The 72,089-nt window shown below is 38.2% G+C and overlaps 1 protein-coding gene across 1 annotated transcript; it reads left to right on the top strand.

The window, feature by feature from the left end:
• Window positions 1–29,259: 29,259 nt before the first annotated feature.
• On the top strand, window positions 29,260–58,317 carry STARD4 (StAR related lipid transfer domain containing 4). The gene is made up of 6 exons (XM_053700478.1): window positions 29,260–29,372; window positions 35,731–35,842; window positions 52,730–52,779; window positions 53,775–53,901; window positions 55,928–56,042; window positions 57,425–58,317. The coding sequence occupies exons 2-6, from the start codon at window positions 35,738–35,740 to the stop codon at window positions 57,649–57,651; spliced, it is 624 nt and encodes a 207-aa protein (XP_053556453.1). The 5' UTR covers window positions 29,260–29,372; window positions 35,731–35,737; the 3' UTR covers window positions 57,652–58,317.
• The last annotated feature ends 13,772 nt before the right edge of the window (window positions 58,318–72,089 follow it).

Here is a 72,089-nt window from a genome sequence, read left to right as displayed (position 1 = left end):
AAAACAAATCTATGGTACCAATATGTGCACATAAAAATTGGGGGGTTCCGGAATACAGTCTTAGTACTGAAGAATGGTCATGAGATCCTATGTTATAACGACTTGGTAGAGTGTTCCAATAAAAATACAAAAAATGTTTTGTGAAAAAATGTGAAAAAAATTAAAATTATCGAAAAAATATCAAAAATATCAAAAAATATAAAATTGAAAATACAAACTGTGTGATATCACAACTGTGAAAAAATATGAAAAAATATGAAAAAAACTGGTAACTGGCTAACTGGTATTACGGCTCAGGATCATATTGGTGAGTTTATTTTCTCTATAATTATTTGTTAGTAGCTTTATTGCACTATGTCCGTTTTCTTGTTATTTTTTTAGGTTCAAGATATTATAATGAAGTTCTAAATACACACCTCAAGAAGAGGACCCACACAGTACAACTACACCTGTTTGGATATATGCTTTGGACACATTTAAGTCACAATAGACTTTTTCATTACCATTTAATTTGGAGTTATCAGCAATTTTTTGGGAACATCTGTTACACCTTTGTTACAATATTTTATATATATCACTATTTTTAAGGATATATTTGACTATCACTAAGGTATAAATTTTTTTTGGAAACACCTCATATATATTTTTTTCATATTTTTTCATATTTTTTCACAGTTGTGATATCACACAGTTTGTATTTTCAATTTTATATTTTTTGATATTTTTGATATTTTTTCGATAATTTTAATTTTTTTCACATTTTTTCACAAAACATTTTTTGTATTTTTATTGGAACACTCTACCAAGTCGATATAACATAGGATCTCATGACCATTCTTCAGTACTAAGACTGTATTCCGGAACCCCCCAATTTTTATGTGCACATATTGGTACCATAGATTTGTTTTTACATTCTGTCATAGAACTGTGTTTTAAAGGACTTTTATGTATTTTATGTACACACACATTGTCGAATGTTATCAGTAAAATAAATGATTTTTAACTTAACATATAGGAGCATCTGATCCATTATAAGTTGTTATTGTTCGTATATATATATCATAATACCCATGCACTTAGACCTTTAGGCTATTTGCATTATCAGCAACTCGTCACATATATTTATACCAATCGTGGACACCATCTTTAGCCACAAATCCTTCTATCTGGGATTTTGTAGCGCTGTACTCACTAAGCACTTTCTATATATTGACATTTTGGGATCTGGTTAGGAGATTCCGCAACAAGAGCACAGCTTGTATGGTTGACATCTTGGCGCTGCAAGATACACATATATAACATCATAAAAGCAAAAACACAGGGAAAGTTAAAATTACAGAGATAACACAGAGGTATTCATGTAGGGGAATAAAACCATTAAAGTACAAAAAAGATACATGGCCTTAGCTGATTAAACTAACTTTTAACATAATGGTCAGACATAATGGTAATAAAATATGCATTTTAAATCATAAAAACAAAACAAAAAATAGCCAATACATATAACAATACACACATCAGAAAATAACAGGGTAGGTTAAATATAATGATATAACTATCTTGCAGGATCTACCTTTTTGCAAAGCAGGGGCACAGCTGAGATAAGTTCTGTATTTTCTTGCAAGGCTTGGGTAGATATGTTTAAAAATCAGGCTTGATTTTGATAATGAGCATCAGGCTGCAAACCAAGGGCTACTGCTGTTCACTAAGCAGGCATTGCTATAGCAGCAGCTACATTCGCTCAGTAACAGACACTGTGTAAATAGCTATATATGTAACGTTATTTTTCCTGTGTGTACAGTGCACGGGTGTGTTATGTTTACAATAAAGCTATGTGAACATTTAGAAAACATTTCCACTGTATGCTTAGTCTTTTCCATAGCAACAGTGACAGTGCACCACCATTTTGTTATATGACCTTTGACTTAGGAGATCACTTCCGGGTTAAGTGTTCACATGTGTAATAGCCCATTGTAAGTTACGCATTACCTCTGTAATATGTGCATAAGGTGTTGCTCTGTAATGGGGACATTTCCCGCCTGGCATATTATATGGTACAATTCTGTGTAATAATGAGCTTGTGCAGATAGAATGCATTCTGGGGAACTGCTTAGCAAAAGCTTCCCTTTGTGATAGGCAGTGATCACAAAGGTTAATTACTAATTATAGGGTTATTTACCATATCTGTCTCTGTTTAGCAACCCTCTCTGGAAAATTAGTTCCGGTCGGCAATCACCACTCACCTTGACCACGCCCCTGACCACACCCCTACTGGCACCGTACCAGGTGGTCCCAGTTTCACCTCTAAAAATTATGGTAAGTATATATATATATATATATATATATATATATATATATATAATAATAATAGCAAAAACTAGCACTCACTGGACTTTTTCAAACACCAAAAGGTTTAAAGGGACAGTCTACATCCGTATTAACCGTCGCTTATATGTTAGATTTAGTGATTATAGTTTTAACTCACCCCCATTCAGTTAGAATACTGCTTCACAAATGGAGTTATTCATATTCCTAACTCACTTTATATTCGTTGTAAATGGCGGCCATGCTCCGCCTACTATCTACATCATCAAGCCTCTAGATTTAAACGATCCAATCAAAAATAGATCACGGATGGAAAATCATGATCGCGCTTTCGTCGTTTCACGCATGCGCACCTAATGCGGAACTTAAAAAACGGAACCAAAGTGTAGCGTAGGAACTAAAAATCAATGTGCGGAGTTTCAGACGTGCAGCACAGACGGACTTCATTCACGTCACTTGTGAATATAGGAGCATGCGTGTTTACACGCATGTGACGTAGGTGACTGACCGTGCACGAGTATGAGTTAGATAGAGAAGGGGAGTAAAAGGTAGAAGGAGAAGTGAATGGGCGGAGTTTGTCGGCCATTTATAATGACTGAAAATAAAGTTTGATTTTCGGAGTGCTCATCTTGGTTATATATATATATATATATATATATATATATAGATAGATAGATAGATAGATAGATAGATAGATAGATATTTATTTTGAGGAAGGATCAGAATACCAAACTCAAGAATTATATGTACACTGCACACACCAGTAATTGTGTTGGACATTATGAATTTTGCAATAATTCCTTGACTCTGGATTATTTTGTTTTATACTTTGTGTTAGTGAGGCAGATTGTGAGGTTTCTTAGATCACAGCTCTACTTATAGATTGTAGCCACATAAAAGGAAATTAAAGAGACCTAAAAAAAATACCCTTGCCCTGTCTGCTTGGGCCGATGCTGCAGCTGTAAGACAGTAGATATTTTACAATGAGCTCCTACTTATATGTAAACCGTGCATTGTGCTTTGTTAACTCTATTCAGGAGCCTCAGTGTGTGACTATCTGCCTGTTTGTTGCTGCAGTACATTCTTCCACAAGCCCCCTCCTGGCTAAAATAAACAGTAAAGTGTAAGGAGGGCAGATAAGATAATATATATATATTTATATCAGTTTCTGTATTCTGTGTCTATCTAAAAGCAACACTGGTTCCCTGATCTAGCTATAACCAAGCAGGAGAAGCTTATCTTCTTTCTATCATCTCCCATCAAACAGAGGCAGCTGAGACAGCCAAGATCAGCATTTAAAAGCTCAGTGAGACTTACAAGGAGGAGGCAAAGGCAGGCAACAGTTGTAAAAATCTAAAATCCTCTGAGTGAGCCACTGCTGCCTGTGTAGCACTAGTACCCGGATCAGTCAGAAATTAGCACCCACCTGAGTTCAGTATTGTCGAGTGTCTCTCAGACAGTTGTTCCAGCCCGGTTGCATGCGCACACACGTAGAACCCGCCACTGAGTGAGGAACCAAACTCTTATGCCTGTCTGCGATCACGTGTGCCAAAAAGTGACTCTAGCCACGTGCAGATTGGATTGCTTTTATTGGGCAAAAACGTCACATGACATATGGACTATACCATGGGTAGAACTCAATAGGAAGTTGTTGTTATTTTTTAAATCCACACTGTAGTGGCCCGGGGGCCAGGGTCAATTGCGCCCCTCACTGCAGTGCATCTGTAGACACATGCCTACTGTGCCTAATGGGAAATCCGGCCCTGCCCATAACATAAAGGGATTTAATTATGTTATTACATTTAAAAAGGCAATGCTTTACTGCAAATTATTATATGCTATTATACTTACTCATCTAAAAAAAACAATAAAAGCTCTAAATAAAAAATATCCCTATTTAAAAATCTCTTGCATGATACCAACATATCTGAAAAGATTTGGGGTAACCATTTTCTTTAAATCTTTTATAAACTGTATAGAAAAAGAGGTCAGGTTAAATAAAAGTAAACGTTTTGGAATGCAACATCTGTACTCCAAATAAATATCAGAGGCAATTCTTGCAATTAATAACTAAAATACTAACAAGCTAGAATAGGCCTAAGCTTATTTTGGCTGGGACATTAATGTCACTATGGACCTGGCTATGGGAAAATGGCTCCCTCTCACTTGATCGGAGGGCCCTAAAAATATTTAGTAAAGGCAATTGAGGACCAAAAGTGGAAACCTTTCGGGGGCGGAGCTTGGCCGTTCTGGATAATGGCCGCATGAAGAGACAGCTCCCAGGCCCATGCTACCTAAGCAAAAAATAACAAGCCAGCCATCATCCTTTCAACATCCCCCAGTGAGCTACTACACATTACAGGACCCGGAGGGGCAGAGAGACGCCATCCGGGGAGAAAGCAACAACCCTAAGGCATCCCAGGGACTCGGCGGGCTGACATACTGTGTGTAGGCCGCAAGCAGAGGCAAAACAAGATCGAGGCATTAGCTGCGCAGGAGACCGCAAACCGCACAGGGTAAAACATCAAACTGACATCTCAGCAGCAGGTTAGTTGCAATGGCGGGTTGAACCACTCAGACGACAAATACAGTCCATAGACACTGGAGCCCCAGGCAAGTAACAAGCTGCAGGGGGTAATAACTGAGGGGCTGGAGATAAAGGACATACATAGGGACAAACACCCTCCTATATAACCAATTAGACTCCTGATCATTATCCAGTGAGGGTTGGCTCAGCACTGATTGCCCCCACACTATATGAGATGCAACACAATAAAGCACAGCACCATGTGGGCCTCAATGAGTCAGTGAGCAGAAGACCTTACACCTCCCTACATCCCCCACCAAGGGCAGGCACTGAGAAATCGCTCTGGCAGCCCCAGAATTGAGCAGCCTCATATTAACAAACAATAAAGAGTGTGGCTTTAGGATACAAGAGGGCTTCATTAGCTTGATAAACAGCAGGCCCTACACAGCACTATATCCCACACTCCTTACTGGGGGCAGATTCAGGGAATCCGGCCTAAAAAAAAACCCTCACGCCTGGCATTTCCTGCAGCCTATTCTAATAAGACTTGCTATACAAGGCGGACAGGCCTCCAGGGAAAGGCACTCAGCCACTAGTGGTTGCACAGCAGTAAATACACAGTTAAAGGGACCGTCAACACCAGAATTTGTGTTGTTTTAAAAGATAGATAATCCCTTAATTACCCATTCCCCAGTTTTGCATAACCAACACAGTTATAATAATACATGTTTTATCTCTCTAATTACCTTGTATCTCAGCCTCTTCAGACTGCCCCCTTATTTCAGTTCTTTTGACAGACTTGCATTTTAGCCAATCAGTGCTCACTCCTCAGTAAATTCACGTGCAGGAGCTCAATGTTATCTATATGAAAAACGTGAACTAATGCCCTCTAGTGGTAAAAAACGGTCAAAATGCATTTAGATTAGAGGCGGCCTTCAAGGTCTAACGGCTAGATTTAGAGTTTTGTCGGTAACGACCCGCGTAGCTAACGCTGGCTTTTTTCTGGCCGCACCTTTTAAATAACTCTGGTATTGAGAGTTCACAGAATGGCTGCGTTAGGCTCCAAAAATGGAGCGTAGAGCATATTTAACGCAACTTCAACTCTCGATACCAGAGTTGTTTACGGACGCGGCCAGCTTCAAAAACGTGCTCGTGCACGATTCCCCCATAGAAAACAATGGGGCTGTTTGAGCTGAAAAAAAACCTAACACCTGCAAAAAAGCCGCGTTCAGCTCCTAACGCAGCCCCATTGTTTGCTATGGGGAAACACTTCCTACGTCTGCACCTAACACTCTAACATGTACCCCGAGTCTAAACACCCCTAACCTTACACTTATTAACCCCTAATCTGCCGCCCCCACTATCGCTGACCCCTGCATATTTTTTTTAACCCCTAATCAGCCGCTCCGTAAACCGCCGCTACTTACATTATCCCTATGTACCCCTAATCTGCTGCCCCTAACACCGGCGACCCCTATATTATATTTATTAACCCCTAATCTGCCCCCCACAACGTCGCCTCCACCTGCCTACACTTATTAACCCCTAATCTGCCGACCGCACCGTACCGCTATTATAATAAAGTTATTAACCCCTAATCCGCCTCACTCCCGCCTCAATAACCCTATAATAAATAGTATTAACCCCTAATCTGCCCTCCCTAACATCGCCGACACCTAACTTCAAACATTAACCCCTAATCTGCCGACTGGAGCTCACCGCTATTCTAATAAATGTATTAACCCCTAAAGTCTAACCCTAACACTAACACCCCCCTAAGTTAAATATAATTTAAATCTAACGAAATTAATTAACTCTTATTAAATAAATTATTCCTATTTAAAGCTAAATACTTACCTGTAAAATAAATCCTAATATAGCTACAATATAAATTATAATTATATTATAGCTATTTTAGGATTTATATTTATTTTACAGGTAACTTTGTATTTATTTTAACCAGGTACAATAGCTATTAAATAGTTAAGAACTATTTAATAGCTAAAATAGTTAAAATAATTACAAAATTACCTTAAAATAAATCCTAACCTAAGTTACAATTAAACCTAACACTACACTATCAATAAATTAATTAAATAAAATACCAACAATTATCTACAATTAAACCTAACACTACACTATCAATAAATTAATTAAATACAATACCTACAAATAAATACAATTAAATAAACTAACTAAAGTACATAAAATAAAAAAGAACTAAGTTACAAAAAATAAAAAAATATTTACAAACATCAGAAAAATATTACAACAATTTTAAACTAATTACATCTACTCTAAGCCCCCTAATAAAATAACAAAGACCCCCAAAATAAAAAAATGCCCTACCCTATTCTAAATTACAAAAGTTCAAAGCTCTTTTACCTTACCAGCCCTGAACAGGGCCCTTTGCGGGGCATGCCCCAAAGAATTCAGCTCTTTTGCCTGTAAAAAAAACACATACCCCTAATCTAACCCAAACCCCCCTTAAATAAACCTAACACTAAGCCCCTGAAGATCTTCCTACCTTATCTTCACCATACCAGGTTCACCTATCGATCCAGAAGAGCTCCTCCGATGTCTTGATCCAAGACCAAGCGGGGGGCTGAAGATGTCCATGATCCGGCTGAAGTCTTCTTCCAAGCGGGAGCTGAAGAGGTCCATGATCCGGCTGAAGTCTTCTATCAACGGCATCTTCAATCTTCTTTCTTCCGGATCCATGTTCATCCCGTCGACGCGGAACATCCATCTTCACCGACGACTTCCCAACGAATGACGGTTCCTTTAAGGGACGTCATCCAAGATGGCGTCCCTCGAATTCCGATTGGCTGATAGGATTCTATCAGCCAATCGGAATTAAGGTAGGAAAATTCTGATTGGCTGATGGAATCAGCCAATCAGAATCAAGTTCAATCCGATTGGCTGATCCGATCAGCCAATCAGATTGAGCTCGCATTCTATTGGCTGTTCCGATCAGCTAATAGAATGCGAGCTCAATCTGATTGGCTGATCGGATCGGCCAATCGGATTGAACTTGATTCTGATTGGCTGATTCCATCAGCCAATCAGAATTTTCCTACCTTAATTCCGATTGGCTGATAGAATCCTATCAGCCAATCGGAATTCGAGGGACGCCATCTTGGATGACGTCCCTTAAAGGAATCATCATTCTTCAGTTGGACGTCGTCGGAAGAAGATTGGTCCGCGCTGGAGGTCTTCACGATGGAGCCGTTCCTCATCGGATGAGGATAGAAGATGCCGCTTGGATCAAGATGGTTGCCGGTCTGGATCGCCTCTTCTTCCCGGATAGGATGAAGACTTTGGAGCCTCTTCTGGACCTCTAACCTGCCCCCCACAACGTCGCCTCCACCTACCTACACTTATTAACCCCTAATCTGCCGACCGCAAAGCGCCGCCACCTATGTTATCCTTATGTACCCCTAATCTGCTGCCCCTAACACCGCCGACCCCTATATTATATTTATTAACCCCTAATCTGCCCCCCACAACGTCGCAGCCAGCTACCTACAATAATTAACCCCTAATCTGCCGACCGGAGCTCACCGCTATTCTAATAAATGTATTAACCCCTAAAGCTAAGTCTAACCCTAACACTAACACCCCGCTAAATTAAATATAATTTACATCTAACAAAATTAATTATCTCTTATTAAATAAATTATTCCTATTTAAAGCTAAATACTTACCTGTAAAATAAATCCTAATATAGCTACAATATAAATTATATTATAGCTATTTTAGGATTAATATTTATTTTACAGGTAACTTTGTATTTATTTTAACCATGTACAATAGCTATTAAATAGTTAAGAACTATTTAATAGCTAAAATAGTTAAAATAATTACAAAATTAGCTGTAAAATAAATCCTAACCTAAGTTACAATTAAACCTAACACTACACTAGCAATAAATTAATTAAATAAACTACCTACAATTACCTACAATTAACCTAACACTACACTATCAATAAATTAATTAAATACAATTCCTACAAATAAATACAATTAAATAAACTAGCTAAAGTACAAAAAATGAAAAAGAACTAAGTTACAAAAAATAAAAAATTATTTACAAACATAAGAAAAATATTACAACAATTTTAAACTAATTACACCTACTCTAAGCCCCCTAATAAAATAACAAAGCCGCCCCAAAATAAAAAAATGCCCTACCCTATTCTAAATTAAAAAAGTTCAAAGCTCTTTTACCTTACCAGCCCTGAACAGGGCCCTTTGCGAGGCATGCCCCAAAGAATTCAGCTCTTTTGACTGTAAAAAAAAACATGCAATACCCCCCCCCCAACATTACAATCCACCACCCACATACCCCTTATCTAACCCAAACCCCCCTTAAATAAACCTAACACTAAGCCCCTGAAGATCTTCCTACCTTATCTTCACCCTGCCAGGTTCACCGATCCGTCCTCGGAAGTCTTGATCCAAGCCTCGGAAGTGTTGATCCAAGCCCAAGCGGGGGGCTGAAGAGTGACGTCCATCCTCGGGCTGAAGTCTGGATCCAAGCGGCGACTGAAGAAATCCATCATCGGGCTGAAGTCGGAAGTCCATCATCGGGATGAAGTCTTCTATCAAGCCGCATCTTCAATCTTCTTTCTTCTGGAGCGGAACCATCTTCTTCCAAGCCGACGCGGAACATCCTCTTCAACCGACGACTAGACGACGAATGACGGTTCCTTTAAATGACGTCATCCAAGATGGCGTCCCTCGAATTCTGATTGGCTGATAGGATTCTATCAGCCAATCGGAATTAAGGTAGGAATATTCTGATTGGCTGATGGAATCAGCCAATCAGAATCAAGTTCAATCCGATTGGCTGATCCAATCAGCCAATCAGATTGAGCTTGCATTCTATTGGCTGTTCCGATCAGCAGGACTAAGGACGACTATCTACAGGACTAAGGACGACCTACCACGCTTTTGCGAATTGCTGCGGATCACCATTCAACCTCCAGAACACCCAGGGCATGAGAACATTGAAACACAGAGGCCACACGGTAGGCATTTACTGCCCTCAGAAGATAGACCAAGACCGGACTCTGAAAAACAAGTTGCTACACAAATACACACACAAGTCAGATAGACTCTTGCAGGTTTCCAGACAGTGTGTATCCATCAGCTCGAGAGGACTCTCACTAATCCTATATGGCTTCAGGTCGTATGACATATATTTGTATTTAAATAGCTGGGCTTGGAGGCGGGGATATTGCCCTAATTGATATTTTTTCTTTCTCTGTTGGTTGATATTGTTATCTTGTTATTGAATTGCACTTTTTGTTACAGCTTCAACTGAAAGATTTGTTATATTCTTGTTGTCTAGCCACTTTGACAGTCTTTACTCCATACAAGTTTGCTAAGCTCACCCGACTATCTGGGAGGGGTTCAGGGACAGAGAGCCACCTCTGCAAGACACATCAAACACTTTGTTCATAAATAAGATTTGCCCACCTCTCGCCATCTCTTAAACACTTTAGAAAAGGAAATACATCCCCATGGCAGGCCAGGAAGAAGCGCAAACATGGTCACTCAAACTTGTATCAATTAATGCCAAAGGGCTTAACAGCCCTGAAAAGCGGTCGATAGCCTTTCACCAGTTACACAAAGCAGCAGGGGATATACTTTATATACAAGAGACACATTTTAAAAAGGGAAGGGAGCCTAAGTCTATAAACAATAAGTATAGGACCTTTTTCCTGGCCTCAGGACCATCAAAGAAAGGGGGAATGGGCATATTCTAAAAAAATTCTGTCCACTTTCAACCAAAATATGTCATTAAGGACCCAAAAGGGGCATACTTGATAGTCATAGGGCTTCTGTTTAATGCTTATGTGACATTAGTAAATGTATACCTACCCAATCAGGGACAACATAGAGTCTTTAAACAAGTGACCCAGTTACTGCTCGAACACATGAAGGGGGTACTGTTCATGGCAGGCGACTTTAACCTACCACTGGATCCCTTACGTGAAAGTAATAAAAGTAATAAAATCCACAAACACTCAGCTACAGCTCCTAAAACTGCATGACATATGGAGAACCAAAAATCCAGACTCCTCAGACTTCACATTCTATTCACACCCACATCATATCTACACTAGGATTGACTACCTGATTACAGACCAGGTAGGATTATCCATGATAGAGTCATCCACCATCCTGCCAATAATAATAATAACTAGTATTTATATAGCGCCTTTCTCCCAGTGGGACTCAAAGTGCTTTTTCAGCGCTCGCTCTCGGAATTCACCAAATCGGCAGCTGAATAGTAATAGTTGTTATTATTACCCAATTTAATGGTACTCATTTTATCGATCTCGGAAGGATGAAGGGCTGAGTCGGCCCTCCCGGGATTCAAACCTGTGACCTTGGATCTTTTAAACAGGCTTTTGTTGTAGTCAGGGCATTTACCAACTGAGCTACCTCACATGGTCCGATCACGCCCCAGTGATGTGTTCGGTCGCATGGTCCAACACACAACCACACTCCTTTTTGTGGAGACTGGATGAGTTCGACCTAACCAACCCAACAAATTATTTGATAAACTAACGATAGATCTGAAAAGGTGGAATATTCATTACCTCTCACTCTCGGCCAAAGTAATGTTACTAAAAACAATTTTTTTCCCGCGGTTAATGTTCCTTCTACAAAATCTTCCTTTATTTATTAAAAAGAAAGATATAAATAGGTATAACAGGCTATGTGCGAAATATATCTGGGGAGACAAAAGACATGGTATGTCAATAGAGAAGCTCACTCAATTAAAAAAATTAGGGGGATTAGCATTACCAAATATACAATATTATAACTGGGTGACATTGGTAAAGTTTGGCGCTGACTGGGTATCAGAATCTAATTATGTTACATTTTATGATATAGAATCCGACTTGATAAAACCATTTAACTTAAAAGCAATTCTACATTATCCATTTAATAAGCTACCAAGTAATATTAGTAGGTTGTGCACGTTTGCAAATATAATACAAGCATGGCAGAAGTACTTGAAAGCAATGGGACATAGCTATCAGATCTCACAATATCTGCCTATTATAGGAACCCTTGACTCCAGGTATAGAAAACAAAGTTTTTAGGAAACGAAAGATTTGAGAAACTATTTTTCTAATACACTAACCACATATGGAGATGACTGGAACAAGCCCGAAATAGATCTAGGGATCAAACTATATAAAATAGGCATTCGCTCACTTTCATACTGGTATAGAGCACTACTAACAAGAATGGGATTAAAACATATAAATAATTTAAAGGAAAATCTAGCTAAATATTTTCCAATGATACAAGTCAAAGACTTACAAAATAGTATAGATATGGCAGAAAAAGCTACGTCATCAATTAGTTGGAGGGAAACTCAAGTCAAAATAATTAATAATTATTACTTAACACCCTACAGAATGAGTAAATGGGCAAAGGGAAGACAAATAGGCAATTGTTTCAAATGTAACAAAGAAAGAGCAGACCTGCTACATTGCCTGTGGGCATGCCCTAAAATTCGCCAGTTCTGGTACAAAATAAATTTTTGGCTAAACAAATTCTTACAAGAGAATTTTGTTATGACCCCGCAACATATTTTTTTCTTGGTAAAAGATAGAAGAGAAATAGGAGAATTACGTCTAATAAATATGGCTATTCTTGCAGCACGCGTTTTAATAAGAGATGGAAGTCTCCGGATGCCCCCAAAATGGCTGAATTTTCTAACACAATAAAACAACAAATGTCTATTGAATTGCATAGCTTAAAACCAAACTCAGATAACCAATTCAGGTCATTTTTTGCTAAATGGAAAACAGTTATTAAGTCTTGGCCTCGCCCAACACAATTACTCTTTATTTCCCCTCTAACAAGCGCATTACCTTTTATCACTCTAATAGTAGAAGAATTCAAACCACACTATTGGCTGTATACGTAGGTTCGAGCAAGTGATCTAAAAACAGTATTAGGGTTGACAAGGGCAGAATAAAGGCAACTAAGGTCAGGTCTGTTAAAAGATTGCAAATAGCGAGAGAATCCGGATATAAATGTAGACATGGACAGGAGAAGGGAGGAGGGGGAACACAGGATGACCAGAGACACCAATTGAGAGGGCATCTCCAGATGTTTTAACTATTCTCATCCTCTAATATATAATGAGGTAATATATTTAAGTACGAAGCACTAAAAGACATATGGTGAGGAACCTCAGAGGGCAAGGCCCTAATTTTAAGTTGTTAAGGTTATAAAGGAAGATATATAGACTTAAATAATTCTGTTGCACAAGATATTAAACTTAAGTTGATGTGAAGAAAACAGGGGGGTTCCATGGAAAGTGCAGAACGCTATGATTTGTTGGGAGTTAGTGAGTGATGTATGGTAATCGTCAAACAATCTTGTAACTCTTACTATGTAATTTGTTTTCGATTACTATTGTTGGCAAATATTAATTGTTTTTTTTTTTTGGTTTTTTTCTGTTTGTTCTTGTTTTGTTTTTTTTGTGTTGTCCTCTTTTTGAAACTCTAATAAAAAGAATTAAAAAAAAATAATAACTAGTATTTATATAGCGCCTTTCTCCCAGTGGGACTTAAAGTGCTTTTTCAGCGCTCGCTCTCGGAATTCACCAAATAGTAATAGTTGTTATTATTACCCAATTCTCATTTTATCGATCTCGGAAGGATGAAGGGCTGAGTCGGCCCTGCCGGGATTCGAACCTGTGACCTTGGATCTTTTAAACAGGCTTTTGTTGTAGTCAGGGCATTTACCAACTGAGCTAGCTCACATGGTCCGATCACGCCCCAGTGATGTGTTCGGTCGCATGGTCCAACACACAACCACACTCCTTTTTGTGGAGACTGGATGAGTTCGACCTAACCAACCCATTAGTCAAATTGGACATCGACAATACATTAGGGCATTACTTTAGGGAAAACGCTCCTGTGGACACATCTGCGACCAGAACATGAGAGGCACACAAATGCGTGGTACGGGGGGAGTTTATCAAAGGCGAGGAAAATTAAAACTGACTGTCAATTCGTGAATTCCACTCTCTCACAAATACGATACTGGGATACGCAACACAAACAAGCCCCTAACTCTTCAATTATCTTAGACCTAGATTTGGAGTTTGGCGTTAGCCGTGAAAACCAGCGTTAGAGTCTCCTAAGGCTGGTTTTAGGCTACCGCCGGTATTTGGAGTCACTCAAAATAGGGTCTAACGCTCACTTTTCATCCGCGACTTTTCCATACCGCAGATCCCCTTACGTAAATTGCGTATCCTATCTTTTCAATGGGATCTTTCTAACTCCGGTATTTAGAGTCGTTTCTGAAGTGAGCGTTAGACATCTAACGACAAAACTCCAGCCGCAGGAAAAAAGTCAGTAGTTAAGAGCTTTCTTGGCTAACGCCGGTTTATAAAGCTCTTAACTACTGTGCTCTAAAGTACACTAACACCCATAAACTACCTATGCACCCCTAAACCGAGGTCCCCCCACATCGCCGACACTCGAATAATTTTTTTTAACCCCTAATCTGCCGACCGCCACCTACGTTATCCTTATGTACCCCTAATCTGCTGCCCCTAACACCGCCGACCCCTGTATTATATTTATTAACCCCTAACCTGCCCCCCACAACGTCGCAGCCAGCTACCTACAATAATTAACCCCTAATCTGCCGACCGCAAAGCGCCGCCACCTACGTTATCCTTATGTACCCCTAATCTGCTGCCCCTAACACCGCCGACCCCTATATTATATTTATTAACCCCTAATCTGCCCCCCACAACGTCGCCTCCACCTACCTACACTTATTAACCCCTAATCTGCCAACCGCAAAGCGCCGCCACCTACATTATCCTTATGTACCCCTAATCTGCTGCCCCTAACACCGCCGACCCCTATATTATATTTATTAACCCCTAATCTGCCCCCCACAACGTCGCCTCCACCTGCCTACACTTATTAACCCCTAATCTGCCGACCGGAGCTCACCGCTATTCTAATAAATGTATTAACCCCTAAAGCTAAGTCTAACCCTAACACTAACACCCCCCTAAATTAAATATAATTTACATCTAACGAAATTAATTAACTCTTATTAAATAAATTATTCCTATTTAAAGATAAATACTTACCTGTAAAATAAATCCTAATATAGCTACAATATAAATTATAATTATATTATAGCTATTTTAGGATTTATATTTATTTTACAGGTAACTTTGTATTTATTTTAACCAGGTACAATAGCTATTAAATAGTTAAGAACTATTTAATAGCTAAAATAGTTAAAATAATTACAAATTTACCTGTAAAATAAATCCTAACCTAAGTTACAATTAAACCTAACACTACACTATCAATAAATTAATTAAATAAACTACCTACAATTACCTACAATTAACCTAACACTACACTATCAATAAATTAATTAAATACAATTCCTACAAATAAATACAATTAAATAAACTAGCTAAAGTACAAAAAATAAAAAAGAACTAAGTTACAAAAAATAAAAAAATATATACAAACATAAGAAAAATATTACAACAATTTTAAACTAATTACACCTACTCTAAGCCCCCTAATAAAATAACAAAGCCCCCCAAAATAAAAAAAATGCCCTACCCTATTCTAAATTACTAAAGTTCAAAGCTCTTTTACCTTACCAGCCCTGAACAGGGCCCTTTGCGGGGCATGCCCCAAAGAATTCAGCTCTTTTGCCTGAAAAAAAAAACATACAATCCCCCCCCAACATTACAACCCACCACCCACATACCGCTAATCTAACCAAAACCACCATTGTTTCCTATGGGGGAATCGCGCACGAGCACGTTTTTGAGGCTGGCCGCTTGCGTAAGCAACTCTGGTATCGAGAGTTGAAGCTGCGTTAAAAATGCTCTACGCTCCTTTTTTGGAGCCTAACGCAGCCATTCTGTGGACTCTCAATACCAGAGTTATTTTTATGGTGCGGCCAGAAAAAAGCCGGCGTTAGTTTTTCAGGTCGTTACCGACAAAACTCCAAATCTAGCCGTTAGAGACTAAAGCCAGGAATTACCTTAATAGTCACTACATTAGGGAAAATCAGCGCAGGGCTACAATTTTGAAACAAAAATACTTTGATGTAAACAATAAAACAGGCTCATCACTGGCCAAGGCGTTGAAACGGCAACAATTAAGCACCCATGTACATACGTTAACAGATGCAGCAGGAGATATACATAGAGACAGTACTAAAATAGCGGAGACGTTCAGACAATATTATGAGAAATTATACAACATCCGCAATGACTGCGGGCAGCACGAAATAGACAATTACTTGGAGGGGGTGACTTTGCGCACATTACATACGAAGGACATTGAAGCATTAGATTCACCGATCACAAATGACGAAATTACAGCAGCCACTAAATCCATGCCAAACAGTAAGAGTCGAGGACCAGATGGGCTGGGCATTAATTACTATAAAACTTTCATCCATCACCTGCGTACACCACTAGCATCACTATTCAACTCATTATTAAGAGACGGGGGTTTTACGGAACACATGCTAGAGGCCAACATTATAGTACTTCCCAAACAAGGCAAATTCCCAAAGAAACCAGAGAATTTTCGCCCCATTTCCCTCCTGAATTCTGATATTAAGGTCTTTGCTAAGATCCTGGCCACCAGAATTAACCAGTACTTACCTAAGTTGATATATCTGGATCAGGTGGGTTTCGTACCCGGAAGGGAGGCACGGGACAATACATTAAAAGTGCTACAATTGATGACCTACGCCCAACAACATAATATACCATCAGTTCTTGTGTCAACAGACGCAGAGAAAGCCTTTGACAGGGTTCATTGGCATTTCTTAAAAGCGGTTCTGCACAAGATGAAATTTAGCGATACCTTCATAGCCCAAATCTTCACATTATATAGGCATGTATATTATCCTCTTGTGCTCAAGAGGTGTGTGTGTGTATATGCACTATTAACTTGTGTGTATTTACACATACTTTTGTCCATTCTGTGGGTGTGTGTGTACGTGTGCATGTGAGTTTGTGTTTTATACGCGCATTCACATCTGCCATACAGTCTTAATTACTATTCACTATTTACTCCATTTGGTTCAGGTGAATAATTTATCATACTATCACAGTATACACAGTTTCATAAGGGCGCCCCCTATCTTTATATCTACATTATATAGGCACCCAACGGCGAGGGTTAGGGTCAACGGTCTCCTATCTGACAAACTTAACATTCGAAACGGCACGAGGCAGGGATTCCCTCTCTCGCCAATCCTCTTCGCTATAACCATAGAAGCACAGGCCCAAAAAATAAGGGCGGACACACGGATATCGGGGATTCAGGTTAAATCAAGTGAGCATAAGCTTGCGTTATACGCGGACAATGTGCTACTCATGCTAACTAAGATAGAAACCTCCCTGCCCTAACTACCTTCAGGACGGGTTTCCAACTTTAACCTCAACATAACTAAGTCCGAATAACTGAACATCACATACGGCCCTGGCGAACTACCAGAGATCCTACAAGACTGCCCACTCAGAACACAACAGACCAAAATTAAATATCTGAGTATTTACATGTCGTCAGATCCGAAAATTATATTTCAGGCTAATTATAAAACACTGGAACACACGTTAGTCTCAGACCTTTTCTAGCTGGAAAAAAAAAACGATATCGTGGGTGGGGAGGATCAATGTTATTAAAATGAACGTGATTCCCAGACTACTGTACTTACTCAAAACCACTCCCATACCGCTACCGGCAAACTACTTACACAAGATACAAAGTGTACTAGAACAATACATATGGGGAGATGTGAAACCTAGAATAGCAAAAAAAACATTGTACCTTCCCAGGGACAGGGGGGGCCTCGGAGTGCCCAACATATACACTTACATACAAGCCATAACACTGCAGAGATTAATTAACTGGTGCCACAATGACCCCAATAAGATGTGGGCACAACTGGATCGCGACATCCTAGACACAAGAAATGCCAGCCTTCAGGTGTGGGTCCCGGAGAGGGCCAGGGCCTCAGCCACCACCACATACCCATTACTTCTAGACTTCTACATGCATTGGGACAAAATCTTACGCACATTTCTTCCATAAACGCCCCATTAACCCCAATTTATCAGAACCCCAAAGTGCCCTGGAACTACAGGGAGAAAGAGGTAGGCCCCACGGCGCCCTTTAAAGACTTGACACTTGCAGCTTTCCTGGAAGGAGACAAACTTATATCATTAGCCAAGATACAAGAAATGATACCGGGCATACATATGAATTGGCTATCACACTCACAGCTTAACCACTACCTCGCGACCCACCGCTCCAGACGCACACTCACAAGACAGGTGACAACATTCGAAAACATGTGCTTGCGGGATGCTCTCACGGCCCATGCCATATCACTAACATGCAAACTCCTCTTAGTGGAAGACACACACACCCTCCCTACATACACCAGAGCATGGGAGAAGGAGTTACAAATTGAGATAGACAATAGCGAGTGGCAAGCTGCATTTCAGATTACCAAAAAAGCCTCAATTTCAGGAAGCCAGTTACAAGTTTCTGTCAAGGTGGTACCTTACACCCAGTAGGTTACACCGAATATATAGGTCAGCATCAGGAGGGTGTTGGAGGGATTGCAGGGGCGAGGGCACACCGGCACATATCTGGTGGCTCTGCCCTAAGTTAGACGTGTATTGGGTGGGCATGTTCCACCATATAGAACACACGATAGGGAAACCACTGCAAAACAGCCCCAAAACGATATTGTACTTATCACTGCCCAAACTAGAGAACAAACAGAGCAGGGCCCTGCTGTTGACTATGCTGAACAGCGCCAAAATGTTAATTCCGAAACACTGGAAGACTTGGACAATACCAACAATAGCAGAGTGGAAGCAGCATGTAGACACCCTATTACAGTTAGAAAGGTACCATCATCTCCAACAGGGAACAGCAGACATACACAACCTTATGATGCAGCAGTGAACAGAGAGTAATAACCACCAGAAATAGCATACTCCAGATTGTATCACTGGAAAAGGGAGACATGCCTGTTAATGCAATACCTACTATCACACATCCAATGGAGGACCGAGGGGGCAGATACACTTAACCAACTGCTGGGGGGGGGGGGGAGTACTTACTTATCATATTAAATTAGGACATTGCAGTGCTATGAGAACCAATATTTAATTTCATTCTATGGATGTTTACATTGTATTTCAGAATTATTTGACTCACATGTATTATGATCTTGCTTTTTGTTAATTGTCGCTGACTATATTTGAAGGGCCATAGTGCCCAGATGGACATGGACTGATTATAGACACTACAAGGCTATGCCATAGCCCTAGACAAGGCACTAGTTGCCAAAAAAAACACTTGAATAATGGAAAATGTGATACTTTGTATGTTCTGTATAATGTGTTAAGTTTCCAATAAAAATTGAATAAAAAAAAAAAGTGGAAACCTTTCATAAACTCATGAGTAACTTTTGCAACCCTTCGGAAGAAAAACAACTACTGCATAACTTACTGTCTGACCAATCCTCTTAAAGGGACATAATACTCATATGCTAAATCACTTGAAACTCATGCAGTATAACTGTAAAAAGCTGACAGGAAAATATCACCTCAGCATCTCTATGTAAAAAAGGAAGATATTTTACCTCACATTCTCCTCAGCTCAGCAGAGTAAGTTCTGTGTAAAAAGTTATAATTCAGCTGCTACCCAGCTGCAGGTAAAAAAAAATATATGAAGAAATGAACAGCAGCCAATCAGCATCAACAGTGCTGAGGTCATGAACTCTTTTACTGTTATCTCAGGAGATTTGACTTAACTCTCATGAGATTTCATTGTAAACTTCCTTACACTGAATAGGGAAATAAGAAGAGTGTGCACGAAAGCTCGCTCCTTCCGCTGTCCCAGGACAGAAATACTGATTTGTTGCTTAGAAGCCCTTTACAATGGGATGTGGCTACTGAGGAACTTTTGAGGTAAAATAACTTGCTTTTTACATAGAGATGTCCAGGTGAAATTTTCTAGTCAGCTTTTTACAGCAATGCTGCATCACTTTCAAGTGTTTAAACATTTGGGTATTATGGCCCTTTAAGATTGGTGGGAACTTCATTTTTATTAATGCAGTCAAATACATGACAATGTTGGCAAATAGGATTCAAAAGTGAGTAAAATCTCATTCTATTACTGTGGTTTAATGATCCTCAAGTCATATCACCCATTATGCTTAAAAAATGGCAGCTGAGATCACAGAAGTATGGAAGGTGGCTGTTATTATATAGTTATTGTTTATGTAATTGCAATGTACATTAGTCCCAGGTGCCTGTTCCTATGTATATCATTGATCTACGATTAGGTTCTGTTAATGCAGATAAGTGAATCCCTTGAATATTGAGATTTAAATTATGCTACATTGTAATGTAATTTATATACTGTTTTATTTAAGTATTCAGGCTTTTTTGTTGTTCTATGTGAATAGGGTTCTTAAGATTTGGTGATAAATAGCATTTACATATATTTGTTTTGATATACATTCACGTAGGATCCCGTAGGATAAGTGCTGTGTGGTGGGTGTAGTATGTAATATTCAGTATTTGGACTTACATTGTGTGGGGTGAGACATTTTTAAACAATAGGGTTGATTTGTTACCTTTTAAAATAGGGTGTCAAGTGTTGTGTATTAGGCTATGATTACAGCTAAGAGACGAAATGCGTAACTCAGTTTGGTGCTACGCTCCACATGTATGTTTACTGTGAACTATCTCCTTTAAATTGTTTTTGGAAGAACAAAGTTTTGAGTTTTATGGAAGCAAGACGTTGCGTCCTTTTATCTGCATCAGGGAAATATAACCACAAATTATATAATTTTAAAGGGACAGTAAAATGAAAATTAAACTTTCATGAATAAAGTAGAGCTTGCAATTTTAAACAACTTTACAATTTACTCCTACTGTCAAATGTTCTTTGCTCTCTTGGTATCTTTTGGTGAAGAGTAAATCTAGGTAGGCTGATAGGAGATCAGAAGCGTCCTTGTGTCTTTGGCAGATTTACACATACATAGGAAAATTGTATATTGTTTATCAGCAACATTTTCAGCTTTCCTCTTATAACAATTTTTATTTTTTATTTTTTGTCACTGTGGATTAAGATATGATGCCATAAATTTGGAAAAATAATATTAATGCTTCTTTAAATATATGTGCCATAATGCAGTTTTTCCTAATTCCAATCCTTAAGGCACACTAACAGGCAAGATTCTCGTGATTATCAATGTCTACTTAAAGTGCTAGTAAACTTTAGCAAATCAAATGTCCTATATGTAATCTTTGTCATTAAAAAGTATATGTGTACTTTTTTTTATCTATCCGTGAAAAGGGTTAAATCTGTGCCAATAGTAATTTTACTATTACACCGGGATGAACTCTTTTTTTATGACAATTTCAATAAACATTCAATCAGTGTGTGAGTCATATGACACTCTTGGAGGCCTAGTTATCAACGTGTCTACTTACTTGCCTTTGCCGGCCCAATACACCCGCCTAAGCTCGCCTACCATCGCCACCGCGGACCTGAATAATCTCGCCAAAGTTAGCAAAAAAGCTGTCAAAAAGCCACGCACCAAGTACGGGGCGATGAGCAGCGGACTGTGATAGTTATCACTCATCCGATCTCGCCGCTCTTCGGCTTTTCTACAGCTTTATTGATAAGCTGTCACTAAGCCCTCACACTAAACTACACTGTTCTACCCCCTATACCGGCGCCCCCGAAGTCCCCTGCAACTAAATAAATTTATTAACCCCTAAACCGCCGTTCCTAGACCCCGCCGCAACTATAATAAATGTATTAATCCCTAAACCGCCGCTCCCGCAGCCCACCGCCACCTACATTATACCTAATGTATAACGGATGTCCTCTTCTGTTCCATCGGTGGTCGGCTGTCTGAAGACGGCTAAAGGTAGGATGATCTTCAGGGGGGTAGTGTTAGGTTTATTTAAGGGGGGTTTGGGTTAGAGTAGGGGTGTGTGGGTGGTGGGTTTTAATGTTGGGGGGGGGTTGTATTTTTTTTTTACAGGCAAAAGAGCTGAATACTTTGGGGCATGCCCCGCAAAAGGCCCTTTTAAGGGCTGGTAAGGTAATAGACCTGTTAACTTTCGTAATTTAGAATAGGGTAGGGCATTTTTTATTTTGGGGGGGCTTTGTTATTTTATTAGTGGGGCTTAGATTAGTTGTAAGTAGCTTAAAATTGTTGTAATATTTTTTAAATGTTTGTAACTTTTTATTTTTTATAACTTAGTTTTTTTATTTTTTGTACTTTAGTTAGTTTATTTAATTGTATTTAATTGTAGTTATTTGTAGCTAATTTATTTAATTAATTTAATGATAGTGTAGTGTTAGGTTTAATTGTAACTTAGGTTAGGATTTATTTTACAGGTAATTTTGTATTTCTTTTAGCTAGATAGTTATTAAATAGTTAATAACTATTTAATAACTATTCTAACTAGCTAAAATAAATACAAAGTTACCTGTAAAATAAATATAAATCCTAAAATAGCTACAATGTAATTATTAATTACATTGTAGCTATCTTAGGGTTTATTTTACAGGTAAGTATTTAGTTTTAAATAGGAATAATTTAGTTAATGATAGTGTAGTGTTAGGTGTTATTGTAACTTAGGTTAGGATTTATTTTACAGGTAAATTTGTCTTTATTTTAACTAGGTAGCTATTAAATAGTTAATAACTATTTAATAGCTATTGTACCTAGTTAAAATAAATTGAAATTTGCCTGTAAAATAAAAATAAATCCTAAAATAGCTACAATATAATTATTAGTTATATTGTAGCTATCTTAGGGTTTATTTTACAGGTAAGTATTTAGTTTTAAATAGGATTAATTTAGTTAATAAGAATAATATTTATTTAGATGTATTTAATTAATATATAAGTTAGGGGGGTGTTAGGGTTAGACTTAGGTTTAGGGGTTAATAATTTTATTATAGTGGCGACGGTGTGGGGGGGCAGGATAGGGGTTAATAAATTTATTATAGGTGGCGACGGTGTAGGGGGGGCAGATTAGGGGTTAATAAGTTTAATATAGGTGGCGGCGGGGTCTAGGATCGGCGGTTTAGGGGTTAAACAATTTATTTATTTGCGGCGGGGTCCGGCAGGATAGGGGTTAAAAAATGTATTATAGGTGGCGGTGGTATAGGGGGGCAGGTAAGGGTTACTAGGTATAATGTAGGTGGCGGTGGGCTCCGGGAGCGGCGGTTTAGGGGTTAATACATTTATTATAGTTGCGGCGGGGTCTAGGAGCGGCGGTTTAGGGGTTAATACGTTTATTAGAGTGGCAGTGGGCTCCGGGAGCGGCGGTTTAGGGGGTAATAATTTTATTTAGTTGCGGCGGTGTAGGGGGGACAGATTAGGGGTGTTTAGACTCGGGGTACATGTTAGGGTCTTAGGTGCAAACATCTCCCATAGGAATCAATGGGCTATCGGGCAGCAGCGAACATGAACTTTCGCTATGGTCAGACTCCCATTGATTCCTATGGGATCCGCCGCCTCCAGGGCAGCGGATTGAAAACCAGGTACGCTGGGCCGGGAAAGTGCCGAGCGTACCTGCTAGTCATTTGATAACTAGCAAAAGTAGTCAGATTGTGCCGAACTTGTGTGCTTAACATCTGGAGTGACGTAAGAATCGATCTGTGTCGGACTGAGTCCGGCGGATTGAAGCTTACGTCACTAAATTCTACTTTTACCGGGCAGCAGGGCTTGATAACTAAGGCAAAACAGCCTCGCCACAAATACGCTACGAAATTCCAGCGTATTTGAGGTTGACGGCTTGATAACTAGGGGCCTTGAAGTCCAGCCCTTTGAAAGCCCTTAGGAAGCCTATGTAGAGAGTGGGTTGGACTGCTTTCTATATCACAACCCAGGCAAATGAGGAAATAAAGGGTGGGCAGAGGAACAGAAGATACCGAGTAGAATTATAAATATTGTATTAGAAAATATATACACTTTAAAAAAAAAAAAAAAAAAAGAATAATTATGCAGTGTTGCTTCTACACTGCTTCTACATTAATATATTTTTCATTTGAAAATTCCTAAAGTCTGAAATTTACCATTAACATATAGGCACCTAGCATGTATATGCGATAATAACCCCATATCTAGCTTAGTCTATGAATTGCCACATGCTATAGGCACACGCAAACAGGATGTTAGCATAATGGAAATAAAGATGATTATTATTTAGCTTAACTAAACTACTGTTCAGACTCAAAATAACCCCATAAACGTATATGTGGAGGATTACGTCATTACAAAAGAAGTCTTCATCTACAGGGATACACGATCAGGAAGCAGTTTGAAATGTAGGTGTCATATTTAGTTTTTTTTACCTTTTCTCTCTTTCCCTCCTAGCCTTTAGGAATGGGAGAATTGTGTTGGTGTGGCTACTTGGAAAGTAGATGCTCTGGGTTTTTTTTTAAGCAAAGTACTTTTTTTCATGGGAATGATCACTTGGATGTGAATTATGTGACAGATCTGTGGCTCCTTGTCTCTCCCCCTGCTTGCCTTGTGAAATGGGTGAATTTAGTTGGTGTAGCTACTTGAGTAATGGATATTCTGATCCTTTTTAGTACAAAATGTTTTTTTTGACCTGATAGGATACTTAGACGTATATTCCATTGTTAGTCAGTGGCTTGTTATGTCTCTCTTTCCTAGTCTTGTGGATCTGATGAATTTAGTTGGTTTTGCTACTTGGAAAGTGGAGTTCTGGACCTTTCTGTACTGTTCCATATTCATCCTGACTAAGAAGGGGTTAATACAATTATTTTACATTACTTCATCTCTAAAATATTCTTCTGAGGGGCCTTTAACTTTCCATTGTTTTTTTTTTTGTTTGTTTTTTAAATCATTTTACTTATTATATGGCGATTCCAGCCCTTTCTGTTCTGGCTTTTACACCATCCCCTTACCTTTAAGGGATCAAAAGAGGGCACAATTTTAGATAAAAATCGGCACGTAGCCTCCAATTATAGCAAATTCAGCAATCTAAACACAATTAATTTTAGTTTTTTTGCAGTGTCTAATATACAATATAGCATTAGGGTATGTTATGTGTTTGTTTAAAGGGACATGAAAGTCAAAATGACATTTTCAACTATTAGATAGATCATGCAGTTTTAAGACACTTTTTAATGTACTTCAAAAAACAAATTTACTTTGTCCTCTTGGTGTCCTTTCTTGAAAAGCACACATAGGTGGGTTTAAAAGTTGCAATGCATTATTGAGAGCTAGCTGGTAATTGGTGGCTATGTCTTTTGTCATTGGCTCACCAGGCATGTTCAGCAAGCTCCCAGTAGTACATTGCTCCTCTCAAGCTGACTTTAACTGGAGTTATACACGTAGTTATATCATGCTAGCAAATGTCAAATAACAAAATGCTCTAACTCAATATGTTAGCAGCCACTATCTAGTAGAGGGTAATCCCATATAATTTTGCCACTTGTAGTTACATTTTGTTGGTAGCTTGGAAGATCAAATTCAGTATCTTTACCCTCATAGAATCCAAAGTAGGATGAATAATTGCAGCTCTTTGAAAAATTTGATTCTGTAACATGCATTTCCAGATTGGAATATATTAATGAGAAATAATTCTAACTGGCCAATGTTGAGAAGCACTATTTTATGGAACTTGTCATGGTCTGTGTGGTCCTCTGGAAGATCCAAATGGCTGTCAATGAAATGAAGAAACCTCAATGTTATATTTTTACTGGCATTTTCCTAAAATCCCCACCTCAAGGGTGAGTCACTGGAATATTTAAATCTCATTTTCATCTGTGAGAATCTACAAATGACATTTTACATGTTCTTAACGAACATTTTAAGAAATAAACCCCGTGTCTGTTCGAAATAGTTTTAAGTTTTATAAAAAGTTTAAAAAAGATAGCTCAATTTGTTTAAATTATAAAAAATGTATTCAAATACAATATAACTGCAATTAAGGATTTTCTCATCTTACAATATAGCAGTTTTCTTTTAGCATTTTTTCTCTACATCTAGTTTCTCCATATACATTTTTTCAGTTGATATCTAAGACTGAAATATCTATGATCAAGATGTCACTCTTGACTTTTTTATGTATTTAGTCAGTTGCTTCATGTTGGTCTTCATCAACATATTTTCTCCGTGGGATTATTTCAAAGATTCAAACAATTAGGGCAAGATTTATCATATATATTTGCAACTAAAAATGCGCACACGAATAAACGCCCCTATTTATCATTCAAAAATATGCCTAAAATTGGACAAGTTGACTTTAAAATGCTCCTATTTTTTTCCCATTCTCCTTGGCACAAGTGCGCCAAAAAGGGTTAAATTAGATTGTTTTAGTCATATTTCCTACAGTACGCCTAATTAATTGTACTTGTTACAAATGTATTATTTATTTTCTTATAGCGGACTGAGAGTGCAAATAAATAATATATTTTAATATATATACTGTGTGTATGTATATATATATATATATATATATATATAAATAATTTTATATATATATATATATATATATATATATAGGAGCACAAAAATAATATATAACAGGGCACAAAAATAAATATCTATTGGGGAGCAAAAATAATATATAAAAAAAATACAAAAAATAGAATTGCAGTATAATGAAAATAGATCTATTTTCTTCCATAACTGTTAAGAAAGCTACTAGTGAGCCTGCATATTTATTGCTATTGCCACTTACATTGAGAATAGTTGCTTATTTTCATTGATAAATAAGATGACGATACAAATCTGACTGCAGAAATGTATCTTTACATCACCTCAGCTTGCGCATGGAGAAGAGCAATAACAAAAGGTTTTTTTGATAAATTTGAGCATACAGATCTTGCTCTATAGAATGTAGATTTCATAATTTGTTTAAACATAACATAAACACTTTGTTTCCTAATTTAGCATAAGTTCACCTTCCCAAAAAAACATTTGTCATTTTTCTGTTTTCCAACACCTGCAAAGAAGGAAAAAAAAAAAAAAAAAAAAAAAAATCTGCAACCAAAGGGAAATAAAAAATTGATGTTGCTGTGTCTTACATAAGGGACATTTTACATAAATAAGTAATGTTAAATATTTAGTTCTAAGTGCAAGGTAAGGGACTAACAGACAGAGCCCAGCAGAACTATCTGTCAAACGTGATACATTTATAAAACAGAGATTCTTGTGATTTACATGAGCTCTGTAGAGCTACAGTGATTGTTTATAGTATATGGAAATGATTTATCTGTAGGTGTACTAGAGAGATGTATTTTTAAAAGAATTATTTCTGTTTTGTACCTTTGACATAACAAGATACCTTTAAACAATAGTTTTCAGTAATTATTTTTCACAGGAAGTGCACTGACTTTATTTTGACTTTACAGGCAGTTACGGTTATTCTATGTCATAATCCTTTTTTTGGCTCTTATTCGTTTGCTCATGGTCTATGTTGGGCAATCATTTGCTGATGCTGTACAATAAAATTAACTTGCTCTTTGAGGGGTCATGCTATTCAATTCTGCCAGGAGTTCTAGTTAGTGATAGAGTAAATGTTTCAACATTTACCTGCATTTTCTGCTTCTCTTGCTATACAATATATTATCATGAATTACAACACTCTCCTTAACTCCATCCATTAGTCACACAAAGTGATAACAATTTCAATAGGTGGTTGCAGTTTACTTTTCCTTTTAATTTTGTGTCAATAAATGCTAAAAAAACATTTATATAAGACTGACCCATTTTATTCCAATCATTAATTATTCTGATGTTAATTGTGTGTTCTGTCAGCCATTTAACATTTTAAAATGTAAAGGGACACTGAACCCAATTTTTTTCTTTCGTGATTCAGATTGAGCATGCAATTTTAAGCAACTTTCTAATTTACTCCTATTAGCAAATTTTCTTCATTCTCTTGGTATGTTTATTTGAAAAATAAGAACGTAAGTTTAGATGCCGGCCCATTTTTGGTGAACAACCTGGGTTGTCCTTGCTGACTGGACAGCACCAATAAACAAGTGCTGTCCATGGTTCTGAACCAAACATTTGCTGGCTTCTTAGCTAAGATGCCTTCTTTTTCAAATAAAGATAGCAAGAGAACAAAGAAAAATTTATAATAGAAGTAAATTAGAAAGTTGCTTAAAATTGCATGCTCTATCTGAATCATGAAAGAAAAAATTCGGATAGGAAAGTAAAAATTAAACTTGCAAGAAACAGATAGAGGATGCCATTTTAAGACACTTAAAATAATTTATATTTTCAAATCTGCTTTGTTCACTTGGTATCCATTGTTGAAAATGATTACACACGTATCCTAAACTAGTGGGAGCTAGCTGGTGATTGGTGCCTGCATACATTTGTCACTTATAATTTGCTATTTGGCTTATTAGATGTGTTCAGCAAGCTGCCAGTAGTGCAATGCAAAGCAAAGTTTTAGCAAAGGATAACAAGAGAATGAAGCATATTTGAAAATGAAAGTAAATTTGAAAGTTGTTCAAAAATTATATGTTCTATCTGAATTATGAAGGACATTTGTGGGGTTTCCTATCCCTTTAACTTTAAAATAAGAACTTTGCTTAAATATTATATGATCACACTTTAAATCCTAGAAAAATAATACATAAATTATTGTCTGAAATTATGTGATAATTGTGTTTCCTAACGTTTTGAACTACCATTTATAAACGTTCCTAATACTGACGAGTATTGATTTAATATCTGGTGAATCAAGAGAAATTAGTAATCTAAAAATATTAATAAAACAGGACACGGATGGTTCTGAGTTTGCAAAAAAAATCATGGAGCAAAACTGGAATCTAATTAAAGATGCCCTGAATGACACGTGTGACCTTTAATTAAATAAACATGACATCGGCTTCTGATTTATAATTTTGCCTTTTTTAGATGGAATGATTTGGACATGGAATATAGGCTTAATTATATTTCAGATTTTTGCAAGCCCAACACCATGTCCCGATGGAAAGTAATTAATGATATCTCACCTCACTTGTAAGCTATAAAGCACTGCTCAAAGGTTACAGTGTATAATATATGACTTATTCCTACACGCTGTCACTTGCAGCTTCACATAGTGACGAACAGAGCTGTCACTTACACAACGCCAATAGAAACGAAGGATCCTCTTAAGGTACAGTTTACATCCTTCATATGTCTCCGCAGCTCATTGGCTGCTTGGCTCTAAGTTTGAGATGACCGCTTTATGTTGGGATGCTGCACCGCCTTCCATATGATGCCATAGAACCTTTTCAGAGATGTGATTGGTCGGTTCTGTAACTGCCGATGTCTTGCTTACTCCAGCGGATGTCGTTGAAGAATGTGCCACAAAATCTGAGATACACACAGCGCGAGGCAGGCTGGTGCCCATATATCTGAACGAGTCCACATAAAAGGTGAGAACAGCTGGGGCGCGCGCTGGTAGATCTCGTGCACCTGAGAATATTATAATTGTAACCAATACATGAGCGATTTACATACGTGTGATGGTCTACGTTACATAACCAATACGTCACTGCTTGGTTGTGCGATAATTATTATTATGATAATAAATTATAAAATGCTGCTAGGATGCAAGTGGTTTGTGTAGTGCAGTTATGTTAGTGCGGTTACTGATCTATGTTTGCCAGCTTAGCAGTCTGATAAAGCCACCTTTATGTACACTTCTAATGTTGCTCACTCAGTGACGTAAGGATAATAGGGCTACTTGCCAGTCACTGCCAGGATGTCATTCTTGTACAACAGGCCATTCAAGATTGTTCTCACCCATGTCAGATGCTGTGAAAAATGTCATAATGTAATAACAGTCATACTTGAATGTTATCTGAGTCATAGATGGAGCAGGAACCATTTTAAGCATGTGCTATTGCTTACCTTATTTTATTAGGAGCATCTGCCCAATTTAGTATTTTACTGCTTTTTATTCTCTGTACTGTCATTCATAATAACACAGTGTTTATACAATGTTGCAAGTAACCAGGCTACATTAAAGGGACACATAATACTCATATGCTAAAAAATCACTTGAAACTGATGCAGTATAACTGTAAAAAGCTGTAAAAAAATATCACCTGAGCATCTCTATGTAAAAAAGGAAGATATTTTACCTCACAATCTCCTCAGCTCAGCAGAGTAATTTCTGTGTAAAAAGTTATATTTCAGCTGCTGTTCAGCTGCAGGTAAAAAAAATAAAGAAATGAACAGCAGCCAATCAGCAGTGCTGAGGGCATGAACTCTTTTACTGTGATCTCATGAGATTTCACTTAAAGCGAAGGTAAACTTTGATGAATGAAATCCCGTTTTTTAACAATACTATTAAAAACAGGGGCACTTTCATTCATCAAAGTTACAAAGCAGCCGTTTTGATTAAAACTTACCTCTTTTCTTTGCACAGCCAGAGCAGCTTCCCCCACACGGAGATCCTCTCTTCACACGTCATCAATGACTAATCCAGCTTCCTCCAATCACGGCTTTCCCCCCAGGGTAGTCATTGCCTGAGGCCATGCCGTTATTGGATGAAGCTGGATTAGTCATTGATAACATGTGAAGAGAGGATCTCCGTGTGGGGGAAGCTGCTATGGCTGTGAAAAAAAAAACAAAGGTAAGTTTTTAATCAAAACGGCTGCCTGATAGTATTTTAAAAAAACGTACTTTCATTCATCAAAGTTTACCTTCCCTTTAACTCTCATGAGATTTCATAGTAAACTTCCTTAAACTGAATAGGGAAATAACATGAAAGTGCACAAGGCTCGATCCCTTGCCTGTCCAGGAACAGACATACTGAATTGCTGCTTAGAAATCCTTTACAATGGGATGTGGCTACGGAGAAACTTTTGAGGTAAAATATCTTTCTTTTTTACATAGAAATGTTCAGGTGATATTTTCTAGTCAGCTTTTTACAGCTATGCTGCATCACTTTCATGTGGTTAAACATTTGGGTATCATGGCCCTTTAAAACCTGTTAAGTTAACCCCTTCTTTCGGCTTTCTTGAACAACTAGTATTGGGCCCTGTGAAGTTGACACTTTCATGCCTTCAGTTATGTCTTACACTATTAATTCCAGTTGTTTTTTGTTTATCCATTACACAAGAATTCCAAATTACCTCAAACAACTGTGTGCCCTTTGCTGTTATTAACCCTTTCTATGCTTCTATAGGGGCTGTATTGTGTGTGTCTCTTTGTATAGGGCTGTGGTGTGTGTGTGGGGGGGGGAGGGGGCTTGAATTCTGATGCAGTTGAGTTAAAGGGCCATAATACCCAAATGTTTAAACACTTGAAAGTGATGCAGCATAGCTGTAAAAAGCTGACTAGAAAATATCACCTGAACATCTCTATGTAAAAAAGAAAGATATTTCACCTCAAAAGTTCCTCAGTAGCCACATCCCATTGTAAAGGATTTCTAAGCAGCATTTTAGTGTGTCTGTCCTAGGACAGCTTAGGGGATGAGCCTCGTGCACTCTCATATTATTTCACCAATCAGGTAGGGGAAGTTTACTATGAAATCTCATGAGAGTTAAGTGAAATCACATGAGATCACAGTAAGAGTTCATGACCTCAGCACTGCTGATGCTGATTGGCTGCTGTTCATTTCTTCATTTTTTTTTTTACCTGCAGCTGGGAGCAGCTGAGTATAACTTTTTACACATAACTTACTCTGCTGAGCTGAGGAGATTGTGAGGTAAAATATCTTCCTTTTTTACATAGAGATGCTCAGGTGATATTTTCCTGTCAGCTTTTTACAGTTATACTGCATCAGTTTCAAGTGATTTAGCATATGAGTATTATGTCCCTTTAAGTAGGGATTTCATAATTTTCTTTTAGAGATGACACAGGAGAAAGATAATTCTTAATTTGCTTTATGGAAATAGTTAATGTAGGGAATGTAGTTCTAGTGAGGGATAAGGGAAGAAAATAGGTAAAATATAGTTTTTGCACGGTGACTAATATTGGCATTGCATGGGTTAAGAGACTACACAGGAGAAATATGATATATAATTTACAGTAAGGAAAGGGTTAATTTATTGTGTGTATTTTTAGTTATTTGTAAAGGAGAAAGAGAGGTTAATATAGTTGCAGGGAGACTAATCTTGGCATTTCAGGGTTTTTATAGGAAGTGGGGTTAATGGTTTATTACCAATGGCATTACAGGGGTTCGTAACAAAAGGGATTACATTCGATATATCAATAAGCTGCCCTAACAGCAGTTCCGTTTCACTTCTCCAAGTTACTATATTGTATAGAAATAGTCAACAGTGGCTGGTAATTTTAAAACGCTTGACCCTAAAGACTGTACTATTCAGGGATGCATACAACCTACACTAACCTTTCCTAACTCCACTTCTATCCCCTTGAACCCCTTAGCATGTAAGTCTGATAATAATAATAATTCTGCCATAGGCAATAAAATATGTTAAAATATGACATTACCCAATTTGCAAAGTCAAATACCTTGCAATGTGATTGGAAATACAGAGGATCTTCGGTTGTGGCACAATATGGAGATGCTCAGTTAAAGTGAATGTAAACTTAACCCTCCTGGCTAACGGCTTTGGATATAGACTTTTAAAAATGACAGATGACGATTCTTAAAACAACTAATCCTTGTTTCCCCGCGGGCCGTGACGGTTGTGCAAAGGGACTGAACGCCCCAGGGGAGAAACAAGGATTAGTTGTTTTAAGAATCGTCACCAGCCAATCAATTACACAATATGGCGGGCGGGAGAGTTGCACTTATCCTTGGAGCTGTAAAAAGGTAAAAATTGGAGTAAATAAATAAATATAAAAAATTTGATGAATTAAACTCTGCCTCATTCTTAAAAGTATATCCAATGCTGTGAGCCAGGAGGGCTAATACATTTATTTTAATTTTACTACCTTGTAGTAAAAAAAAAAAAAAAAGTTTATTTAAAGGGACAGGAAACACAAAACTTTTCTTTTAGGATTCAGATAGCGCCTACAATTTTACTTCTATTATCAAATTTGCTTAATTATCTTAGTATCCTTTGTTGAAGAAGCAGCAGTGCACTGCTGGGAGCTAATTAAACAAATCAGGTGAGACAATGACATTTATTTTAATAATTTCAAAAATTATGGCTGAGTAGCATTTCCAATGTATGTAGATGTTGCTCAAGTTAAAGCAATATGACTCTCACTTAGCAAATACACAAAACTGTGTCTTATATGCTTGTTCTTCATGGCAGCAATCTTTTTTGCTTTTCCATTTAAGCACTGATAACTTACCTTATACTGCATGCTTCTACAGCCTTTGCGCTGCTCCTCCCACATCCACCCTCTCTGTAGAAGCCTGCGTGGAGAACAGGGGGTTAAGATATAGTAATGCAAGTGTGAGGCTGTGAAGAGGGTGGAGCGGATGTGGAAGTAGCAAAGCGGCAATGCAGACTGTTGAAGCTTCATTGCTTGTTGTCTCAGATCAGTCCCTATCTGCCAATGAATAAACAGGACTCCCCAGGGGCAGAACAATTTGTTTCTAGCCCCCCCCCCAGCAATTGTTGTTCTAGGCCTCCCAGCCCCTAACCTTCCAACTTAGCCCCCCCCCCCCCCCTCACTGCTGCCGGAAGTGCAAAAAGAATACAGCATACACGGGTTAAAGGTACCGTTATTCAAGTACAGCTTTTACCGTGAATTGCTAAGACTGAAAGATTAGTGCAAAAAATTGTATCTCCATCAAAATACGATTGGATAGGAGATCTATGCTTTTTGTTTTTTATGACAATTCTAAAGTATTGAAAGTCCCGAGCATTTTTTAATGCTTCTTTTTGGACATTTATAATCTGTTCACACAAGTGTTTTTTTACACATCTCTGTGATTTTATGTGATTTGATGTTGTTTATAGTATACTAGTCCTAAAGCCTGTGTACACGGGCCAATTTTTTTAAATACCGCGGTTCCAACCCTTGCTCCCTCTCTCTCCCCCCTCTCTTTTGCGCTCTCTCTCTCTCCCCCTCTCTCTTTTGAGCTCTCTCTCTCCACCCTCTTTTGCACTCTCTCTCCCCCTCTTTTGCTCTCTCTCTCTCTCTCTCTTGTGCTCTCTCTCCCCCTCTTTTGCTCTCTCCCCCCTCTTTTTCTCTCTCTCCCCTCTTTTGCTCTCTCTCTCTCTCCCCCCTCTTCTACTCTCTCCCCCTCTTTTGCTCTCTCTCTCTCCCCCTCTCTTTTGCTCTCTCTCTCCCCCTCTCTTTTGCTCTCTCTCCCCCCTCTTTTGCTCTCTCTCCCCCTCTCTTTTGCTCTCTCTCCCCCTCTCTTTTGCTCTCTCTCCCCCTCTCTTTTGCTCTCTCTCCGCTCTCTTTTGCTCTCCCTCTCCCCCCTCTTTTGCTCTCTCCCCCCTCTTTTGCTCTCTCTCTCCTCTCTTTTGCTCTCTCTCTCCCCCCCTCTCTTTTGCTCTCTCTGTCCCCCCTCTTTTGCTCTCTCTCCCCTTCTCTTTTGCTCTCTCTCTCTCCCCTTTTTTTGCTCTCTCTCTCCCCCCTCTTTTGATCTCTCTCTCCCCCCTCTTTTGCTCCCCCACCTCTCTTTTGCTCTCTCTCCCCTCTCTTTTGCTCTCTATCTTTCCCCCCTCTCTTTTGCTCGCTTTCTCTATTTCCCCCCTCTCTTTTGCTCTTTCCCTCCTCTCTTTTGGTCTCTCCCCCCTCTCTTTTGGTCTCTCTCCCCCTCCTCTCTACCCTCTGTTTTGCTCTCCCCTCTGTTTTTCTCTCTCACTTGACCATGCCTGGTTGGTTCCTCTATTAAACGGATAGAAAGGTCAAACCTAAAATGTGCATATGTGCATTTCAATGTGAAATAGAAGTATTTTTGCAATATACTTCCATTAGCAAAATTGCTACTAATAAAAAGTTATTACAGTATTTCTGCGGCATACGCACATATCCGGTGAAGGCCGTGCATCAGTATTCAAACGCCATGCCTGCTCAGAGACTCAGCTGTAGCTTGTATGACACACGTTACGTCTTTAGAAGCAATACACACCACAGCCACCTCTCTGAGCAGGCATGGTGTTACTGAATACTAATGCAAGGGTCCTCAAGGGGTATTTGTGTATGCTGCTGAAAAACAGTAATACATTTTACTAGAAGCATTTTTGCTAATGGAAGTATATTGCAAAATGCTTATATTTCAATTTGAAACGCACCCATGCACATTTAATTTTTGACTAGTAGTTATGTTTTACTATAGTCAAAAAATTTCTCTCAGCTGTTTTGCTAGTTTAATTGCAATACTGCTACTGCTACTATTAATAATTATTAATATTATATCATATTCATGTTCCAGTTTGAGTACATTTGAGCCTCATGAGTTTATTGCACTGGTGTTTCTAAATGGAAATAAACAACCTGGTAATTTTTTACTTGTTCAGCTGTTAGTATAGCACACAATCTCAAAAGTCTATTGGGTCAATAATAGCTTCAAACTAAACTGCACTTTGAACAAATTGAGCCACAGAGTTTTTCTCTTTATCTGCTTTAAGCTATTACGTTCAGTTGTCACAATAAAAATTTATTTCTTGCTGGAAATTGCTCTTCACCTTAATAACATTGTAGGTAATAGCTCATTTTGTACAAGCTGTAATCTAAAGTATAGCATTCTCAAATAACCTGTTAAAAATAGCTGCAAACAATAACTAAAAGTATTTCTACAAGTCACAAAGGAGCTTTTAACAGAAAAAAATAGCTTCAAGATTCCTGCTAACATGTATGTAATAAACCTTTAATTTATTAATATCTTATGGGTTTATTCTTTTGTAGGCAAAAAATGGAAGTCCAGCTTGATGTAACATCCACATCAACCAAACTGCAAAACACGCTTATTAAGTACCATTGCACTAATGAAGATGAGTGGTATGTCACAAAAAGAGCTGTAAGTATCCAATGTTTGGTATAGTTGTGTTTTTTTTATTTAACCTGGAAAAAGTAACCTAAAAGTGCCATAATAATCAAAAAAACTAAATTTATGCTTACCTGATAAATTTCTTTCCGGACATGGAGAGTCCACAACGTTATTCCAATTACTAGTGGGATATTCAACTCCTGGCCAGCAGAAGGAGGCAAAGAGCACTCCAGCAAAGCTGTTAAGTGTAACTTCCCTTACCCATAACCCCAGTCATTTAGCCGAACGTCATTCCAATTACTAGTGGAAACCAATACCCAAGCTAGAGGACACAGAATAAACAGGGAAGGAGAAAAAGGCAGAAGGACCTAAACAGAAGGCACCTCCACTTGAAGAACCTTTCTCCTAAAAGAAGCCTCAGCCGAGGCAAAAGTATAAAATTTGTAGAATTTGGAAAAAGTATGCAGAGAGGACCATGTTGCCGCCTTGCAAATCTGTTCCACAGAAGCTTCATTTTTGAAAGCTCAAGAAGAGGAGACAGCCCTAGTGGAATGAGCCGTAATTCTCTCAGGAGACTGCTGTCCAGCAGTCTCATAAGCCAAACGAATCAAACTTCTCATCCTGACAGACAGAGTAGGAGAAGTGGCCTTCTAACCCTTACGCCTTCCAGAGAAAACAACAAATAGGGCAGAAGATTGCCGAAAATCTTTAGTAGCTTGTAAGAAAAATATTAGAGCGTGCACAACATCCAAGTTATGCAAAAGGCGTTCCTTATGAGAAGGATTAGGACAAAAAGAAAGATAAAAAATGTCCTGATTAATATTTCGGTCCGATACCACCTTAGGGAGAAACCCCAATTTAGTAAGAAGAACTGCCTTATCTGCATGAAAAGTAATATACGGAGGAATCACACTGCAGAGATAAAAACTCAGAAACTCTGTGAGCGGAAGAAATTGCAAGAAGAAAAAAAAACTTTCCAATATAACAATTGTATGTCAACAACATGCATCACCTCAAACGAAGCCTGCTGCAACTTCAAGAACATTTGTGTAAAAAAATAGACAGTGCAGAATTCTGACCCTTCAGAGTACTCACTAACAAACCTTTCTCAAGGCCATCCTGAAGAAAAGATAAAGTTCAGGGAATCCTCACCTGGCACCAGGAGAAACCCTTAGATTCGCACCAATAAAGATATTTACACTATACCTTATGGTAAATCTTGCGAGTAACAGGTTTGCGAGCCTGAAGCATAGTATTAATGACTGCTTCAGAAAAAACACGTAGAGACAGAACTAGGCATTCAAACTCCAATCAGTTACCTTCAGAGAATCTAAGTTTGGATGGAGGAAAGGACCCTGAATTAGAAGGTCCTTCTTTAGAGGTAACCTCCATGGAGATAGAGATGACATCCGTACCAGATACGGCGAGGCCATGCAGGAGCTATTAGGATTACCGATACACTCTCCTGTTAAAGGGACATCCAGTGCCAGCAGCTGGATTTGAACCAATAACCATTGAGTTGCAAAGCCACAAAGCTAACCACTAGGCTACATTGGCTGCTTTGATACAAGCAATGACTCTTGGAAGGAGAGAAAACAGAGGAAACAGGTATGCCAGAGAGAAGATCCAAGGAACCGCTAGAGCATCTATCAGAGCGGCCTGAGGATCCCTTGAACTTGAACCGTACTTTGGAAGTTTGGCATTTTGACGAGACGCCATCAGATCCAACCCACCTAAGGGTTATCTAGGGGAATACTTCTGGATGGAGAGCCCACTCTCCGGTATGAAAAGTCTGTCTGCTCAGAAAATCCGCCTCCCAGTTGTCCACTCCTGGAAAGTGGATGGCAGATAGAAGACGATCGTGAGCTTCCGGTCACTGAAGAATGCGAGTCACCACCTTCATGGCTAAGGAACTCTGAGTTCCTCCCTGGTGGTTGATGTAAACCACTGAGGTGATGTTGTCCGACTGGAATCTGATAAACCGGACTAAAGATAATTGAGGCCAAGCTGTCAAGGCATAGAAGATTGCTCTCAACTCTAAGATGTATATAGGAAGAGAAGACTCCTCCACAGGCCCTGAGCTTTTAGCCAGCCCCAAACTGCTCCTCAGCCTAACAGACTGGTGTCTGTAGTCACAATCACCCAGGAAGGTCTCAGGAAGCAATTGCCCCGAGACAGATGTTCCTGTGAAATCCACCATGAGAGAGAGTCTCCTTTTAGGGGATCCAGATCTATCCTCTGCGATAAATCTGAATGGTCTCCGTTCCATTGACTGAGCATGAATAGTTGCAGAGGTCTCAGAACCGAGTAAAAGGAATGATGTCCATGGAAGCAACCATCAGACCAATCACCTCCATGCATTGAGCCACTGATGGGCGAATAGCAGACTGGAGAGAAAGGCACAAAGCAAGAAGCTTGGATTTTCTGACATCTGTCAGGAAAATCTTCATGCATAGGGAATGTATGATTGTCCCTAAGAAATACTTTCTTGTAGTTGGAACAAGGGAACTCTATCCATATTCACTTTCCATCTGTGGGAACGTAGAAAAGATAACATCTCTTTATGAGATTTTGCTAGATGAAAAGATGACGCCTGAACCAAGACGTTGTCTAGGAAGGCGCCATAGTAATTCCCTGGATCTGACCACTGCAAAAGAGCCCCCAGAACCTATTGTGAATATTCTGGGAGTCGTGGCAAGACCAAACGGAAGTGCCACAAACTGGAAATTCTTGTCCAGAAAGGCGAACCTTAGAAACTGGCAATGATCCCTGAGAATGGGAAGATGTAGATATGTGTCCTTCAGGACTATTGTCGTCATGTACTGGTCTTCCTGAACCAAAGGAAGAAAAAAACAAATAGTTTCCATATTGAAGGTTGGAACCCTGAGGAACTTGTTAAGGGAACTTTATGTCTATAATAGGATAGAAAGTTTCCTGCTTACAGGGAATCACAAAAAGATTTGAATAGAATCCTTGTGCCTGTTCCTTTAAAATAACTAAAACAATAACTCCCAGGAAGGATATGTCCTCTACGCAGTTTAAGGAGGCCTTCCTCTTTACTTGTTTTGAGGATAGAGTTGATAGGAAGTTGCAATTTATTTCACACTGCAAACCTTCCGCTTGCTAGGCAGGTAAGCTAACCATCATGCTCATACAGATGGTACACTCCTCCCTGCATAGATATATGATGTCTAAACGCTTCAAGAGGCTCCAAAGGTTGGACAACCACAACAAACCAGGGGATCTGGATAAGAGAACTCTTCTCAAATAAAATAATGCATAGTAATAAAGGCAATAGATGGTAAGAAACCACTAAACCCTGTCTATAAGACCTCCCATATGGAAGGGAAAAATCTGCTGTATCACAGTAAAAAATCTACCAGTATATAATAGATATAACAAAGTATGCATCTTTAAAGCTGAATTGTAAAGACTGAAAAGGGCCTGTAAATGAACCAGAATCTACTGATTCCCAGACTGTTAGAGAAAGAAAAGTGGAATTAGAGAAGTACTGTATCTCCTATTCCAAGGATACAGAAATAGCTAACGAAAATGCCGGTATCAGTGCTGGCTGTAGTGTGAAGTGTTGTAGTGTGAAGGGTTGAAAAACCGGTGCCTCTAAAATAGAGGACAGGAGATTTCCTCCGTAGCCTATGTAGTGCACTCAGTGAGAGGGGTTGCTGCCGGAAATTGAAGTGGCTATTTTTCTATCCACTTGATGACAACTGAAAGAAAAGAAAAACAAGCACAACCCAACTAGGTGCAGATCATTTAATGAGCATAAGTGCGCAAACAGATAAAAAAACACTTACAAGATGTAAAAGGAAGGTATGCATGTACACATATATCCTCCCCGGTCTTTAAACTGAGTTTTAAAGTTCCTTTACAATCCTCTGCAATCCTCCTTTACCATAGCCATATGAAAACCAAATGTAAACAAAGTTATCAACGTGGATTACTATTTGTCCACTATTTTACATGGTATTTTTGCATCTTATAAACATTTATATATTTGTATATGTATATATATATATATATGTAACCGGGGATGTGCAATTCCTATCGCCCGACGCCCAGGACATGCAGTTCCGTGGACCGGGCATGTGCTTTTTATTTACATTTAGCCCTGCTGCGGGCAAGCAGACCGCAGCAGTGCTAAAGCTTTTTTTATTTTATTATTATTTTTAAAGCGGCCAGCAGGGGGTGTGGCGGTGCATATGGAGCGCTAATCAGGTGCCACCTCACACAGGCTATACAGAGCGAAGCGCAGGGTTTATGTTACAGCTTGTAACTTGTAAGAGTAGCAAGCAGCGTAGCATAGGTGGAGAGCTCCAGTGTCGCCTCGAGTCACTGAGAAGCGCTGGCAAGATGTAGGTTAGTGATTTTTGCTTTCAAAACAGGCACCTTCAACGTTAACGTGATCATAAATCACAAAGCAACTGCAGATGTTTATTATAGCAGCATTCTCCCGCGCCGTTAATCTCTCAGGAATATCAGATGTGCGGGTGTTTATGATCCCTTTAACTTTATTAAGTGCTCTCCCTAGACCTTTCCACTGCTGGGGTTGTTACACAACAGCCAGGACACGGCGCTGTCAGTACTTGCTTCAAAAGCATGTAGCTAATGAAATAATCTGGGAGCAGGCACCAAAACAGCATAACAAATAATTTGTTTATTTAAATAATGTTCCAATGCTCGGATCACCCCTGATTGTAAAACTTGCTAAAATCATAAAATCCCCATACAAATTTAAGGGCTAAATCTCAAATGTAATGCCCACACTGTTGTGGACATTGTAAAGGCTGTGACACACTGCAAGCGATGCGGCGCGAGGCGATGCAGCTGCTTCGCACCGCGTCGCATCGCTTCTGAAGTTCAATTATTTCATCTCTGAGTGCTCAGATACCCGACCTGACTTTAGAAGCGATGCGACGCGGTGCGAAGCAGCTGCATCGCCTCGCACCGCATCGCTTGCAGTGTGTCACAGCCGTTAAGTGTACACAGGAAGAGGAGCAGCATGAGAGCGCGCTGCAGTAAAAAGAAAGTGTGCAATACATTTTGGGCTATGAGAGTTTTCAGTTAATAAGCACACTTGCTATTAACTATACCACTGCAACATAGGTGGAGCGCTCTAGTGTCGCCTTGAGTCACTGAGAAGCGCGGGTAACATGTAGGCAAGTGATTTTTGCTTTCACCTAGTCTTTTGCCCTCCACTTGGTTCACTGCAGATCCTTACTAGTGTAATCCTAGTGTAGTAGGTTCAGTGTGGTCTCCCCTCCTCTCTACCGGAACTCCTGTGAAGCTTGTGCCTCCGTTGTTCTTACTGAGGGATTCCCCTCTTTGCAGACAGCACTGTCGGCAAAGAGGGGAATCCCTCAGTAAGAACAAAGAAGGCACAATCAGGAGCTCCGGTAGAGAGGAGGGGAGACCACACTGAACCCATTAGCATTATTTAATGCAAGCTAGATCTTATGGCACCCTCACAATTAAGCCACACTGAGTGGATATGGTCAGAGTGAAGTAAAAGAACAGCTATGACTACAGCAACTGTCCTGGCTTCTCTACAGCCAATGTCACTTAAATTCAGCTCTCTGGTGTCTATTGTAAAGCAGCACTTTTCAATGTAAAATATGCACACAATATTAGACTTTCTCAACTGAACTTTTTTTGGAACTGTCAGATCTCATGTTTACTTCATAAAACTATCTGTTTAAACAATAAAAGCACAGGAATAAAAAGAAATATAAAGGTGACCTTTTATGCAGCTTTGTAAAGAACACACTTGTCAGTTTATAGAATGGTTCATTGGTTTCTGGCATTTTGAATGTCTTGAAATGTAAAATATCAATATACACTATACTCTGCCATACAAAGTAAATACAAACACATTCCTGTTTATGTCTCTGCTACAAGTATAGCTGCTGATCATTATATTACAATCATTATTACAGGTCCTGAAGATTCATTTCTGAAATGATCTTTTTTTTTTATTCTCTCCATACTAACTAAATAAAAGATTCATGACATTAGCAGTCTCTAGATGCTCAGTTAGAGAATGGAAGTTTTTTTGAAGTTCACACTGTTATTAGACCTCCAACAACTATCCTGAAGTGGATACATGCATTAGTTTTTTTTTCTCCCAATAACCCTTCAGAGCAGAGAATATTTTGAAGCCCTTATGAATGCATGTAAAATATGTCTGTACAGATATTTTGCAATTTGGCACTTGATTGATGATATACTGTGCATATTTAAAATGCTATTTAAACTGCCTTGCTTGTTTTGTTTTGTTTTAAATTGTGATTATAAAATTGAAAAGGGTGGAGTTGTTGTACCTGGGCTACTGGGTAATACTTTTTTTTTTAAATACCGATTTTATTTTCATTAAAAAAAAATTGTACAAAATGGAAGCTTCCTAAAATAGTTATCGGCAATATTTTACATACATTATGGCTAGTAGTAAACAAGCATACATCTTTTATTCTTTGTGATTTGTGATAAATGAAGTCCCCTTATCTCAGGTGAATAGAGAGTATACTTGAGGATAAGGAAGAGGAAGGAAAGAAAGAGAAAGGGACAAGAGAAAGAAGAGTATAGGGAGAGAGAGAGGGAAAGAGAGAGAGAGAGAGAGAGAGAGAGAAAAGGAAAAAGTAGTAGCTGCAATTTTAACCTTAAGTTGAATCTTAATGTATCTGTTGGTTGAAATTCCTTAATATATACCTCGCCTATGTGTTCTTTTCTAGTCTTTTGTAATATGTTTATGTGGTTAGTCGGTTGTTTGTTGTTCTGGAACACCTCCACTGTATGTGTCCAAAATCTCAGTCCTTTATGTATTGTTCCCATAGATTGATCACTTCTGCAAATATATCCGTTTTGGCATATTTAAGGTAGTAATATTCTTCTATATTAAGTAGTTCCGTGACTTTGTGCTGCCACATGAGAAGAGTGGGAACTTCCTTAGATCTCCAATTTCTAGCTATAAGGTATCTAACGCTATTAGTCATTATGAGAAATAATTTACTGCAGTGTTTTAGTTTAATTTTGGGGGGTCGATTCAAAATCCAAATTGTTGGGTCTAGTGGTAGCTGCATATCTAGTATATTCTCTATTTCCCCAATGATAGTTCTCCAGTAATTCTGGATTGCATTACACCACCACCATATATGAGCTAAATTACCATATCCATGTCCGCACCTCCAACAGCGCCTGGATCTATTACTGTATAAGCGGTTCAATTTAACTGGGGAAAGATGCCATCTATGAAGAAGTTTTATATAAATTTCTTGCATTGAGAGAGATATCGATGATTTGGAAATATTCTGAAAGATAATGGAGCTGGTTTGAGGTAATATTATTATGCCTAATTCATCTTCCCACTTTTCAATGAATGCAGGAGTGTAACCTGGAAGATTTTGTGTTAGGAGTTTATAAATTGTTGATAGGGTGTGGGTTATTGGGGGGATCTAGTGCATAAGGATTCAAAATTAGTCAGAGGTCTTACCATATTCATGTATTGCTTATGTTGTGTTATAAAGTAATATACCCGAGTGTACCAAAACCAATTGCGGAATAAAGTATAGCCTTTGTCTATCAAGTCGGTTTGTGGTAAAAGATTTTCATTTGATGAAATGAAGTGTATCGGGATATCTCTGTAAAAAGATTCTGGACTTTCTCTTTGAGTGTGAGTCCCTAGTGTGAATTGCCCATTGTCTATTATCAATGTTAAGGGAGAGGGTCTCGAAGATATATATGGGTGAGTTACCAGTGTGGTGTCCCAAACTTTATATGTTTCCGCTATCAATTGGGAGCCAAAGTCTGCTTTCGGTGTTACAGACTCTGGATTCTAGCACAGCCTTCCTAGATGTGTTGATCCTGACATACTGTGTTCCAGCTGAACCCATCTTTTATGCTCAAAGTGTATGCACCAGTCTACAACCCTCTGTAGGAAAATGTCTTGACGATATTTTTCTATATTGGGTATTCCCATTCCGCCTTCTGATTTTGGAGTTTGCATGATTTTATGGTTTATCCTTGGGGGTCGTCTGCGCCACACATAATCTCTAAAAGCTTTCTGCGTGGCTAAAATGTAATTTTTGGGGATTGGGATCGGAAGAGCTTGCATAATATACAAGAGACTTGGGAAAATGTTCATTTTCAGAACATTTTTTCTCCCCATCCAAGATATTTTTTTAGAAAGCCATGAGGATAGGTCTCTTATAATAGTCTTTTGGATGGGAACGTAGTTAAACTTGAATGTGTTCTCTACTGAAGTAGTTAAATCTATCCCTAAATAATGGAGGGCGTGAGGGCACCAGGGCTACTGGATAATACTTTCCCCCTGGGCCAAAAAATTGCCAGCCCTCCCCTGCATGCACCTAAAAAAAAAATCTGGAGTCCCAGACGCCCAGCACATTGTACTACCTGATCTGAGTACCTGATTAAAGCTCTGTGCAGTGCTAAAAGTTGCATATTAGTTGAGGGATGGGCAGCAAAAATATGTTAGGATTAGGACTTGGTATAGTGATCTCTACACTATATTCTATTGAAGTCTTATAAGATACAGGTGTGGGTATAGGACATGGTGTGGACGGGTGATGGGTGGGATCTGAAGTGGCAAGTAATGTTTTGGCCTGGCTAGTAGCTTAGAACTTGCTTGGTGTACTCCACTTTAATTACTGGCCCTTTTTAAGACTACTGCTCCTCACAGCGCCCGGCACCCTTGGCGTTTCATTCTGACATACTAAAGCAAGAATGTCCAGGGTATGCATATGTTTAGGTAATTTATTGCTTTTATTTAATATTTTTAATGTAAAAATGAGAACAATGTCTTATTCAGTTAAATAAAAAGCTTTTTTTTTTTTTTTTTTTTACTTCTAGACAAGCACATCTGATATCATAATTAAATCATGACAAACATTCATATGGTAAACATAGCAAACTACCAAGCTAAACTGCCTCAAACATATATATGATATAGGTTACATAGGTACCTCATATTAGTAAAATGAGAGGCAAACATAAGCTGAGACATATGTTACTTCTAGACAAACACATCTGATATCATAGGTAAATCACGACAATCATTCTTATAGTAACATAGGGAACTACATAGCTAAACTGCATCATATATATAAATGATGTAAGTTACATTGATACCTCATAGTTTTATATTTTTTGTAATATATTGCTATAGTACCTCTTTATCGAAATCTGCAGCCTATTAGTAAGAAACTTTAATCTGGGATATGCAGAATATTGCTCTAGTTGAAAAAAAAAAAAAACTGTTTTCCCTGGAAGGTACTATATAGCATATTAATTGAGACCTTAGCTCTTATGGAATAGATATGAAACACAACTAATATCAGGAGCGGATTAATACCGCTAAAAACTGTATAAATACAGTTGTGGAATAGGGATAACATTCAAGTGAACATTACCAAATACAAAAAGTGAGATAGGAGCATATAGATTAGAGCATAACAAATATAATGATACGTCTGCTATAAAAGGTAGATATCTCCCAACTAAGGCCCATGTACCCACTGTAACTAAGCTAAAATGCTATTATGTTTAAATAAGGCTCCTCATCTAAATTTACATACCATTTAATGCCTAGGATTATACAACAAGACCCCTCCACTCTTGCCGGCTGAGAGAAGAAGGTTATGAGCCATATGTAAAAGGACCAGATCTCTGTCTGCATTAGCTATAATAAGTGATTGTGGGTAACATGGGATTGACCTGTGGCTTAAATGTGGCATGCAAGTATGATGAAACAATAATAAAATATATATAGCAGACAGAAAAGAACATTCCTATGACACATGATATAGGCTACTAATTGTTAAACATTATAGTATATGCGATGAACTTACAGAATAAAAACATAATTAGGTGTGTAAATGAAGGCTCAGAACGAGCTCAGCAGAACCATACATACATCACCATTAAAACAAACATGAAAACTTCTATGACATTAGACAAATGGGGGCATCGACACTTTAGTGATTGAAGCTGTTGTGGACTTTAAGATGGACTGTACTTATTTGCCCGTGGCTATTGGGGATTAGTGTTTACATCTGGCATAAGAGTACATACAGAGCGGGAAGACGGCATGGAGCAAAACTGACTGGGTAATGAAACATACAAGTCTAAATATTGGTGCATTGAAACTACTTTCAAAGTCACTGTTCCCGGTATAGAAGTGTAGCAAACTTTCCACAGATATACATCAGGTAACCAACCATAGCTCACCCTATGCCCATCCTGAGGAATGACTCCGATAAGCATCCTCTATGTGTGGAGTCACTACAACTGAGCATATTTACCCGCAACCAGTATATAGCAACGGAGACACGCAGCACAGTCTCAGAAGCAAATAGAGCTTCAAAATGTTTCTTCCCTGGACCGCGGAAGTCGGCCGCACCTCCCCGGTCTCTGGACAAAGCTGAGGCATGCGTTACTGTATTTCTCCTGAAGAGCAGGCTATAGATAGGTGAGTGGAAATACTCCATAACCGGAGTTTGTAAGAGCGTAACATAGGGGTTCTGGACACTGCTATATCTCAAGGGTTGGCTGACAGTATAGCGCAATACTTCAGGGGCATCCAGATCTTTGTAAATGGTCGAGGTGACCCGACAGGCAATCTCGGAGCAAGATCCCATAGGCTGTAGCGGCTGCGCCTTCTTCATAGGTTTCTCCCGCCTTATGCCTCTTATGATTGCAGAAAGATCCTCCATATAGTTGTCCACTTTAGCTTCCAATCGTGACAGCAAGAGCTGCATGAGTTCACACTTCTCCCCCATGCTGAATGTTGGGGTGTAGATATTCTGTAGTAGCAAGTAGCTTAATAAGCGTCTTGTTATCCCACTTCCACAAGGGAGAGTTGGAGGGCTTCAATTCTCGGCACTAGGCCGCTGCCTGAGATTATGATAGTCCGGACCTGGGCTATATGCACAATAAAATCCCAACAAGGATATCAATCTGATCAGGATAACTTCCCCTTACAAATGATCCAGTGTATTGCTTCCCAAGATCATTAGGGAACAAAATAAAGAGCAAAAAAGCAAGAGCTTTTTAGAAGCTTCAAAGAAAATGATCTAGCATGGCCGCCGTCCGGACACGCCCCCCTAAAAAGCTTTTTAAATACAGTTTTGGTTATTATTTTGCAAATCAGGACAAGTAGATTGTTATGAGGGACAAGTAGATTGGGCTCCCGCTTTAGACCCTTGGACAAGTAGTTTTTGTGGAAATTTTCACACCCCTGAATATACCTGCAATAATTTGAATATGCAGAATTTTAGAATCCTAATATTTCTATTTTAAGGAAAATGGTCATGCATACAATGTTTATTGTTTTAAATATGTTTTTAACAATGTCTCATTTTAAATCTGTTCCATGCATGTTCAATGTGAACTTTTTTACTCTGGCTAAAATCTAATTAGAACACCTGAGTTTGTTCACAACCAACCCTTAATTGTGTTAGAGGGGGCGTGAACAGCTGCAGGATTGGCCACTCAATAAGAGCAATCACAAACCAGCCCTCTTTATAAGCCGCTAAGGGCATTCTTCATTTTACATTTGTCTCTTGAGTAATTCAGATTGTGTACTGACGAAACGCGTGGAGAACTTTTAGAGAACTTCACAATATTCCACCGGACTTATTATACAAATACCTTCAGGGCACCTTCGTTTACATTTGGTTTTCATACGGCTATGGTTAAGGAGAATTGCAGAGGATTGTAAAGGAACTTTACAACTCAGTTTAAAGACTGGGGAGGATATGTGTGTACATGCATACCTTGCTTTTACATCTTGTAAGTGTTTTTTTTATCTGTTTGCGCACTTATGCTCATTAAATGTTCTGCACCTAGTTGGGTTGCGCTTGTTTTTCTTTTCTTATAGAAATAGCTAGTAGTCTCAACTGGAATCAGACTCAAGATCTTTAGTTTGATATCCGTCATCAGGAGATTAGCAGACCAACTCGGGGCACTAATCATAAGGCTAAAAGCGTATAAGAATTCTGAAAATCTGTCCCATATATAAAGAAATATATAGGAAAAAATCTAGGTACAAATTCTGCTGGGATTTGTAAACAAACACCTGGAGAATAATAATAAAACCTTCCTAGAAAAAACTAATAAGGAAAAGGTTTAAAGTACAATATAAATGTATAGAGCATATAATGAATCACAAAATACTTATGTGAAAAATCATCACCATGCCCTAAAAATGAACCCTTCTCAGAAAAGGATCAACATACTGGTTAACTAACAAAATTAACTAGAGAACTACATCCAGATACACAGAAAAGGATATGGTGTAATATTATAAAGCTACCACCAGATGGCAGCAAAGCTCTATAGACGGCAGAGCCGGAGCAAAACTATATCCTGTGTCAAGAAAATACCTCACTGTAGAATTATACTCATATCATGACAGTGGGAAAGAATATGAGCTGCTATAAAGCAGTCATGCACCGTTGAAAATACATATAAGTGCACCCAACATATCCCATAACATAACAGTGGGATGCATAATAAGAACTGCCATCAGGTAGTGCACAAATAAAACACATACGCCTAGATTACGAGTTTTGCGGTAACAGGGGTGCGTTGCTAGCAGGAATTTTTTTTTTCATCGCTCCCTTAAGACAAAAATACATTTTGTCTACACCTAATACCCTAACATGAACCCCGAGTCTAAACACCCCTAATCTTACACTTATTAACCCATAATCTGCCGCCCCCGACATCGCTGACACCTGCATTATATTATTAACCCCTAATCTGCCGCTCCAAACAACGCCGCCACCTACATTATACGTATGAACCCCTAATCTGATGCCCCCAACATCACCGACACCTACATTATATTTATTAACCCCTAATCTATCGTCCCCAACGTCGCCGCAATCTACCTACAATTATTAACCCCTAATCTGCCGCCCCCATCATCGCCACTACTATAATAAAGTTATTAACCCCTAAACCTAAGTCTAACCTAACCCTAACACCCCCTAACTTAAATATAATTTAAATAAAACAAAATTAAATTACTACAATTAACTAAATTATTCCTATTTAAAACTAAATACTTACCTATAAAATAAACCCTAAGCTAGCTACAATATAACTAATAGTTACATTGTAGCCAGCTTAGGGTTTATATTTATTTTACAGGCAAGTTTGTATTTGTTTTAACTAGGTAGAATAGTTACTAAATAGTTATTAACTATTTAATAACTACCTAGTTAAAATAAGTACAAATTTACCTGTAAAATAAATCCTAACCTAAGTTACAATTACACCCAACACTACACTATCATTAAATTAATTTACTAAATTACCTACAATTAAATACAATTAAATTAAATAAACTGAAGCACAAACCCCCCCCCACTAAATTACAGAAAATAAAAAAATAATTACAAGAATTTTAAACTAATTACACCTACTCTAATCCCCCTAACAAAATAAAAAAGCTCCCCAAAATAATAAAATTCCCTACCATATACTAAATTACAAATAGCCGTTAAAAGGGCTTTTTGCGGGGCATTGCTCCAATGTAATCAGCTCTTTTACCTGTAAAAAAATACAATACCCCCCCAACATTAAAACCCACCACCCACACACCCAACCCTACTCTAAAACCCACCCAATCCCCCCTTAATAAACCCTAACACTACTCCTTGAAGATCACCCTACCTTGAGCCGTCTTCACCCAGCTGGGCACAAGTGGTCCTCCAGAGGGGCAGAAGTCTTCATCCGATCCGGGCAGAAGAGGACCTCCAAATGGGCAGAAGGCTTCATCCAGGCGGCATCTTCTATCTTCATCCATCTGGAGCAGAGTGGGACCATCTTAAAGCCAGCCGACACGGTGCATCCTCTTCTTCCGACGAATGAAGGTTCCTTTAAATGACGTCAACCAAGATGGCATTTTAAGTACTTTTTGCCAGTACTTAAGATGGCGGGGACAATTGTGGGGTGGGGGAGGGAAGGGAGCTGTTTGGGAGGGATCAGGGGATGGGATGTGTCAGGTGGGAGGCTGATCTCTACACTAAAGCTAAAATTAACCCTGCAAGCTCCCTACAAACTACCTAATTAACCCCTTCACTGCTAGCCATAATACACGTGTGATGCGCAGCAGCATTTAGCGGCCTTCTAATTACCAAAAAGCAACGCCAAAGTCATATATGTCTGCTATTTCTGAACAAAGGGGATCCCATAGAAGCATTTACAACCATTTGTGCCATAATTGCACAAGCTGTTTGTAAATAATTTCATTGAGAAACCTAAAATTGTGAAAATTTTAGCGTTTTTTTAATTTGATTGCATTTGGCGGTGAAATGGTGGCAAGAAATATACCAAAATGGGCCTAGATCAATACTTGGGGTTTTCTACTACACTAAAGCTAAAATTAACCCTAGAAGCTCCCTACATGCTCCCTAATTAACCCCTTCACTGCTGGGCATAATACACGTGTAGTGCGCAGTGGCATTTAGCAGCCTTCTAATTACCAAAATGCAAAGCCAAAGCCATATATGTCTGCTATTTATGAACAAAGGGGGCTCCCAGAGAAACATTTACAACCAATTATGCTATAATTGCATAAGTTGTTTGTAAATCATTTCAGTGAGAAACCTAAAGTTTGTGAAATATTTGTGAAAAAGTGAACAATTTTTTTTATTTGATCGCATTTGGCGGTGAAATGGTGGCATGAAATATACCAAAATGGGCCTAGATCAATACTTTGGGATGTCTTCTAAACAAAAATATGTACATGTCAATGGATATTCAGGGATTCCAGAAAGATATTAGTGTTCCAATGTAACTAGCGCTAATTTTGAAAAAAAGTGGTTTGGAAATAGCAAAGGGCTACTTGTATTTATTGCCCTATAACTTGCAAAAAAAGCAAAGAACATGTAAACATTGGGTATTTCTAAACTCAGGACAAAATTTAGAAACTATTTAGCATATGATTTTTTTGGTGGTTGTAGATGTGTAACAGATTTTGGAGGTCAAAGTTAGAAAAAGAGTGTTTTTTTCCATTTTTTTCCTCATATTTTATAATTTTTTTTATAGTAAATTATAAGATATGATGAAAATAATGGTATATTTTGAAAGTCAATTTAATGGCGAGAAAAACTGTATATAATATGTGTGGGTACAGTAAATGAGTAAGAGGGAAATTACAGCTAAACACAAACACAGCAAAAATGTAAAAATAGCCTTGGTCCCAAACGGACAGAAAATAGCCCTTTTAAGGGCTATTGGTAGTTTAGTTTAGGCTAGGGTTTTTTATTTTTTTTATTTTAATAGGGCTATTAGATTAGGTGTAATTAGTTTAAATATAGCTAGGTAGTTATTAAATAGTTAATAACCATTTAATAACTATTCTACTTAGTTAAAATAAATACAAATTTGCCTGTAAAATAAAAATAAACCCTAAGCTAGATGCAATGTAACTATTAGTTTTAAATAGGAATTATTTAGTTAATGATAAGAATATTTATTTAGATTTATTTAAATTATATTTAAGTTAGTGGGTGTTATGTTTAGGGTTAGACTTAGGTTTAGGGGTTAATAACTTTAATATTGTGGTGGCGACGTTGGGGGCGGCAGATTAGGGGTTAATAAATGTAGGTAGGTTGCGGCGACATTGGGGGCAGCAGATTAGGGGTTAATAAATAGTATGTAGGTGTCGGCGATGTTGGGGGCAGCAGATTAGGGGTTAATACATATAATGTAGGTGTCGGCGATGTCGGGCGGCAGATTAGGGGTTAATAAGTGTAAGATTAGGGGTGTTTAGACTCGGGGTTCATGTTAGGGTGTTAGGTGTAAACATAAAATGTATTTCCGCCTAGGAATCAATGGGGCAGCGTTACTGAGTTTTACGCTGCTTTTTTGCAGGTGTTAGACTTTTTCTCAGCCAGCTCTCCCCGTTGATTCGTATGAGGAAATCGTGCACGAGCACGTACGACCAGCTCACCGCTGACTTAAGCAGCGCTGGTATTGGAGTGCGGAAATGAGCAAAATTTTGCTCAACGCTCACTTCTTGTCTTTTAACAACGGGTTTCTGAAAACTCGTAATACCAGCGCTACATGTAAGTGAGCGGTGAGACAAAACTGCTCGTTAGCACCGCATAGTCTCTAACGCAAAATCTGGGCCTTAGTTAGTTGTTTAATGTATACAGGCGTACCTCAGAGATATTGCAGGTCCCCGTTCCAGCCCACTACAATAAAGCGAATATCGCAATAAAGCTAGTTCCACAAATGTTTTGGTTTCCCAGTCCATATAAAAGTTATATTTGCACTATACTATAGTCGATTAAGTATGCAATAACTTTGTCTAAAAAAACCCCCAAATGTACATACCTTGATTAAAATATACTTTATTGCTACAAAATTCTAACCATCATCTGAGCCTTTAGTAAGTCGTAATATTTTTGCTGGTGGTGTATGTGTATATATATATATATATATATATATATATGTATGTATTAGTATATATGTGTATACATGTGTATTTATATGTTTACATGTGTGTATATATTTTGGGAAAATGGCGCAGATAGACTTGCTTGACGCAGGGTTGCCACAAACCTTCAATTTGCGAATTGCAATAAATTGAAGCGCAATAAAACGAGGTACGCCTGGTCCATAAATTGTCAGTTACTGGAGGTAAAGTATATATGCCCTGGATGTCAGGTTATTTTGTGACATCGACTTCAGCATTTTCAGTTTTAATGGCAAGGTATTTTAGTAATAATAAAAAAACCTTGTTCTTAATAAAGGCCTCTGAATGTCTATTCTATTTTATTATTTTCCACTTTTATATTTACAAATGGTCTGTTATGCTATTATTGAAAATTCTATGTTTCATACATAACGGACACTTTTTTGTTTTTTTTAAAGAATGATGTTACAGTTTGGCGAAAACCTTCAGAAGAATTTAGCGGTTCACTGTAAGTCTGATTCTATATGCATACAGTATATATTTGTGATTTTATATATTCCATATATACATAATCATTTAGTGGTTCCTACAAGTATATGAATCTGATTATTCAGAATTCTAGATATCTCTGAGTTTCATATATATTTGTCCACCTCTGCTGTATCCTTCTATCCATTGTGTTTGTATTTTCTCTCATTTTTGTGTCTTCCTTTTCCTGTTTCAGTCTCTCTATCCTTTATTTTCATGGCTCTTCATCTTTTTAGATTAACCCTATCTTTTTAATTCATTCTCAGTTTATCCTTTTTCCCTCAGTTTTCTTTTCTGTATGATTATTTTCTGCATTCTCTGTCATGCTTATTTTACTTTGGTACTTTCTATTCATCCAATAAAAAATACTCTCCTTTCATATTACTTTTTTGTAGTGTTGTACACCTTGGGGCCAAATTATCAAAGTGCGCGAAGACATGATCCGCTGTAGCGGATCATGTCCGCCGCACAACGATAAATGCCAACAGCATACGCTGTTGACATTTATCATTGCACAAGCATTTCTAGTGAAATGCTTGTGCAATGCGGCCACCTGCAGATTTATGGCCAATCAGCCCCTAACAGGGGGTGTCAATCATCCCGATCGTATGTGATCGGGATGATTGCTCTCCTCCACCTCAGAGGTGCGGACGAGTTAAGGAGCAGCAGTCTTAAGACCATTGCTTCTTAACTCCTTTTTCCGGCAAGCCTGAAAACTCAAGCCGAAATAGATACATTCGGCCCCATTGACGGGTTGATAAATCGACCCCCTTGTCTGCTCCTAATTACTCCATCCAAGTCTGCTTTATACCAACTGGCAGTCCTCTTAATTGCACTTGCTCTGACTGTATTTAATAGAATAAATACACATTTTATGGTATTTGGTAAAGATTGAAATCATCTAGAGGAAATTAACCAGTGGAAAATTGTGTTTGCTTCTTTTTATATTGGTATCCTCCTTTTTTTTTCTTTCAGCTACAAAATTGAAGGAATAGTTAAAAATGTTACTAATACAGTTGTAGATTACATTCGCCCAGGACCGTATAGGCTGAAGTGGGACAGCTTGATGACAACAATGGACATAATCAAAGACTTTGATCAGGTATGTGTAGATTTTTAATAGCGTTTACCTTTTTTTAAAAAAAAAAAAAAACAACACATTTTTACAGCAGGTCAGACATATAACCTTCCCATTTTCTTCCACAACCTGTCATTCTGTTATTACATTCCCAGCAGTATGCTTTTTAATGGTACTATTATCTTTTTTTTCTTGTTTAAATTTCCAAAAATATATTGAAAATTAAAACATTATAACAACAAGATTTTACAATATGGCTAAAATTACAATGTATACATATATGGTACATGAAATCAATCAGTACAAAAAGAAAAAGCGGTATATATGAGAAAGATAAATTTTCCTCTATATAATCGTCCAATATGAATTTTATAAATCTAATTGATACATAAAAGATAATGGTATTTTCTAAATATATGTCAAATTAGCATAATTTGTCTAATCCTCATGGAAGGTATCTTTCAAACTCTGGGTACAAATTGTTTGGCACAACTTAGCATTATACTCAGGAGTATGATGGACCATTTTCATTTTAAACAGGCATACTAGATGATCTAATGATATGCTACAAAGACTGTACTTTTTTCATTTCCCCAAAAACTTTTCTCCAATATGATACTATTCAAGGGCATTGCCACCAGATGTGTGCTAGGGTGCCCTCCTGTCAACAACCTCTCCAGCACATGGCTGTTGAGTTCTGGTAAATCTTATGTATTCTATGTGGGGAGAGGTACACAAAGTTTCATGTTTGTTTCTTTAATACCCATTGATGAGCACAATGCACCCATCTGGTAAAATATTTTAGACCAATCATCTTTATAATTTTTAAATTGAACCTCTCCTTCTCCCCCCCTTCCCCATGGGTGTACACATGAAGGTGAATGTCGGGAATAGTTGGGGTCAGGGACGTATTTTGGCCTAGGCAAACAAGGCACTTGCCTGGGGCGGCAGATTGGGAGGGGGCAGCACTTTTTTTGCGGCTATATTTGTAAGAAGCTTACAGTTATTTTAAAAGTATTATACAAATATATGATGGGAGATTTTGCCCAAAGAGCTTACATTCTAGAGGTATAATAAGAGACTGCACATGGAGCTTACAGTTTAGAAGTAGCTCCGAACCTTTCTTTTATTCAGCTAGCTATTGCCTTTAGTTCTGTTGGCTTTCGACTCTTAGTATTATTTTTGGGAAGTATTGTTTGTTTTTTATATATATTTTAGCAATAGATAGATATGTGTGTGTATCAATGTGTGTGCGTGTGTGTTTGTGTGTGCGCATGTGTATATGTGTGTGCGCATGTGTATGTGTGTGAATGTGTGAACATTTATTTTGAAAATGCCATAAAAAAATTTACATTACTCCCTGGCAAAAAATATTATAGCCAAAAAGGCCTAAAACAGTGGGGGTGCACCTGAATTGTGAGTGCCAAGGGCAGCACAAAACCTAAAAACGCCAATGGTAGGGGTACTATGCTCTTTAGTTGCAAAGGGATCCTCAATGCATAAACAATGCAGTATATCTTAAGAATAATGTATTATTAATAAAATGGTTAGAACAATACACAATTGTTTGTAAGTAAATTGCACATAGGTTTTTTTTAAAAAAAGACTAGTTTACAAGCTACAACAATAAAAACCCTCAATGCAATTATTATAAGCTATCTAAATAATAATTAAAAAATATAAAAATGTTCTTATACTCTGCAGGATCATCACAAACACCAAATAACTCATTATAATGGAATATATAATGTTCAAGTTGTAAACTTAACTGGTAGTAATAATAAAACTTTTTATTTCTGCTACCAGCAGTAAAGTATACAATCAGAATGTGGTCTAGCCTAGTATTTAAGCAACATCTGTTTAACAGCACAATGTCTATTTCTCAGGTGGCACATATATTCTTTACCATCATTATCTTGTTTCCTGTTCAATTACATTTTACTACGAAAATATAGACCATTTCCGTTATTTATAATTAAAAATATGAAGCATAATAGAAAAAACATTTGATGTCTTACAGTTATTTTTGTTTCTGTTTTCTTTGCATCAGGGTTGTTGCGTAATGCGCTATACAACTGCTGGACAGCTTTTCAACATAGTATCTCCCAGAGAGTTTGTTGATTTCTCCTCTACTACACAATATGAAGATGGACTTTTAACTTGTGGTATGCGGCTATTGATTTTTTTGTTGTTTTGTGTGTTGTCATTCACTTTTTCTAAACTTGTTGCTATTAAAGTTTTACATTTTCCTAAATTTCTTTTGCGCAGCTTCACATCTGTATACCAAGAGTGTTCAATTGTATAACAGGCCAGAATTTCTCATCTTATAAAATGATATTGCTCAAGCTTATGTCACAGAAGGAAACTTTAAAGGGACATTAAACCTAAACATTTTCAGATAGCGCATGAAATTTTAAACAATTTTCTAATTTTTTTCTATTATCAATTTTTCTTGTTCTTTGTGTTTTGGAGCTCCCCCCAATTTTACTTTTTTATTTATAGATTATGATGGCAGCATAGAACATGGATGGCCATTTTATCTGCCCAAATTGCATGTCAATATTAAAGTGTGGGTTTAATATGAATCTTTGGGTAACCTTTTCATATCCCAGACATTTGTTAATTCCTTTACTGTACTTATCCCCATCTCCTCCTTTTGGTGTCAGTTCTATGCATTAGATCCTTTATAGAATCCTAGATGCATGTATGGCTCATATTAAATATTTAATTACTGGTTTTGTTGTTATAAGTTATGCTTATAGATGCTGACATTTAAACTGTCATTTTACTGTTCTATTTAAAGGTTAAAGGAACATGATTTTTTTTACATTCCACAAACAAAATAAGTATATGTACAGTAAGTATAAAATGAGGTAGATTTCCTGACATCCTCTTAAAGGGACAGTCTAGTCAAAATTAAACTTTCATGATTCAGATAGGGCATGGAATTTTAAACAACTTTCCAATTGACTTTTATCATTAAATTTGCTTTGTTCCCTTGGTGGTATTTTTGAAAAGCTAAACCTAGGTAGGCTCAAACTGATTTCTAAACCGTTGAAAACAGCCTCTTAGCTCAGAGCATTTTGAAAGTATTTCACAGTTAGACAGTACTAGTTCATGTGTGTTCTATAGATAACATTATGCTCACTCCCGTGAGTTATTTAGGAGTCTGCACTGATTGACTAAACTGCATGTCTGTCAAAAGCACTGAGATAAGGGGGCAGTCTGCAGAGGCTTAGATACAAGGTAATCACAGAGGTAAAACAAATATTAATATAACTCTGTTGGTTATCAAAAACCAGGGAATGGGTAATAAAGGGATTATCTATCTTTTTAAACAATAAACATTCTGGTGTAGACTGTCCCTTTAAGTGTCATCAGTGTTGCTGTCTGGAGTCCATTCACTGTATTGGAAGATTTGTCCGTACAAATACTCACACATACATTTATACATTGAAGACCAGTTTCATATTTGGTAAAATAATCTTATCAGATGATAATGTTGTGCCCCATCCCCTTTCTGATCAAATAATTTTTCTCTTTACAGGAGTTAGCCTTGAATATGAGAATATGCGGCCGAACTACGTGCGTGGCTTTAATCACCCCTGTGGCTGGTTTTGTGTACCACACAAGGACAATCCTAACCACAGCCTGCTTACAGGCTACATACAGACTGACTTAAGAGGGCTGCTTCCCCTAAAGACTGTAGATTTTGCTATGGCAGGTTCCCTTGTAAACTTTTACAGCGACCTCAGGAAGGCATTGGCGACATAAACATTTTCTGTTGCGCAGCAAACTACAGAGCCAGCAGAATCCGTTCATCACTATGAGCACCTTAGTGATAATTATTGCTTTATACAGGTTAAACTGTAAACATTATTTTCAGAAGAAAAGAAAGATCCTATTTTTTATTATTTTTGTGCTAAATATTTTGCATTATTGTGCTACTCATCCTGTTCACGTGTTTTATGTGATGTATTCTACAGTTTGAGAAGCTTTTTTTTTTCTTATACAGAATAACTCCCTATACAGAAATGATAGAACTTGTTTGGAAATGTATGTATTTATCCCTGAATGCAGTTAATCAAGCTAATCAGGAAGCCGATGTACATTTGAATACATATTTATTTACACATATTTGTGTACATATTTATGTGTATAGAAATAGGGGGCTATTTATTTTATTCTGTTTGCATTCTAAATATACGTTGTTTTCTGGTATTTATTTAAAAAGATAATCCATATAGTAATAGTTTTTGAGAAAAATAACATTTCTATTTGTTTATGGCATGCCAAATGATTATAGTTACAATATTATAATACTAACCTATTGCTGTAGACTACAAATATATAGATGATAATATGTATTTTGTTAGCAGAAATATAATGAAGTATAAAAACAGTAAGATGACTTGAATAAAAAAGGTAATATTTTTTTAACCAGTCTCTCATTTATCATTTTTTAATGTTTGGTGGTTTAATCATTCTGGTTAGCAATATTCACTCTTTGGCCTTTTTTGTAAACCTTTCTATTCTTGGTTCTTGCAATATTCATTTATTTGTTTCTGAAGCAGGAGTGTTAACCACATGCATTATACATAATGTACAGTAGACCATAACTGTTCCGTAGTACAGGAATGGAAGAACGACATGAGGCACAATGGGGTGTTAAAATGAATAATGCATTTTAGTGAAAGCTCCAGTAAGTGCTAGTCTACTATTATTTATTATTATTTCATAAGTCACATACGTTTGATGGCAGAAATCTACAGACAGTGGGAATGAAGTGTGCAAAATTTATTGCAGAAATGTAGCATTTGAGCATAGTAAACCCAGTGCCCTTAATGGTTAAAGATTATTTTATCTTGTAGGCTAAAAGGGACTGTAATTTAGTGAAGTATTTTGTTTTCCTTTAAGACATATTACACATAATTTTAAAAAATATACATTTTTGTAATTTTGTTTTTTAACCTCTACGTACACATGAAATTTAGAGGTAGAGTTGGTTCTCGGTGGATAAGCTATGCCTTTAAACATCTACTTTATAATATCACAGTGGGGCCTATTTATCAAGTTCCGTATGGAGCTTGAAGGGCCGTGTTTCTGGCGAGCCTTCAGACTCGCCAGAAACACCAGTTATGAAGCAGCGGTCTGAGGAGGCGGACAGAGATTGCGTGAAATCAACCCGATTTAATACGATCGGGTTGATTGACACCCCCTGCTAGCGGCCAATATGCCGCGAATCTGCAGGGGTCAGTGTTGCACAAGCAGTTCACAAGAGCTGCTGGTGCAATGCTGAAGCATTCAGTGATATCTGTCGGACATGATCCGCTGATCGGATTATGTCGGACAGACATTTAATAAATAGGCCCTTTATCTCTACATAAACCTGTTATATAATCTTTAATATGTTCATATATGAACTTCCGTATCTTTGCTATATTTTTAAAAGAGAAAAGCAAATCATGTATTTCAAGGCACTACATTTTTATTTTTTACACAAAATGAGGAGCTAGGTATTCTGCCATAGTTAAAGGGGCATGAAATTGCTGAGCACAACTACAAAAGAATAGTAACTACTCATTATGCTATGGCATTTCTTCCTGTACCTGCAGCTCTTTTCAAATTAGTTTTCCTGTTTTAATAGCTTAAAGTGATGGTAAACTCTCCCCTTTATAAAAACAGATCCAGAATGTTAGCAATATTTTAGATGGAGTTTAATTTATCAGTTGTAATGAAGATGCGCTGTAACTTACTTTTTAATATAGACATGAAATTCAAATACCCCGTGCTCTGCCGCCCACTTCAAAAGTCACTTTTTCTGTGAGCTAAAGGTTTAAACTGACGTCCAATCAGAACTCTCCCCTTAAGGCACTTTTGTTATAGTAAGAGCGTTGATTGGAGAACAATTCAGACAGTTAGCATCTGGCACCTTTAAGCTATTAAAACAGGAAAAACAATTTGAAAAGAGCTACAGGAACAAGATGAAATGCAATAACATAGTGAGTAGTTACTATTCTTTTTGTAGTTGTGCACAGCAGTTTATTGTCTCTTTAAACTTAAAATTTAATTCCACATAAAGGCCTAGATTACAAGTTGAGCTCCAAAATATTAGCACTCTTTAACATGCTTTAAAATCGCTTGAGCTTTATCATTAGCGCTTCTATTTGCTGCTCATAGTCCAAAGGTTTTTTTTATTGCTCAAGTGATAGTCTAGTGCACGCTAACATCTGCATGTCACATGGGTCTGCTAAATCAAACAGTAGACTATCAGCATAAAAAAACATGTTGGATATTGCTCTAATGCTAAGCCAGTGGAGTCCTTTATGTAGATCTGTGCTATACTATCAATAATACTGGTTTACTTTAGCAGGCCCATTTATCAAGCTCCGTATGGAGCTTGAAGGGCCGTGTTTCTGGCGAGTCTTCAGACTCGCCAGAAACACAAGTTATGAAGCAGCGGTCTAAAGACTGCTGCTCCATAACCCTGTCCGCCTGCTCTGAGCAGGCGGACAGAAATCGCCGGAAATCAACCCGATCAAATACGATCGGGTTGATTGACACCTCCCTGCTGGCGGCCGATTGGCCGCGAGTCAGCAGGGGGCGGCGTTGCACCAGCAGCTCTTGTGAGCTGCTGGTGCAATGTTAAATGCGGAGAGCGTATTGTTCTCCGCATTTAGCGAGGTCTTGCGGACCTGATCCGCAGTGTCGGATCAGGTCCGCAAGCCCTTTGATAAATGGGCCTGCAAGTCTCAAAAAGCACTCACGTGCAACATTTAACCCATCATTTATAATAAAAGCACAATGAGCGCACTAATAGTGCTCACTGCAATATCCATAAAAAAGTATCCATTAACCAACCATACTGCATTATTAGTGACCAAGTCCAATATAACACACACTGCACTATTCTTTGAGCTCCACTTGTAATCTAGCCCAAAATGTTTAATTACGCATTAAAAACTTTGCAATGCGCTTTCATGATTTATTTTGCCTGCTTTTACTGTAAATTAATTCTGCAAATTGTAGTATTTTCACTCCCACTATAGAGGCTGTAGTGCACTCCAGGAATATAGAACCCTGGCACTCCTGCTTGCTGCACAGCTATTGGTTGATATTTATAGGATCTTGTTCATATCCGTCCAGAGCAAAAAAGAAAGATAAACTGCATTCAAAAGGCTTCTCAAGCAGCCTAGTATCCTAGTATGCATATTTTACTAACAAAATAACAAGCTTTTAAAACTTATTTTGCATGTATATTGTAATGCAGTGAATCATTCCTAATGCTTATAATGTCCCTTTAAATGCTTTTCTGTGCAACAAATATTCATACTGATAAAAAAAAAATTGGGGGGGGGGAGACACATAAGACACTGAACGTTGACTCAAAATTTGCCATTATACATGCAGTAACAGGTGGAACAATTGGCTTCAAAAAATAAATATCTTGATTTTAATAATTGGTCATAATTGCAGTAAATAATATAGATGTAATGTAGATTGTATAAGTTTCAGTGCATTTTAATTCATAAAATTATCCAAGGTTTGCAACATTGTTTAAAAACATATTTATTTGTTTATTACTTTTATTATATCTGTTGTTTTACACATTTGGAAAAAAAAAAAGTTGTATATTTGATACTGTGCAAACCTCACCCGGGGGTCCTTTGGGACTGAAAACTAACATCCAGTTATATGACATTACACATTTACTTGTAATCTAATCTTGCTTTTCTGGATGTGTTTGTTATTTCAACTCATTATTTAAATGTTTTCTTATTTATTTTGTAGAGCAATGTACATTATACATGAGACCTTTTATGTACTCAGCAATAGTTGTTATGTCAATGTTTCCTGTTGATATTTTAAATAAAACATGTAAAAAAATTAAATTATTGTGAAAAATATCTTTATATTAGGTTATATTCAAAATTGCTGTACTAATCAATTTTGATACGTTACAGCAGGGGTGTCAAACTGGCAGCCTGTGGGTCTCATGCGGCCCGCGACTTAATTTTTTGCCTCCATGAAAAATATGAAAAATAATAATTATAATATGATTATTGCTTATAGAGCGACTGTGCTTACTGTTAGGGTTCCTCATGTGTGCAACCTCCATTCAGTTCTCCATTACAATGACTGTATACTTTTGTTTCGGCATTGCGATATATAGATAGATATTTGCAAAGGGGTTAATAGATTTTCGACAGCTATCACAAAGGGTATATGTCTATCTTTATATAAACAGTGGGTCGCTATGCCGACAGAATTGTGATCCACCATTTATAAAGCAGAGGAAATGTTATACTATGCGTATGCTAAACTGTGGGCGTGCTCGGAACAGGGCTGCTATAGAAAAAAAAAGCATAATCCATGGGAGGGCAACCAGATGGAACGTGTGTGTCACCTTTTTAAAAGCATTAGATAACGTTTAATCAAGCCTAAGTTATAGAATACGTATACAGTTATAGCAAACGCCACTGGAGCTGCTGGTGCAACGCCGCCCTCTGCAGATTTGCAGCCAATCGGCCACCAGCATGGAGGTGTCAATCAACCCGATCGTACTCGATCGGGTTGAATTGTGGCGATTCCTGTCCGCCTCCTCAGAGCAGGCGGACAGGGTTATGGAGCAGCGGTCTTTAGACCGCTGCTTCATAACCGCTGTTAATGGCGAGTCTGAAGACTCGCCAGAAACACGGGCCCTCAAGCTCCATTCGGAGCTTGATAAATGGGCCTCCAAGTGGAAATGTGAGAATTACCCACACTTAAGTGGGAGGTTAAAAATGGTCCTTTTTGTTCAAGACTTAAGAATCATCAAAGATATTTATTTTAAGTGAATCTCAAACATTTTTCCTCGTGGGCCGGGATTGCAAACATCATATGTGCCCACAGTGGTATAAAAATGTTTGGCGACACTGTAGTTTGGTGCTGTCGCCATACTGTTTAATTTTGCTGAGATTGGCAGCAGGCTAATACTTAAGCAGAGCCATGATTGGCTGCATACTGTGGCCTAGGAGGGGATACAGAAATGTAATATTTAATTTTTCAGGTACAGTGTACACTTTCTTTTGACAAACTGACTTCTTTCTTATTTGTTAAAATTTTGCACCATTCCATGTGAGATACCTAGGTAGACTCAGGAGCTAGAACATCTCTTGATCACTATGGGCTAGATTTATCACAGCTGAGGCGTACAGGGGCACGTATACGCGCCCCTGTACGCCTCAGCTCGCCTGTGGCGGGGAGAAATTACCCGCAGGTAATCAACATTGCACACGAGCGCAATTTTGCGCTCGTGTGCAATCCCGCCCCCTGCCCGTGCACAGCCAATCACGTGCGGCAGGAGCTGTCAATCTCCTCGGTCGGACTCGACCGAGGAGATTGAATTTCGCCACCTTAGAGGTGGCGAAGAGCTTAGGGAATCTGGTGACCGCTGCTTGATAAATCACGGCGAGCAAGTTCTTGTGAGAACTTGCAGCCGTAGGGGTTTGATAAATCGAGCCCTATATAGTAGCAGTGTTTGTAACAATGTTTTGCATATAGTGCACACTCCTGAGCCTACCTCTGTATGATCTCATAGAAAGAAGATAAGTTTCAAGAATGGATACTAAAAGAAAGAAGTACATTTGATAATGTTATTCTCTGTCTTAAGGGGACATTTAACTGGTGGGCACAACTACCATAGAAGGGTTTCTACTCACCAAATTATTGTTTTTACTCCTATGGCTATAGCTTCTTTTTTTTATAGTAGTAGTGCTTAAACCCCTTACTAGTGGCAGATAGTGAGGCTCTTCATCTTCACACTGGGCAGAGCCATCTTGGAGCATTCTTGCACCCTGTGACAAAAGTGGTGCACATTCACAACTCGATGACAAGCCATATCTTGCACTTTAATTTAGCGTGCCCAATAGATAGAGATTTACATTGAGCAGCGGCTGCTTTAATCTGTATTATTCCTGAGGGCTTTTTTTCTATTTGTTATGCAACTTTTAAACGGTGTCAGAAAACTAGCAGAGGATGAAAAACAGTATCAATATGAGTAGTAACCATGCTACTGTAGTTGTACCCAGCAGTTTAATGCCCCTTTAATAATGAAAGTTTATATCTTCTTACAGTCCATGTACAGCACATAAAGACCAGCTGTTGACAGTAGAATATAACTTTTCAGGTAAGTGCACCCTCTAATAGCAATGCTAAGGCCCTTTTTATACACACTGTCATCAATGTCTTCTGCATCCTTTATTTTTAGGTTTACTGTGTAGGGCAAAATTGTGCATGGACACATGAGAGAACTTTTTAGAGGATTATTGACAATTTGGGCATATGATCTAAAAAATATTTGCTACCTTTACTATAAGAAATACTTGTTATATATTTATCTGGTGCATTGATATACAGCTTGTCTGCCACATTTCCTTGTATCCATTTCCAACACAGTGGAGTATACATACAAAATCAGGTGTATTTAAGAAAATTACGGCTAGATTTAGAGTTCTGTGGCCAAAGGGGTGCGTTAGCTACGCGTGCTTTTTTTCCCCCGCACCTTTTAAATACCGCTGGTATTTAGAGTTCACAGAAGGGCTGCGTTAGGCTCCAAAAAGGGAGCGTATAGCATATTTAACGCCACTGCAACTCTCGATACCAGCGGTGCTTACGGACGCGGCCAGCTTCAAAAACGTGCTTGTGCACGATTCCCCCATAGAAAACAATGGGGCTGTTTGAGCTGAAAAAAAAACCTGCAAAAAAGCAGTGTTCAGCTCCTAACGCAGCCCCATTGTTTCCTATGCGGAAACACTTATTATATCTGCACCTAACACCCTAACATGAACCCCGAGTCTTAACACCCCTAACCTTACAATTATTAACCCCTAATCTGCCGCCCCCGCTATCGCTGACCGCTGCATATTATTATTAACCCCTAATCTGCCGCTCCGTACACCACCGCAAGCTACATTATAGCTATGTACCCCTAATCTGCTGCCCCTAACACCGCCAACCCCTATATTATATTTATTAACCCCTAATCTGCCCCCCTCAACGTCGCCTCCACCTGCCTACACTTATTAACCCCTAATCTGCCGACCGGACCGCGCCGCTATTATAATAAAGTTATTAACCCCTAATCCGCCTCACTCCCGCCTCAATAACCCTATAATAAATAGTATTAACCCCTAATCTGCCCTCCCTAACATCGCCGACACCTAACTTCAAGCATTAACCCCTAATCTGCCGACCGGAGCTCACCGCTAATATAATAAATTTTTTAACCCCTAAAGCTAATTCTAACCCTAACCCTAACACCCCCCTAACTTAAATATAATTTAAATCTAACTAAATAAATTAACTATTATTAAATAAATTATTCCTATTTAAAGCAAAATACTTACCTGTAAAATAAACTCTAATATAGCTACAATATAAATAATAATTATATTGTAGCTATTTTAGGATTTATATTTATTTTACAGGTAACTTTGTAATTATTTTAACCAGGTACAATAGCTATTAAATAGTTAATAACTATTTAATAGTTACCTAGTTAAAATAATTACAAAATTACCTGTAAAATAAATCCTAACCTAAGTTACAATTAAACCTAACACTACACTATCAATAAATAAATTAAATAAATAGCTACAATTAAACCTAACACTACACTATCAATAAATTAATTAAATACAATACCTACAAATAAATACATTTAAATAAACTAACTAAAGTACAAAAAATAAAAAAGAACTAAGTTACAAAAAATAAAAAAATATTTACAAACATTAGAAAAATATTACAACAATTTTAAACTAATTACACCTACTCTAAGCCCCCTAATAAAATAACAAAGCCCCCCAAAATAAAAAAATGCCCTACCCTATTCTAAATTAAAAAAGTTCAAAGCTCTTTTACCTTACCAGCCCTTAAAAGGACCTTTTGTGGGGCATGCCCCAAAGAATTCAGCTCTTTTGCCTGTAAAAGAAAAATACAACCCCCCCCCAACATTACAACCCACCACCCACATACCCCTAATCTAACCCAAACCCCCCTTAAATAAACCTAACACTAAGCCCCTGAAGATCATCCTACCTTATCTTCACCACGCCGGGTTCACCGATCGATCCAGAAGAGCTCCTCCGATGTCTTGATCCAAGCCCAAGCGGGGGGCTGAAGATGACCTTGATCCGACTGAAGTCTTCATCCAAGCGGGAGCTGAAGAGGTCCATGATCCGTCTGAAGTCTTCTATCAAGCGGCATCTTCAATCTTCTTTCTTCCGGATCCATGTTCATCCCGCCGACACGGAACATCCATCTTCACCGACGACTTCCCGACGAATGACGGTTCCTTTAAGGGACGTCATCCAAGATGGCGTCCCTCGAATTCCGATTGGCTGATAGGATTCTATCAGCCAATCGGAATTAAGGTAGGAAAATTCTGATTGGCTGATGGAATCAGCCAATCAGAATCAAGTTCAATCCGATTGGCTGATCCGATCAGCCAATCAGATTGAGCTCGCATTCTATTGGCTGATCGGAACAGCCAATAGAATGCGAGCTCAATCTGATTGGCTGATCGGATCAGCCATTCGGATTGAACTTGATTCTGATTGGCTAATTCCATCAGCCAATCAGAATTTTCCTACCTTAATTCCGATTGGCTGATAGAATCCTATAAGCCAATCGGAATTCGAGGGACGCCATCTTGGATGACGTCCCTTAAAGGAACCGTCATTCGTCCGGAAGTCGTCGGTGAAGATGGATGGATCCGCGCTGGAGGTTTTGAAGATCAGCCGTTCGTCATCGGATTGAAGAACATAGAAGATGCGGCTTGGATGAAGATGTTTGCCGGTCTCGATGTCCTCTTCTGCCCGCTTGGATCAAGACTTCAGCCGGAGGATGGACGTCACTCTTTAGCCCCCGCCTGGGCTTGGATGAAGACATCGGAGGCTCTTCTGGATCGATCGGTGATACCTGGCATGGTGAAGACAAGGTAGGAAGATCTTCAGGGGGGTAGTGTTAGGTTTATTTAAGGGGGGTTTGGGTTAGATTAGGGGTATGTGGATGGTGGGTTTTAATGTTGGGGGGGTATTGTATGTGTTTTTTTTACAGGCAAAAGAGCTGAATTCTTTGGGGCATGCCCCACAAAAGGTCCTTTTAAGGGCTGGTAAGGTAAAAGAGCTTTGAACTTTTTTAATTTAGAATAGGGTAGGGCATTTTTTTATTTTGGGGGGCTTTGTTATTTTATTAGGGGGCTTAGAGTAGGTGTAATTAGTTTAAAATTGTTGTAATATTTTTCTAATGTTTGTAAATATTTTTTTATTTTTTGTAACTTAGTTCTTTTTTATTTTTTGTACTTTAGTTAGTTTATTTAAATGTATTTATTTGTAGGTATTGTATTTAATTAATTTATTGATAGTGTAGTGTTAGGTTTAATTGTAACTTAGGTTAGGATTTATTTTACAGGTAATTTTGTAATTATTTTAACTAGGTAACTAATAAATAGTTATTAACTATTTAATAGCTATTGTATCTGGTTAAAATAATTACAAAGTTGCCTGTAAAATAAATATTAATCCTAAAATAGCTACAATATAATTTTAATTTATATTGTAGCTATATTAGGATTTATTTTACAGGTAAGTATTTAGCTTTAAATAGGAATAATTTATTTAATAAGAGTTAATTTATTTCGTTAGATAAAAATTATATTTAATTTAGGGGGGTGTTAGGGTTAGGGTTAGAATTAGCTTTAGGGGTTAAAAAATTTATTAGCGTAGCGGTGAGCTCCGGTCGGCAGATTAGGGGTTAATGCTTGAAGTTAGGTGTCGGCGATGTTAGGGAGGGCAGATTAGGGGTTAATACTATTTATTATAAGGTTATTGAGGCGGGAGTGAGGCGGATTAGGGGTTAATAACTTTATTATAGTAGCGGTGCGGTCCGCTCGGCAGATTAGGGGTTAATAAGTGTAGGTAGGTGGCGGTGACGTTGGGGGGGGCAGATTAGGGGTTAATAAATATAATATAGGTGTCGGCGGTATTAGGGGCAGCAGATTAGGGGTACATAGGGATACCGTAGCTGGCGGCGGTGTACGGAGCGGCAGATTAGGGGTTAAAAAATTTAATAGAGTGGCGGCGATGTGGGGGGACCTCGGTTTAGGGGTACATAGGTAGTTTATGGGTGTTAGTGTACTTTAGAGCACAGTAGTTAAGAGCTTTATGAACCGGCGTTAGCCCAGAAAGCTCTTAACTCCTGTTTTTTTTCTGCGGCTGGAGTTTTGTCGTTAGATTTCTAACGCTCACTTCAGCCACGACTCAAAATACCGGCGTTAGAAAGATCCCATTGAAAAGATAGGATACGCAAATGGCGTAGGGGGATCTGCGGTATGGAAAAGTCGCGGCTGTAAAGTGAGCGTTAGACCCTTTCCTGACTGACTCCAAATACCAGAGGGCGGTAAAAACCAGCGTTAGGAGCCTCTAACGCTGGTTTTGACGGCTACCGCCGAACTCTAAATCTAGCCGTTATATTGGTTCATAAACTAAATAACGATTCAATAATGTAGTTCTCCCTTCCTAAAACTGATAACATCTGTAGACCCCTGAAACCAATATATTGCTAAACGGTATAACTAACATCCATCCACATCAAAATTACATCCCTGTATATTTGGCAATAAAAACAACCATCATGCATATTCATGGTCTTGAATTTTTATTCAAAGCTATTAGATTTCACACAGACAGCCCCATCTGTTAAAAGACAGACAGGCAAGGTTCCAAACTTGAGAGCCTGTCTGCCCTTGATTATGGTGAGCGGGCAACCATTTTTGGTTCACAACCTGGGTTGTTCTTGCTGATTGGCTGACATTTAGCCACCACCTATAAACAAATGCTGTCCTAAAATTGGCTGGCTCCTTAGCTTAGATGCCTTCTTTTTCAAATAACGATATCAAGAGAATGAAGAAAATTTGATAATAGGAGTAAATTAGAAAGTTGCTTATAATGTTATGCTCTATCTGAATCATGAAAGAAATAATTTGGGTTTAGAATCCCTTTAAATTTTATCATTCACAATCATAGCCATAAGTTTAACATTTATTGACGTTGTGAGTGCAAAGAAATTTACTCTTTTTTTCGGTTCTTAACTGAATATGTGTTTGTGATTAATTAAAGTACATTACACCCTACCAAATCTAAATGTATAATTATTATTATATATTATTATTATTATTATTATAATAGGCTTATAGGAGGCTTATTATAATAAGCTTATATGATGTAGCTTAGAAAAACGTCAAGTACACGATGCTTATTTCTCAAGGCTAACCCTGCTACATACGTGTCCCTAATTGGTTTTATCAGATAACAACTGGAAAACAGTAAACTTTAGATTAACTTAACTATGGCTAGCATTGTTGTGTGTGGACTAAGACCCAGATTAACATTTTCCAAATAAGGCAAAGCGTGGTTAGAGTTTGGTTATTGAAAATAATTACAGTTAAAGGGATGTTACTTTGTTTTAAAAATGGCAACATTTGGTTGGTATGTTATTCTAGAGAAACATAACAAAAATGTCTTGTAACTACAAAGTGTTTACTGTCCCTTTAAACAGACCTGTCCCTGCAGGTATTTGAACCTGGTTCTCCTGGTCATAGTCTATTGCTCTTGCCAGGAGCCACAGGAAGCATTTGCTCTCTGATACTTTTTCCATGAGAAATGCCTGAACACTCACCTGTCTCCTCTTACTGCACATCTGGTTTCTCCGGAGTTCTCTATCAGAAATCAGCAGAAGGGACTGATAGGTAAAAGCTGAGATGTGCATGGGTTCATTTCAATTTTATATACAAGCATTTTTCCAATATACTTCTATTAGTAAAAATGCTTCTAGTAAAAGTTACACACATATGCTATGATGGCCGGTGCACCAGTATTCAAGCTCCACATCGTCCCAGAGAGTCAGCACTGACTTGTATGACACAAATTAAGTCTTGGATACAGAGCAGTGTCAGTGTTAAAGGGACAGTCAAGTCCAAAATAAACTTTTATGATTCAGATAGGGCATGAAATTTTAAACAACTTTCCAATTTACTTTTATCACCAATTTTGCTTTGTTCTTTTTGTATTCTTAGTTGAAAGCTAAACCTAGGAGGCTCATATGCTAATTTCTTAGAACTTGAAGTCCGCCTCTTATGTGAATGCATTTTGACAGTTTTTCTTGTTAGTTCATGTGTGTCATATAGATGATATTGAACTCATGCATGTGAAGGCTACCTAGGAGTAAGCACTGATTGGCTAAAATGCAAGTCTGTCAAAAGAACTGAAATAAGGGGACAGTTTGCAGAGGTTTAGAAAAAGGTAATCACAGAGGTATAACGTGTATTATTATAACTGTGTTGGTTATGCAAAACTGGGGAATGGGTAATAAAGGGATTACCTATCTTTTTAAACAATTTTTGTTTTAAAAGATAAATAATGCGTGAGCACAGTGTTATCTATATGACACACATGAACTAACACCCTTCAGTGGTGAAAAACTGTCAAAATGCCCTGAGAGAAGACTTAGAAATTAGCATATGTGCCTCCTAGGTTTAGCTTTCAACTAAGAATACCAAGAGAACAAAACAAAATTGGTGATAAAAGTAAAAATTTTTTGGACTAGACTGTCCCTTTAAGCTAGAGGAGGGACTTTGATGCAGTGTTGTAAGAGACGCACTGAAACCCAAAGCATGCTAGCGTGAGCGGATGTGAGTCTGGTGTTCAGATTGTATACAGACTTTCCTTGATTGTTATCATCCTGCTAGTTTGTATAACTGATTTTTATGTTTTTAAAATAAAATGTTTCTTCTTACTCTATCCGTTAATGAGAAGATTCTCTGAAATAACAGGAGAACAGCTATACTAAACCCAGTAAATAATAATAAGCAGCCATTTTTCCAATATTGCTCCAATCATAGATAACCAGACTGTGATCCAGTATCAGTATTGCTCCAGTCACAGATAACCAGCCTATGATCAAGTATTCCTACAATCACAGATAACCTGCCTGTGATCCAGTATTTGTCCAACCACAGATAACCAGTCTGTCATTCAGTATCAGTATTGCTCAAGTCACAGATAACCAGCCTATAATCAAGTATTCCTCAAATCACAGATAACCAGCCTGTGATTCAGTATTGGTCCAATCACAGATAACCAGTCTATGATTCAGTATTGCTCCAATCACAGATAACCAGCCTATGATCCAGTATTGCTCCAGTCACAGATAACCAGCCTGTGATCCAGTATTCCTCCAATATAAAGAGAATCCTACACACTATACAAAGAAAACGTGCGAGTCAGTGGGTCGACTTACCGCAAATAGTCCTTGGGGGGGGGGGTGGTCTGGTCTTCTCTCTGGCCTTTGGACACAGGATACCATCTGTATGCATCTACCGATAACACCTCTTACTATCCTGCGATACCTTATCGCCCGTGTTGTCCAGGAACTGCTGGAGTCTGCCAGCTTTGCGTCTCCGCGCCGGCCACCCCTCCTTCAGATGCGTGCGGTTTGCGCAATTGGTCGTCGGTCCTGGATGTCACCACCCAGCCTGGATTCCGGTCCAATCCAAGGAGGGAGGGGGGAGGAGGGAGGAGGCAGTCCACCAGGGGAGCCCCTTTGTGCCGTGCTCACTGCAAGGGAATCCGGTTACCAGTAATATGGAAAGAGAGGACAGGAGCACCAGTAGATGAGAATTGCAGCGTTTATTGTCAAATAACGCTCAATTGATAAAGCATAAAGTTTATAATACAACGAAAAAGTTTCTTGACAGTGCTTCAGTTGACTCTGGCAGCAGCTGATTGTCCAAGTGGTGGGTGAAGGAAAGAAACAGCTGACGCGTTTTGGCTATTCAGCCGTAGTCTTAGCTGATAAAATATGTAAAAACAAGCGCCCTTTTTCAAGGCCCATTCCCTCTCCCATTAGACAGCCAGTAGAGCCAATCCCTGCTCACTGTCAATTACAAGCTGATTGCACTTTCCACCAAGCATTCAAATCTGATATATTAATGTTTACTTGTTGTCTAATTAATATTCATTGTTTCTTTTTGGGGTACACTGTTGCAATAAAGAATACACATGTATGCATATAATCCCTTATTTCATACATAGGTTTATACTCTCTGCTCCTATGTCTTTACATTAATTTCCACTACCTTCATATGTACTGAAATCCAAGTGCTTTTTACC

This window comes from Bombina bombina, chromosome 2, assembly GCF_027579735.1.
Source record: "Bombina bombina isolate aBomBom1 chromosome 2, aBomBom1.pri, whole genome shotgun sequence".
Lineage (NCBI taxonomy): Eukaryota > Metazoa > Chordata > Amphibia > Anura > Bombinatoridae > Bombina > Bombina bombina.
Note: the sequence above shows the minus strand (reverse complement) of the source record. Positions and strands in the feature narration are given on the sequence as shown.

Bases quoted from the DNA above. Each gene is read 5' to 3' on its own strand.
- STARD4 (XM_053700478.1), top strand. From the start codon at position 35,738: ATGGAAGTCCAGCTTGATGTAACATCCACATCAACCAAACTGCAAAAC. The intron at 53,902-55,927 runs GTATGTGTAGAT...TCTTTGCATCAG, and splicing joins TAATCAAAGACTTTGATCAG to GGTTGTTGCGTAATGCGCTA. The intron at 56,043-57,424 runs GTATGCGGCTAT...TTCTCTTTACAG, and splicing joins AGATGGACTTTTAACTTGTG to GAGTTAGCCTTGAATATGAG.